This window comes from Myodes glareolus, chromosome 9 (assembly GCF_982192425.1).
Source record: "Myodes glareolus chromosome 9, mMyoGla1.1, whole genome shotgun sequence".
Lineage (NCBI taxonomy): Eukaryota > Metazoa > Chordata > Mammalia > Rodentia > Cricetidae > Myodes > Myodes glareolus.
This window is the reverse complement of record NC_142034.1, coordinates 102,843,073-102,914,495: the sequence shown is the minus strand read 5'-3', so window position 1 is coordinate 102,914,495 and position 71,423 is coordinate 102,843,073. Positions and strand designations below refer to the sequence as shown.

The following is a 71,423-nucleotide window of genomic DNA, read 5'->3' as shown; positions in this document are numbered from 1 at the left end:
TTTGATGATGGTACCATCTTTGTGCCATTTCTTCTCTGATAAGTAACCCTGATTAGACTAACTGGTTTACTAAGTTGGGCTCTGGTAGGACCCTTACTTTGGTCTGCCATCTACTCCCTGTCTGGGCTGACATGCCCCCCTAGATGTGGTGTTGCACAGCAGAGCCTCCCGGGAGGGGCTGGACAGGTGCTGGTGTTTGTGTGCACACAAGAGGCAGAATTATCTTGCTTCAAGTCAAATGCTGCTTTGGAAAATAGAGCCACCCTTGGCAAAACACATCTTGAAAGCCACCATTTCATACCGCGCAGAGTGATTTCGAGAGGTCACGTTTTACTCTCCACGCCTTGCCCACTGGGATCCTTTATTCCCAGGGAAATACTGGGTCTGGCCTTCCACTGGCACAGACCTGTGACAAGAGTCCGAATGGCTTTCTTCAGTCCTCACCTCTTGTCTACAGAACCCTGTCTGTACGCTATGAGCCAATGAGGGCTCTCAGATACACCAGACAAGGTGGACAGGTGCAGAGGCAGGAGGGAAGATGCCATGGCACGGCTCAGCTTAGGGCACCGCTGTACCTGATCCGCCCGTCTGTACCTGACCCCTAGGCAGCTCTGCCAGCCTCAGCCCGTGGGTGACCAGGCTTCAGCTTGTTTTGGTCTGGGGGACTCCTTCCTCTCTGAGTAGATGGGGGGGACTCTGCTTTGGACCCTGCAACCCTCTTCAGCTGTCACACGTGTATAGTGTCTGTCACTGTGCAACAAGTCCCTCTAAAATAGCTTTTACACACTCACGTTAGCTAACAGCTCTGCAAGCCCGAGGTCAGAGCACTGGCTTTGGGAGTTCAGCTCTTCCCTCACAAGGCTCCTCAGGGTGTCGCTGGGCTTCCTAGCCCTTGGATCTGGGGGCAGACTCTGCTTCCAAAAGCAGCCATTAGCGCCTAGACTGAGGCACAAGCTCATCAGCCCTGCCTCTGGGAAGCGGGAGGATGACAAGTTCAAGGCCTGCCAGGACTACAGAGTAAATTTAAGCCAGACTGAGCAACTTTATGAGACTCTGTCTCAAAAGAAAAAGAAAAGGGAAAGAAGGCTGGGTTTGCAGCTCAGTTGCAGAGCACTTGCCCACCACATGCAAGGTCCCGGGCTCGATTCCTACTATTATACAAATAAATAAAAGCTGAGTGTGGTGGCACATGCCTTTAATCCCAGCCCCTGGAAGGCAGAGACAGGGGGATCTCTGTGAGTTCAAGGCCAGCCTGGTCTACAAAGAGAATTCCAGGTAAGCTGAGGCTGCTACATAGAGAAATCCTGTCTTGAAAAACCAAAAGAATAATTTTTTTAAAAAGCTAATCATTAGATTGTTGGCAGATTCCCTTTGGCTACAGTTATTTGTTGAAGCTCTTATTTTCTCACTCACTGCCTTTCAGTGGGAGCCACTCTCTTCCTGGAACCTTCTAGAAATTCTTCTCATGTGGATCTACCACCTTTAAAGAGCCCAAAGAGGCTTTTTCCATTCTCAAATCCTTCCTTCCTCCCTCCCTCCTTTCTTTTCCTCCTCCCTCCTTCCTCCTTCCCTCCCTTCTCTTTCCCTCCTCCCTCCCTGCCTCCCTCCCTTCTTCCTCCCTCCTTCTCCCTCACCTTCTTTCTCTTTAGGTGCACACGCTCTCAATTTCCTGCCTTGGCCTCCAGTATTATACAGCTACTCTCTGCTGAGCCTGTGTCTCACTTCTCCCTCTGCCATCAGCCATAGAAGACATTACCTTTCCCCTCCCAAATTTATTTACTTAACTGATACATAAAATAGTTCATACTTTATCCTATATTTTGAAGTGCATGCATGTATCAGAATGGTAAAAATCTAGCTAATAACTTCACAGAGGCATTGACTTTGTGGTGGAAACAATTAACACTTGCATTCTCAGCACGCTGAAGTAATGCACCATGTTGAAGCAGGCCTCTCTCAACATGCTGCAGTAGTGCACCGTGTTGAAGCAGGCCTCTCTCAGCATGTGTTGAAGCAGGCCCCTCTCAGCACGCTGCAGTAGTGCACTGTGTTGAAGGAGGCCTCTGTCAGCATGCTGTAGTAATGCACCGTGTTGAAGCAGGCCTCTCTCAGCACGCTGCAATAATGGACCATGTTGAAGCAGACCTCTCTCAGCACGCTGCAGTAATGCACTGTGTTGAAGCAGGTCTTGCTGACTTAGGTTGAAAGATCAGAGGTCAGTGCTTGTCTGGACTACAGAATGAAGTCAAGGCCAGCCCAAGCATACTAGCGAGACCTCCTCCAGATGTTAGAAAGGAGAGTGGGGGAGAAGACTAAGAGCATAGCAGAGCCCTGCTACTATATGCAAGGCCGTGAACTCATCCTCTGCACTGAGGATGAGATGAAGGAGAGAGAGAGAGAGAGAGAGAGAGAGAGAGAGAGAGAGAGAGAGAGAAGAGGAGAGGAGAAGAGAAGAGAAAGAGAGAGAGAGAGAGAGTGAGAGAGAGAGTGAGAGAGAGAGAGAGAGGAAGAGGAAGAGGGAGAGGAGAGCGCCAACAACATATTTTCACTCACTAGCTGCCCTTCTGTACCACAGACCTTATCTGTTTATTTTTAAGACAGGAGCTGAGATAGTTCATGCTGCCCTTGAGCTTGCTAGTAACCAAGGATGGCCTTGAACTCCTGATTCTCTTGTTTCTACCTCCAGAGTGCTGGGTTCACAAGTGTGTGCCCTATGCCCCGTCTCTGCAGTGCTGAGGATGGAACCCAGGGCTTTGTGTATGCTAGGCAAGCACTCTATTCATTGAGGCTCATTCCCAGATCTGGTACACAGATCTCTTGGCTGTATTCTTCCTGTCTGTCATGTACCCTGTGATTGACAGCTTCCAACCATCCTCCCCTCTGACCACCCAACCTCTGGACACTACTTTGTGCCTTCCACTAAAACATTCTGCCCTAGAGCCCCAACCTCCACCCTACCCACAAGCTCCACCCACTCCAAGGACTATCCAGAGTGTCAGTAGGGGTAGGGTGGGGCGGGGCGGGTCTTCTCACAGCTCCACCTCCCCAACTAGCCGCTGTGCCCCCACATTCACACTGTCCTTGTCTGGCACTACCCCATCAGGGCTGCACTAGCCTGGGAATCTCAGATCTTGGCTTTGAACTCTGCATGTCCAGTAGCTGACCACAAGACAAGACCCTGGACAAATTATCACTTTTTCCCCTGATCTCAGTTTCCCTACTGGTACACCTGGGAGATTGAACTATGGGAGCTTCTCCACCGTGATCACTCCTGGAAGCCATAGCAGCCCAGGCTCCATTACTCTAGGGTGGGCCCTAGGTGGGGTGTGTCACAAAGCCTTCCAGGTGTCTGACAGCCGGAAAACTCCCTAAAGTGGCCAGGCTAGAACACACGTGCCATTAGAGGCATCAGGGAGATCATTTCTAAGGCTCTGACCCAGTGACCCTCCCCAGGGCCTGATAGACACTCTGACAGCTCTATCTTTTCAACATCCCCCATGTGCTTTCAATGTCCAGCCAGGGAGTTAAAGTTCCCAACTCCTGTGCACTAAGAAAATGCCAAGAAGAAGCCAGGCAAGGTGATGCATGCTTGTACATGGGAGGCTGGAGCAGGAGAATTGCTGTGAGTTTTAAACTAGTGTGAACTACCATACACAGTAGCAATAAAGAAAAAGGAGGAGGAGAAGAAAGAATGGAAAGAAGGAAGGGAGGAAGGAAGGAGAAAGTTAGTAGGTGGGCACACACCTGTAATTCAACCACTTGAGAGAAGGAGGCAGAAGGATTAGAAGTTCAAGGTTATCCCCAGTTACAGAGTGAGTTCAAGGCCAGCCTGAGCTCCTGAGTGTGTGTGTGTGTGTGTGTGTGTGTGTGTGTGTGTGTGTGAGAGAGAGAGAGAGAGAGAGAGAGAGACAGAGACAGAGAGAGACAGAGAGACAGAGACAGAGAGAGAGAATGTGTGTGTTTCTGTGCGTATGTGGTTACCCTTACCTGTGTGGGTGCATTAGGATACCTTTTCAGTTACCTCTCTACCTTGTTTATTTGAGTTCTGAACAATTTGATTCATCTAGACCGGCTGACTATCGAGCTCTGGGAACCCACCTGTTGTCTGTGGGATTGTAGGTGGGCACAGCCATGCTGGCCTTTTCCTTTCTTATAAGGAATTTTGAAGGACCATGGTCTGGTTCGGTCTGGTGCTCTGCGGGCTTGTGCCCACACCCACACAGAAGCCTCGGCTGGACTGGGGAGGGAAGCATCCTGTGCCCTAGTGTTGATGTGACAGGAGCCAGGCTCTGCAGCTTCCAGGCCAGGACCGCATTGTGCCCCCAGCACAGCCCGTCTGATCCTCGGCCGCACTCATTCTGCCCCGTTTCCTTCCAAACAACCAGCTTCCCCTTCACAGGGGTTATCGGGTCACAGCCAGGTGGGCAGGGCCGGATTTCTGTCCTGGGCCCTCCCCGGAAGTGGGAAGGGGGCCAGCCCATGGGGTTGAGGCTGGGCTCTGGCATGGCTGGCGGAGCCCCGGAGCCCGGATGGTCTTGGCTTGGAGTTCCAGGTGGGTGGGGCAGCCAGGGCAGCAGTTGTCCTCCCAGAACTGCCGGGTTATGAGAAACTCTGGAGCTGATGCGGGCCGATGAGCAGGGCTCTACCGCTGAGGATATCGGGGTGTCTTGTCTATATTCCACTTGGGTACCTCTGTTTCCTCATCTGGGCCTGGCTGAGCACAATTAGTGTTTGTTAAATGAATGAATGACCAAAGGAAGTGGACAGGTCACTTTAACAACGGAAAATCCATGGCCCTGAAGGGGTTCAGAGATTATGCCTGACTATTCTGAACATGATATGTGTCAAAGGTCATTCTAAATGCCTCATAGATGGGGGCCTAATTGTGAGCTAGTCAGGAATATTTCCATTTTACAGGCAAGGAAGTGAAGGCACAGAGAGGTTAAACCACCTGTTTAAGGCCACACAGTCCATCCAGTATGGGCACAGACAACTTTCCTATGTGAAAAAATGCGGGGTCTTTCCCTCGGGAATTCTAGGTTCACAGCTGTCTCAGTTTCCTCCTCTACCAGAGAAACAGGATAGGGCAAACGGGTGAGGAGGGGCGATGGCTGAAGGGGAGGCTCTGATGAACGGAGGCTGGACCCAAGAGACCGTGGTGCATCGTGTCCATCTGTGGATCTGTCTTCCTGCCCAGCCCTGCATGCCATGCGGTCTGCCCAGTGGGGTCTGCAGTCTCCCCACTACTCTCTATAACAGAGGGACTCTCCAAAGTCCCAGGAAACCAGCAGAGAGGGAGGACCATAACCTGGCATCTGGGCCCCTCCCAGACCTGCCAGGTGCTGTATCTGCCAGGGCTGAGAGCCCCCCTTTGCTGTGATTGTCTGTGAAGGGCATTTCCTTCAGCCTTCTTCACTGACCTCGCTCCCTCCCCCATTACTACCTTCCTTTCTGACACTCTCTGTACTGGGCAGGACATTTCTTACCCCAGGACATATGTACATGTTCCTCTCGCCAGCTGGAACAGCCAGAAGTTCCATCCCGTGGTGGCTTTCTGACATTGCATATTGCAGGTGTCCTCAGAAGGCCCCGTAGGTCAGGGCCACCACAGCCTTGGCTGGGTTTCATTCAGTCAGCTTAGCTCATTTTGTTGAATGATTCAAAAGTTTGTTTATTGGTTGCATGTGCCGGAACTCACCTTCAATCCTAGCACTCAGGAGATACAGGCAGGAGGATCTTTTTGAGTTCCGGGCCAGCCTGGTCTACATAGTGAGAGCCTGTCAAAAAAAAAAAAAAATCTTTCGTGTGTAGATGTGAACACCATGGCCTGTGTTTGAAGGTCAAAGGACCATTGACAGCAGTCAGTTCTCACTGTGTGGGTTCCGGGGGATCAAACTCAGGGCATCAGGCTTGACAGCGTGAACCTTTACCCACTGAACCATCTCGCTGGCTATGTTGACTGATCCCTCTTGTTTGACATTGTCCTAGTTAGGGTTTCTATTGCTGTGATGAAACACCATGTCCAAAGTAACTTGGGGAAGAAAGGGTTTGTTTGGCTTACCCCTCCACATCACTGTTTATCATTGAAGGAAGTCAGGACAGGAGGCAGGAGCTGATGCAGAGGCCATGGAGGGGTGCTTCTTACTGGCTTGTTCCCCTGGCTTGCTCAGCCTGCTTTCTTATAGACCCCAGGTCACCAGCTCAGGGGTGGCCCCCTGCCATGGGCTGGACCCTCCCCCATCAATCACTGATAGAGAAAATGCCTTCCAGGCTTGTCTACAGCCTGATCTTATGAAGGCATTTTCTCAAGTGAGGTTCCCTCCTCTCATGGCTTTAGCTTGTGTCAAGTTAACATAAAATTATCAGCACAGACATCAGCCCTTGACAGTCCTCTGAGAGTTTTGCCTTCTGTTCTGTTGCCTGCCTGGGCTGGGCAGAGTCCCTGGCATTTGGCTGATATGGGGTGGGTTGTATAAATGAATGAACGAGGAGACAACAGAGTGCTCAGAGAATCTTTCTACAGAGTCTGTCAGAGTGACAATGCGGGAGTTCAGCATTCTGTTCTGCCGTGGAGAAACAAGCGTCCTGGCTGGCCTTCCTTGTGGACAGTTCTTCAGGACCCCCGCGGCAAGTGTGCTTAGGCTCTGGGCTTACTTCCCACAGTAAGCCTTGGCAACCCAGGGATCAGGGAGGCCCCTGGTAAGCCACACTTTGCCCTGCACAGTGCTTTCAGAATGTAGTCTGTGCTTCTGCCTTTCTGCAGTGCCCAGAACACCCCCGAGAGTGGACAAGTGTGCCTCGCAGACCTGAACCTGGAGGCCCGGGAGGAGAAGGGCAGGGAGTGGCAGCGGGCCCAGGTGTCAGACAAGTCGGGTCATGCCTCATGCCCATACAAACGGATCAGGCTGGCATGTGGGTGGTGTGGCCTGACTGGTCGGGTGAGTACAGGGTGTGGCCTGGTGAGAGTAGAAGCCAGTGATCTGTGAAGACAGAGGGCCGCCAGTGCAGACACCTGTCTTCTGTCTGTTCTGGCTCTAGTTCTTGTCAGTACTGATTCTGGGATTGGGGTAACCCACTCCAGAGCCCCCACAGAGTCCTGACATCCTTCCAAGTCTCAGGGAGGTGCCAGGAGCGAGGTCACTCCCAAAGTCTTCCCAACAGCATTGTCTTTTTCGGGAAGAGGGAGGCCAGGTGCTCAGGGCTACACAAGCAGAAGTTGGGTCAAGAGAAATGGACTGGGGGCCAATCAGAAGATCCCCCTCCAAGAGAGGTGAGAGAGCTGGGTGTGGTCATTAGCAATGTAGGGACCATAGTCTTTGAGTTCTGGCTTTTATTATACATTTAATTAGCCTGTCTGGGTCCTGGTCTCCTCAGACTATAGAATCTGCTTCCTAGTGCAACTGTCAGGATGTAAGAACCTGGGCTTGTAAAGTACTCAGTACCTGAAGGGAGGAGCTAAGCGACTATATGAGGACCACATTGCTCCATGAGGACTTGCTAAGTCTCACTTTCCTAGAAAACGCACAGATGGTGAACCAGCAAGATGCTTTCATAGATAAAGACACGTACCACCAAGCCTGAAGACCTGAGTGTGATCTCCAGGATCCCTATGGCAGAAGGAAAGAACCCATTTCTGCAAGTTGTTCTTTGACCTCTCTCATAGGTAAATCTAGAAAAAGAAAAGAAGGAAATGCATAGATAAGTCAATATCCTCCAGACCCATCTGCTATGTCAATTTAAAAGCTGATTGAGAATTGCGTTAGCAAGCCCGGTGTGGTGGCCCATACCTGTAATCCCAGCACTGGGAAGCAGAGGTAGGTGAATATCTGTGAGTTCAAGACTAACCTGGTCTATATAGTGAGTTCTAGGCCAGCCAGGACTACACAGTGAGATCCTGTTTCAAAAAAGTTAAGTCAAGCTATAAGAATGTTTCTAGCTAAGGTATTCATGGCTGTCTTGCAGCTAACAGAACAGCGAATTAGCTTGAAAAGTCAAAGGAACATTCTTTGTAGAGCCTAAAAGTGGAGGGGAGTTTGAGAAGGAAGTATGAGAAGGAAGTTTGAGCTAAAGGGGGCTTCCTAAGTCCCCCCTCTCCCGACGGCCCTTTCATTCAGCCTTGGTTATATTAGATGGACCACTGTTGGACACTCTGAAAGAGGAATGATGGGGATTAAAGCCTCACATCTCCTTGGTGATCATATGACTCCTTCTTCAGCCTCCACAGAAGGATGGGATCACCAGGGGCTCTGCATGGGAAGAGACCCAAAGTTCCCACCTCGTTCCTCTGTGGTTTTGGCTTTGATTCTTACAATGTATTTAGAAGGGGACCCTTGAATATGCTCATCTCAATACCACCTTCCTGGTCATTGTCTATACTTGTGTGTGGAGGGCTATATGTGCATTTGTGTGAGCCCACATGTGTATGTGTAGGTGTGTGTGCAAGTGTGCATACATACATGTGGAAGCCAGAAGTTCATGTCAGGTATCTTCCTGATCACTTTCCACCCATCTATTGACAGAGGGTCTCAGCCGAAACCAGATCTCTGTGATCTGGCTCCACTAGCCAGCTGCTCTGGGATCTCCTATTTTGGTCTCTGGAATGTCAGGATTATGGGCAAGGCCACCATGCATGGGTACTGGGAATCCAGACTTTGGTCTCCACTTGAACTATTTCCCAGACCCCTGTATTTGTGTTTTTGTTGTGTAGCTGTTTTCTTGAGTCTGAAACCGCCCCCACCACACACACACACCGCTCACAAACTCACCAAACTCACCAACCCCTCCCTGAGGATGCAAGAGTAGGGAACAACTGCAGGAGAGGAGACTCTTGGGTAGTGCAGCTGCAGCCAGGCTTTCCACTCTTACCCATGCAGCTGCATGCAGGCTCTGCACTCTTACCCGTGCAGCTGCATACAGGATCTGCACTACTACCCATGCAGCTGTATGCAGGATCTGCACTACTACCCATGCAGCGGCATACAGGATCTGCACACTTACTCATGCAGCTGCATGCAGGCTCTGCACTGCTACCCACGCTGTAGAGCGTGGTCTGGTGGTGCAGATGCTCATTAGTTGCCCATGCTTGACTTGGATGGAATGGTTTCTTTGGTCTGACGATACTGTCACTGTCTGAAGTGACTAGAAACAGACCCTGCAGGAAGTGTCATCCAAGAACTGTCTGCCTCTGTGGTAACTTCAGAGGTTGCAAAATTGACCTGCAAGCCAAATCTGATTCCATGTCTGCTTTTGTAAAGAAAGCTTTGGATTTTTAACTTTTTACTTCTTTACTTTTGAGACACGGTCTCACGTAGCCCAGGCTACATAACTTCACTACGTAGTAGCCAGGAATAACCTCGAACTGCTGATTCTCCTATTTCTGCTTCCCCAGTGTCAGGATGTGGTGGTTTGAATGAGAATGGCCCTCTTAGGTTCCTCAGTTGCCGAATCTGTTTGAAGAAGATTAGGAGGTGTGGCCTTGTTGAAGGAGATGTGTCCTGGGAGGCAGTTTCAAAGGCTTGAGCCATTCCCCATGTACTCTGCCTGCTGCTTGCAGATCAAGATAGGAGCTCTCAGTTGTTTCTGCTACCATGATTTTGCTCCACCATAATGGACTCCTAACCCCCTGTGACCGTAAGCCCAACTGAATGCTTTCTTTTCTAAGCTGCCTTGTGATGGTGTCATAGCAATAGAAAATAATGAAGACATGGAGCTGTGGGCGTGTCCCACCACAGTTTTATGCAGTGCTGGGGGCTGAACCCATGACTTCCTGCATGCTAAGCAAGCGCTCTACCAAATGAACTGCATCCTCGGGCTGTATGAGTAGTTTTATTGACCTGCAACCGCCCCACTCCTTTTAGCTTGCCTGTGGTTCTGCTCTCTGGCCCTCTTCATTGAAGAAACAAAGTAGTTGTTTCTTGATGCTTCCTCTGTAGTCCCCATACTCAGGAGGATAAGAATTAAAAGCCAGCCTGGGCTACATAGCAAGACCTTGTCTCAAAACAAAACAAAAACAACACAAGGTAGTTGATTGGAACACGCAACTCGATCCCAGCCCTTGGGAAGTAGAGGCAAGATAGTCAGGAATTCAAGGACATCCCAAGATACATACAAGAAACATCCCAAGTTTCGAGGCCAGCCTGGGCTACCTGAGATGCTGCCTCAAGAAAACTCCTGAACCAAGAGAAAACAAAGCAAAATAGCCCTCTACCATCAATTGATATGATATTTGAAATATTTTATTTTGTTTTCAGGTATGTGTTTATGTGTGTGTGCATGTGCCCATGGAGACCAGAGGGGCCTCAGTCCCTGGAGCTGGAGTTACAGGTGGTGTGAGCCACCTAAGTGGGTGCTGGGAACACAACCATAAGAGCAGCTGGCTACAGAGTCATCTGTCCAGCCCTAGCTTACCTTAAAATGGACCTTTTTCTGTTCTTTACGCAAGGTGCTGATGAGGGGACCCAGGGCCTTGCCATGCTCTGCTCTGAGCTGCATCGCCAACTCTGACATGAAGCTTTTCATCATGTTCCACGTAGAAGTCCAGCCTGAATGGGAGGAAACCAGAAAGTAAATATGACCAGAGCAGAACAATGAGCTTCGATTCCATCTGCAGGCCCTGGGCCAGCCGGCTTCTCAGCTGAGGCTGGTGGGTCCTTCCTTCAGAGAAAAGCTGCCGAGGCGTATCAGGAGCACAGCAGCCCTGGGCTCTCATCCCGGTCCTGCCCTGCAACCTTGAGCGAGTGAAACCCTGTCTCTGGGCTTGTTCCCTCCATGTTAATGTTTATCCAGCCAACCTGGTCACAGGGTCACCCGGGACTCTTTGTACCAGTTGTAAAAATGGTAACTGCTGGTGCCTGCCTTTGGCAATCCTGGGATGTGGGGGGTGGGGGGTGAGTTGTTAACCACTTCCGCCTCTCAGCCTTATCCAGATGGTCACTCTTCACTGTGGCCTCTAGAATCTTGCCTGTCGCCCCTTCAACCTCGCTGCCTTGCCATTCTGGGCAGGGGACTTGAAGTAAGTGAAGAGGGAACTGATTCCATCTGGGTACAGAGAAGATATGGCAGGTGCCCTGGTCCCTGCTTTATTATTCTTTGAGTATGGAGTGTCTCCCACAGGCTCATGTCTCCAACGCTTGGTTTCCAGGTTGTGGAGTCTCTAAGAATTGGGGCCTTCTGGGAGTAGATCACTAGGGTGGGCCTTCTCTGAGGGTTAGAATTGCTGGGTTCCAGCCAGTCTCGGCTTCTCTGCTGATGAGGGTCCTTCACACAGTCCCTCGGCCGTGAACTCAACCATGTCCTCTTCAGCCATGACGGACTGAAATTCCTTTCTATGACCCCAAATGAATCTTTGCTCCCTTGGGCTGTTTATGCCCAGGGTTGGGGCACCGGGATGAAAAAGCAATTGGTACAGAACTGAGAAGACCCCCCCTACAAAGCGCATATGGAGAGGGCTGGCTGTGGCAGTGTGTGCCAGCGTTCCCAGCTCTGAGGAGGCAGAGACAGGCAGCTCCGTGAGGTTTGCCATCCAGCCACGCTAGCCTACTCAGTGTCAGAGACATTCAAAACCAAAGCAGAAAATCAAACAGCAACAACAACAAAGCCACAACAACTTGGCAAGAATGCTCAGCAAATTGCTGCCATGCAGACGTCCTGAGTTCTAGTCCTGGGTAGAGACCCATACGGTGGGAAGGAACAAATGACTCCAAGTTGTCGTCTGACTTCCACACATGCCTGACTGTACCAGCACACACGCATGCCTCTGAACACACAGGAAGACACACCTTCTACCCTTGGAGCAGGTGCTTGGAGAAGCTACCAGGACCCTTAGGAACGAGAGTGTTCAAAAGTCAATTCAGGAAACAAAACAATACTGCTTGTTTGCCAATTTCCTGGGATCATTGTTTCCTCATGTCTGATCCTTGAAAATCCTTGCGCTAGGAGTGGGAGGCCAGGGGAGCCTGTGTAGATGTCATCAACACTCTGATGACAGGGAGCAGTGGGTATGACACAGGATTGTACTGTATGGGTAGAGTCATGGGCCACCGCTGCTGAACAGCCCCATGTTGTCTCCTTCTCCGAATATCTCTACCTGAGCCCTGGGCCTGTCCTTTCAGATTTCAGTTCAACACGAATGAGACTAAGGTGTCCATTCTAGAATCCTCTGACCACCCCTTCAAGGGCAATCCACCTTCCAAACCTAAGAGACTCGCCTTCCAGAGGCCTTCCCTAAGTATCATGAGTCCTTTCCTGCCCTTTAACCTTGCAGCTATTCTGCCTACTAGAAACATCTCCCCCACCTATTGTTTACCATGCAATGGTTACCATGTAACCTTTATCACAACTCATTCTTGCAGTCGTCTGTATCTTTCTTTCTTTACTTATTTTGCCCAAGCTCCCTTGCCTGCCCTCCTGCCCTCACCTTCCACTGGGCCAGAAATGAGCTGTTTTCTTTCATCATGGAGCACAAAACAAAGCCGAGTCTTGGAGGCCTCACGAAGCAGCTGCTGTTAGGTCGTGTATGTTGTACACACCTGTGATCCCAGGATCAGGAAATTGATGCCAGTGTGGGCTACAGCGGGAGCTCCAAGCCAGCGTGAGAGTCTGAGAGTTTGCCTCAAAACTAACCAGTTAGGGATGTAACTATGTTGGTAGAGTCCTCGGCCACCAGAAGCCCTGGATTCAATCCCAGGGCTACAAAAACTGTGTGTGGTGACTCACACCCATAACATCAGTCCTTAAGAGATAGAAGCAAGAGAATCAGAAATCTAGGGTTATCCTCACCTACATTTTGTGTTTCTAGCCAGCCTGGGGTAAGAGAGATCCTGTTTCTAAACAAAAATGGTAGCAGGGGCTGGAGAAACGACTCTGCTCTTTCTGCTCCTCCAGAGGCCCCAGGTTCGGTTCCCAGCACCCACAGCGGTTAGTCTACAACAGCCTGGAATCCCCACTTCAGGATGTCGGCCACTCTTTTGGCTCCTGGAGGCACCCATACACACCCACACAGACCGTAAAAAGCTCTAATTAGATGCTGGGTAAAGAAATACTTTCAGCATCTCTTAAACTTTTGCATGCACACTAGTCTTCTGAAATTTTTATTAAAATGCAAATTCTGATTCAGCATAACTGGGCCCGGGAGTGACGCTGTTCTCACCTGTAGGTCTCACCTGTAGGTCCCACCTTTGGTGGTAACGACCTGGGTGAAGTCTGTCCTAGTTGGCCAGCCACCTCATCACCTCCTCTCTCCCTTCTCACTGCCCAGAAGACTTAGGATTTCCAGAATGGCTACTGAAACCCAAACGGAGTTACCAAGTAACAAAGCACAGAGACCCTGAAAACTGAGCTGTCCTGTTCCGGCATTGAGGAAGACGAGCTGTTCGCAGGGCGGGACCATATGGCTTCCCCTCACTTAACAGGTCGTCTTCATTCCCGTGCCAGGTCACTGCGCACAGCCCAGCACCTGCTATACACAGCCCACCTCCCGTCCCCACCTCAACCAGACTCAGGCATTTCTCTCCAGCAGCAATGACGTACAGCTAAAGTTAAAGGTAGCTGGATGGCTGAGGACGTGGCCCCTTCTCCATCGCCACCTCTGTGAGAATGTTTAGTGACCTCTCTTCCTCCAAGAAACCCTTTCTCCATGGAACTTTAGCTTCAGTGTTAATCCGCCCACATCACATTTGATGCTCAATCACTGTGCTCACTCCTGTTTCAAGAACTAAATCACAGTTTCCTCCAATGTCGTTCCTAGGGGCAGGGAAGATGTAAGCATGGGGATCAGAGTTTGGGTCCCCAGCACCCCCACAAAAGGCCAGGGGTGCCATGTACCTGTAACCCCAGTGTTGTGGGGGTGAGGAGAGATGGGATGGGAGGATCCCTAGGGTTCGATTTCCAGCCAGTCTGGCTGAACCAGCGAGCTTAGCTTAACTGAGAGACGCCGGATAAAATAAGGCAGAGAGTGACTGAGGGAGACACAGACCTCGCTGGCCTCCACATGCACACTTGTTCACACACGCACCCGCCCCCCACATACACACAAGTGCAGGCACTCTGCAGAGAAGGGCTTGTCAGGTACGCAGGTTCCTGAGCTCCACCCCAGACTCTTGGAAAGTTCAGCTGCATCCTTGGAAACAGGCCTGAGAAATTTGCATGGCTGATGACCTGCAGGTGCATATGTAGGTGTATAGGGCTTGTATTTTTTCCTCCTCTTCCTTCTATTCAGGTTGTGTTCCCTTTGTGTCCACTCTATTGTGTCTCTGTTTTTGATCATAAGCTACCTTAAGCTTCCCTTTGGAATCTAGATAGGAGGAGTGAATACATGAGCTTCTCACGTGACCAGGCATTGCAGGGAGACACCTTGCACCCTGCATATTCCTGTCAGCAAAGCACATCTCAGTATACAGGTGTTCAGAGAATCTATCCTTAGTGCCTCAGCTAAGCCAGTGGGTCTCAAGACCTGCATCCGAGAAGCATCCTATACCACCAGACATGTCCAAATGAGAGTCATGCCTTCACATTTGGCCCCAGAGAAATGTCCATTGCATCTGATTCCCAGCAAATAATATGCCTTCCTCTAGACATCCCTGTCACTGGGTACTTTGAATCTCTTTGGGCTTTTCTTCCCCAGACCTAGAATCACTCCAAAGGATATAGCTGGTACAGTGTTTGCCTCGTATGCACGAGGCCCTGGGTTCATGTCCTAGCACCACATAAGCCTGGTGTGGCGATGTATGTCTATAATCCCAGAACTTGGGAGGTGGGGGCAGCAGGATCAGAAGTTCAAGGTCATTGTCAGTTACACAGAGAGTAGGATGACCAGCCTGGAATATATGAGACTCTGCCTTGAAACAAAACAAAATAAAAAAACAAACAAACCTAAAGTAAACTAAATAAAGTATGAATGGATCTTGAATTCGGGGTTGTTTCACACGTCCAAATTTTTCCATCAAGTTCAGGCTTACCCTCCCTAGCCTTCTCTACATAGAAATTCAGTGAAGATCCATCACACAAGCTGCCCACTTTCCCTTCTCTCGATCATGTCTGCACCCCATCTCTGCTCTGCCCTCTGTGGTCTAACTTCCACACTCTTTCGCATGGGGCCTTTGCACCCACAGTGTCTTGTTTGTTGAACCAACTCCCACCTCCACACCTAACCTCCAGCACTGCTGCCTCGAGGAAGCCCTGATATCCTGTGGGGGTGGGGGGTAGCGGTTGATGCTAGCAGTTGATTGTCAGTTCGACAGGATCTAGACTCACCTAGGAGGCAGACTTTTGGGCGTGTCTGTGAGGGACTGTGTAGACTGGGTTAATTAGGGTGGGAAGACCTACCCTAGGTCTGGGTGGCACCATTCCATGGGCTGGGGTCTTGGACTGAATACAAAGAGAAAGGCAGAGGAGCGCCAATGTTCTTCTGTCTTCTTCTTGACCATAGATGCAATGTGAGCGGTCGCCTCTGCTTCTGCTGCCGTGGATTCTCTGTCAGGATGGACACTCCCCTCCCACTGTGAGCCCAAGCCAATCTTTCCTCCTTTAGTTGCTTTTGTTAGGTATTTTATCAAAGCTGTGAGACAAGTGGCGAACACAGGGAGTGAAATTCCCTTAATCCAGCCCGTAAACTGACTCCTTTCATTATGGCACGCTGTTGTGTATGTTCATGCTTAGCTAAGGAATCACCATTCATTACCTCTGAGGTGACAACACATTTCAGCTTTCCTGGACACTTCCACAGACACCTGCGGTTCAATGATGGATCCAGCTATGAAGGCAGGAGAGGGACCCTTGTCTGAGTTTCAAGTGCCAGAAAGCAAGTGCCCAGTAAGCAGTCCTCCAGAGAACCAGATCAGCCTGCTTCACCTCCTATTCAGTCTTGGAGAGCCACATGGTCATATCAATCATATTCTATTGATAGACCAGAAGCCAACTGATGGCATACCTCTCAATAGGTTGAGTGTCAGAGAACATGAAGACATGTTTTAAAGCATTCACATATTCCCAAGGACTTGAAATTCATCCATTTACCATGTATCTGTCTGTCCATCCACCCACCCACCATCCATCCATCCATTCATCCACCCACCTCCCCATCCATCCACCCATCCATCCATCAATCATCTATGCATCGTCCATTCACCATTAGGCCATCACCCATCATGGATCAATCCATCCTTCATCCTTCTATCCAAAGATGAATGGGATCTTGATGCCCACCATGCATCAGATGTTGGGGACTAAACAGTGAGTGAGATAAACAAGGCCTCTGCTTTCAGGAAGTGCATTTTCTGCTGGGGAGTAAAGGTGCATAAGAAAGTGTGTGTGTGTGTGTGTGTGTGTGTGTGTGTGTGTGTGTGTAAAACATCATATAGATAATTACAGACTGTGAACATGTGAACAGGATTGTCATGGTTCAGATGTGGTCTGTACCCCCAAGGGATGAAGCGTCAGATGTTCTAACCCCAGTGTGGCAATATGAAAAGTTGGTGGGACCTGTACAAGGCAGGGCCTGGAGAAGGTGTTTGGGGCCCTTGGCAGTGATTAGATTTTTCTTTTCTCCTGGGAGCTCTGACCAGTTCTTATGAGAGAGATGCAGCAAAGGAGCACAGCTGGCTCCTCCCCTCTTGTTGGCTTCCTCTCACCACGCTTCTCACTCTTCGGCTCAAGCTGCCTCCACTGCAATAGCATCAACGCAGAAGACTTCACAGGGCAGAGCTGATACCTGTACAAGCTCCTGAGCTTCCATAACTGTGAGCTAAATAAACCACCTTTTCAGTATGTTACCCAACCTCAGGAATTTTGTTACAGTTGTGGAAAATGGAGGAATACAAGTGTTCCTGAAGAAAAGTCCTTTGAATGAGCACTCTATATGTACTAGCTGCTAGAGAGAGAAGTCAGGGTCTGGAGACCAAGGCTACCTGATTCTGGATCCCTAACCTCTGAATTGCCTGGGGGAAGCATTTGAGAGAGGAAGGAAGGAAAGCAGACAGCAAACAGAAGCATTTCGATCCCATCTAGGAACATGTTTTGCAGATCAAAGGTTTAGTTAGCCCTCAGGACTTCAGTAGCTCTCTGCATAGAAGCGTGAGAATGGCTGAGCTGAGAATGTACATCTGGTCCTGTAAAGCTGTGTGTGACCTAGGAACTCTCAAATGGGATGGAAGGGTGACTCCTGTTGAAAAGGAGGGACACCCGCCCGCCCTAGTTTGATTTGAGTGTAAACGCTGTGATGAAAGCAGCTGATGGGGAGAAGTGTTATTTCAGTTTACACTTCCGGTCACAGGCCATCATCGCGGGAAGTCGGAGCAAGAACTAACATAGACGTGCATGCTCAGCTGGCTTATACATCTCAGACCCTCCTTCCTAGGGCAACTATGTGAGCTGGACCCTCCCACATCAATCATTGGTAAGACACTCTCTCACAGACAAGGCCATTGGCCAATCTGATGGCGGCAATCCTTCAGTTGCGGTTCAGGTTCTCACATCCCAGATGACTCTACGTTGTGTCAAGTTGACAATTAAAACTCACCGTACCCAAAACTTCATTAGGATTCATGAGTCCAGTCCAGATCTTACAGTTAGATTTGTCCAGGGGACCAGAGGTTTATGTTTGAGGGGAATTTCCACGCCCTTAGAGCCTAAGGGATAACACTCACACCAAGCTCCCCAGTGATCATGGAAAGAAAACACCTGCAGCAACCAGCAAGGTAACAAGTAGAACTTTACGGCACTCGTTACATTGTTGTGGGGAAGCATTTATTCACTGTGGCAGTCCCAAGGCCTCAGTGTCTGGTACACAGAGGAGCTACACTAGCTTTAGTGAATGACTGCGGGAAAATAGATCGCTTCCTTGAGACATTGTTTGACAGAGGGAAGGATTTTGTTTTGGAAAATTAGAAATATTTAGAGAGCATAAAGGCTTGTCTCATAGGCTGAAGGAAATACATTCATGATGGTACCAAAGATGTCTAGATGGCGTTGTCCACTCCTGGAACATTAGTGACAAGGCCTCCCCCCCACCCCACCCCCCACCCCCGTCAGGGTTTCATGTATCCCATATCCCAGTCTGAACTCAAACTCACTATGTAGCAGAAAATGTTCATGTGTTTCCGATTCTTCTAAGTCTTAAGATTACAGGCATGTGCCACCACACAGCCTTTGAGATGCCATTACAGGCATGCACCATCACACACAGCTTATGGGATGCCATTACAATCATGCACATCACACATGGCTCACAGGCTGTGGGGCTCAAACTCAGCATTTCGTGCAAGCTAGACAAAGTACTCTACTAGTGAGCCACATCCCCAGCCTAGGCTTTTTTCTTTTTCTCTCTTTTTCAGGACTTTTCAATATCACACCGTACTCTGCTCTTTCTCAAAGACACAGCCGCCTCACTGGTCTGAGGGACACACTGGGGCTCCCTCCCCTCAGCCATCCTAGTCTCCAGATGTGTGGGCCATAGTGAGGTCGATGGTGGTGGACAGGACACCTCAGGCCACTTCTTGCTTCCTGCTATTCTCTCTACTTCAGAGAACTTGAAGTAAGGGAGAAGTCTAAGCTCTGGCCTTATGGTGCCAAAGATTCTGATAAATGTGGGAGCCAGAGTCAGAGCAGCAGGCATTTGGGGCACATTTGCCCAGTGATGACAGCAGGAAAGCCCTGGATACACCCTGTATTTCGCAGTAGATGTGTATCCTGCATCTGTTACTGTCATAGCGTTAGCAGACCCAAGTCAGCCCAAGGCAGCATGCTTTGAGGCTATGTCTCCAGGGGCTGGGAAATTCTGCAATCATTGTCTTTGAAAATTACCAGACCTCTTTGTCATAAGTCAAGCAGACAATATTATACCATTAATCTTTCTGGTTGAATTTCTGAACTTCATGGGTGGGGAGAATCACAAGACAGCCAGTCAGAACCAAACCCCCACATCACCTCATTCCCATGAAGTGTCCCCTAAACTGCCAGCTTTCTAATCCCTCCCAGCATGGTCCTTAATGATGCTGGTGGCTGGGCACAGAGGATGTTGCTCAGAAGGTAGAGAGCTGTCCTAGCAGGCACAGGACCCTGGTTCCATACCCAGCACCACAGGAACTGGACGTGCTGATGCCTGCCTACAATCCCAGCACTCAGGAGGTAGAGGCAAGAGGATCAGAAGCTCAGTGTCATCCCTGGATACAGAGGGAGTTAGAAGCCAGTCTGGACTATGTGAGTCTCTACTCAAAAAAGCAGCGACAAATAAAATAAAATAAAAAGCCAAAGCTAGTGGGAAACCCATGCAGCATGGCTGAGGAATGTGAGTCTGTAGAAGGTGTCCCCTCAATTCAGCCTTCCTCTTCCCTGAGTCTGGGCAGCTTTCAAAGAGAGGTGGCTCCGTTGTGTGATAATTATATCAGTTGTCACCTTGACAGAATCAAGAATCACCCAGGAAGCAAACCTCTGCACATGTCCATGAGAGACTTTCTAGACTGAGTTCACTGAAGTGGGGAGAGTCACCTTCAAGTAGGTGGCACTGTCCCATGGGTTGATTAAAAAGGGAAAGGAGCCACGTGCAGCATTTATCTCTCCCACTCCTGACTGTGGATGCAGCGTGACTTGCAGCCAGCTTATGTTTCAGCCATCGTAGACCGTACCTCAAAACTGTGAGCCAAATAAGCCCTCCCTCCCTTAAGCTGCTCTGTCAGATATCTCGCTACAGCAAAGGAAAAGTAGTGGACAAACCAGCCTTTGTTCCCAAGTTAAAACGACATGGACCACGCGTCTCATTAAGTCCTCGATGGACATGTGACCTATGCAGGATGTCATTGGGATTGGGATGGACAATCTTGCTTATGAAAATGGGTGCAAGGGCAGCAGCTAGAGCTCAACCTCCAGATCTGAGTCACCAGGGTTTATTCTGTTCTTTATGTGTCAGTTGTCTACTGCTGTATAACAAACTGCCCCACAATCTAGTGTTTCCCAAGCAACAACGATTCATTAGCTCACAGTTCGAGTGAGTCTGGTTGTGAGCAGAACTTGGCTGGGCCCTCTCACATGGGTTCCACCAAGTTTCTTTTATGGGTTCCATCAAGATGTTGGCTACAACTGGGGTGTTATCTGAAACTTCAGGTAGGAAAGGATTCACTCCAAAGCTCACATGATGTTGGGACATTGTGCTCCTTTAAGGGGGATGGGTGGTGGTACACACCTTTAATCCCAGCACTTGGGAGACAGAGGCAGGTGGATCTCTGTGAGTTCAAGGTCAGACTGATCTAAGAGTGAGTTTCAGGACAGTTAGTGCCACACAGAGAAACCCTGTCTCAAAAAACAAAAGGGGGGGCAGTGGACTGAAGGTTTCCATTCTTGGTTGGGTGTTGGCTGAAACATCTGTCAGTCTCTACCAAAAGGGATCACTAACAAGCCAGCTCAGAAGCATACAAGTCTAGAAGGCAACAGAGTTGGCTGGAGAGACAGCAGACACAATGCTTTGCAGCTTCGCCAGGTGACACCCACTATTAGTGTGCTTACTAGAAGTAAGTCTCATATCCAGTCTGCTGTTGGGGAAGACGGATGCACACAGACATGAATACAAGCCACCTCGGGCATTAGAGGTCAGCACGCAGCCTAGACACCAAACTGTCCTCCAAAGAAATGGTCCCTGGACGGAAAGCAGTAAGCATCTGTGAGGACTCAGCTCCCCAACCATGATGCTTGAACCACATTCATATTTGATTATTTTCTAATGACGTTAGAATTACTTTGAAATCTTCCTCCTTTTTGGCAAAAACCTAGGCTGCTTTCCTCGAGACCTAGTCTGCTAGTCTATATGACAGTTCCTATTCATCACCAACCTGATGGAACCTAGACCCATCGGAAGCACAAACCTCTGGGCATGCTTGTCAGGGACTTTCTAGACTGTGTTAACTGAGGTGAGAAAACCCACACTGTAGGCAGCACCTCTCAGTGGGTTGAGGTCCCAGACCAAATACAGAGGAGAAAGGGGGCTGAGCACCAGTGTGCATCTCTCGCTGCTTCCTGACTGTGGCCTCAGTGTGAGCAGCTGCTCCCATTCCTGTTGCCATGACTCCCCATCATGACAGACCATGCCCTCACACTGGAAACCAAATAAACACTTCCTTAAGTTGTTTGGTCATGTACTGTCACCCTAATAAGACGAGTAACTAACTTAGGCTACCCCAGGCTTGGCTAACTCTCTGCACGCCTCGTGAGAGCAAAGAGGAGCCAACAGAAACATTGACAAGAAGCTGACAGGACTCTTCAGTGTGTCAGCTGGAGCACAGCTAGTGAGAGACCATTGCATTCCCTAGCTCTCTTTCTTTCTCTCTTTTGAGACAGGGTCTCACTGTGTAGTCCAGTCTGGCCTGGAACATGTTACATAGGTCAGACTGGCCTCAAAGTCATTGGAGATCTGTCAACTTCTGCCTCTTGAGGACTGGGGTATAAGCCATGAATCATTAAGCTCAATTGGTCTTTCTTTAAGAAGAAAATTTGTGTAATGTGGTGTGGTTGGAGGTTGCTTGTTCGTTCCGGGCTGCCCAGAAGCAAAAGAATCACACAGAAACTATATTATTTGCAATACTTTTTGGCCAATAGCTTAAGCGTATTTCTAGCTAGCTCTTATATCCTAACTAATTAATCCATTAATCTGTGCATCACCACAAGGTCGTGGCCTACTGGCAAAGTTTCGGCGGGCTCCTGCAGAGACGTTTGTTTCCTATGGCAGCTGTGTGGCTTCTCTAACTCTGCTTACTCTCTCTCTACATCTCTGTTTGGATTTTCCACCTGGCTTTACTCTGTTAAGCCATTGGGCAAAGCAGCTTTATTCATTAACCAATAAAAGCAACACATATACAGAAGGACTTCCCAGACCAATGTGGTGCGTGTATGTGTGTGTGTGTGTGTGTGTGTGTGTGTGTGTGTGCGTGCACGTGTGTACAGGTACACAGATAGAGACCAGAAGAGCCTGTCAGATGTCCTGTGTGTGTGTGTGTGTGTGTGTGTGTGCGTGCGTGTGTGTGTGTGTGTGCACGTGTGTACAGGTACACAGATAGAGACCAGAAGAGCCTGTCAGATGTCCTGTGTGTGTGTGTGTGTGTGTGTGTGTGTGTGTGTGTGCGTGCGTGCATGTGTATGTGTCCGCGCGTGCGCACACACGTGTGTACAGGTACACAGATAGAGACCAGAAGAGCCTGTCAGATGTCCTGTGTGTGTGTGTGTGCGTGCGTGCATGTGTGTGTGCGTGTGCACGTGTGTACAGGTACACAGATAGAGACCAGAAGAGTCTGTCAGATGTCCTCTACCATTTTCCCTTTACTCCTCTGGAGCTTTCACTAGGTTAGAAGCCAGCAACCTCCTGGTATCCTCCTGTTTCTGACCCTCTGAGCTGCAGTTATAGACGTTTCCAGGGATACCCCTCTTGTTACATGGGTGCTGGGACCTAAACTCCAGTCCCCTTAGTTGTGAATTAAGTGATTTTAACTATTTAATCATATCTATAGCCTCTTCATCTCTTTACCCAACCCTCAGCCAACCCCTCATGTTGCCATTCTGTCGTGGCCCGATGTCAGGTGCCATCCATCTGTTGGAGTCCAGTCTCAATGGGGTTCGCACATTCCAGGGTAGGGGTGTGAGGATTAGAAATATCAGGCAGGAGAACAGAGATATGAAAGAAAAAGATGGAAATGGGAGGACAATCCAGTGAATACTGAACTCCCCATGTTTATTTTCCATATGCTTATATACCCCAATCCAAAGCGGGGGTTAGGAGAGATTGCCTGCTTCAATACGTGAAGCATCAAGCAACTGTACCTGAGTTAAATAGTCTATCGTTTAGGCAGAACACTCAATGACCATATCTTAGACCAAGCATCCTGTAGGCAGCCACTCTCTTTTTTTTTTTAAGATTTAGTTATGTATACCATGTTATGCCTGCAGATCTCATTACAGATGGTTGTGAGCCACCATGTGGTTGCTGGGAATTGAACTCAGGACCTCTGGAAGAGCAGTCAGTGCTCTTAACCTCCGAGCCATCTCTCCAGCCCTAGGCAGCCACTCTTTGGCTCAAACCTGTCGTATTCTTGAAGGAGCAGGAATAGGCTTTTATTTTTCCGACCTTTGATCAAGGTGGGACAGACCCACTTCTGTGGGCTCCTGCATCATTATCTATGGCTCTCCACATCTTCAGATGCCCTGTCTCCAAGCTCGATGATCCTGTTATTAGCTAGCGCTTGACAAATAACCAAGATGTTACCATGGCGTACAGAAATGGTCATGTGTATCTCACCCACCTCTCTGCAACTCTGGCCCTCAGTGGAGAACTCTGCAGCTTACCCAGGGTAGCTGTGCTCCAAGCTGCTTTAATTTTTCTGGAGCCAGCTGGGTACCAGAATGCTATTTTACTCATGGAAATGGCAAAACTGCGACAGGAGGAAACTACTGCCAAAAGGCTTGCTAGCTTTCCCAGGTGCCTTGCTATTTGCTCATTGGCTGAAGTAGATCACGTGGTCCAGCTGGGGCTCCAGCTTAAGTCAGGTGTGGAAGAATGTGCCTTGCCCACCTAAGGCAGCAAGAGTGGGCATGTGTCCTATGTCATCAAAGTGTTGGGAGTGAGACCTCTCTGGAACACACCTTCACTCCCCCTGCCACACACACACCATGGTATTTTATTATTGAAATACCTGGAGCAAATGTACAGTATAGATAAGGCAAGCTTCTGCCTCACCCCAGAAGAGAGCCGTGTAGGTTCAGAGAAAATAAAGACCGACCAGCCGCAGGTGAAGGGACCAGGTGGGTGGGGCTCCTCCGAGGGTCTGGTAATGCTAGAAACTCAGTCCGCCCATTCTTTCCTTCCCAATTCAGGACACACCCATCAGCAGGAGGCCTGGGAGAAGATACAGGGAGGAGGCAACACCCAACTTTCTCTCAGGGTGAGGTCTTGGTCCATTTTCATCCATTCTGCCTGAGTTCAGTTAGCAGCATCCTCTAGGCCAGCCTGCTGCCGCTGTTCCCACTGCCCTGGGCAGCAGACCCAAACCCTGGGCTCGTCGTCCCTTCAGGCAACACCATCTGGCCACAGTTTGCTAACACTTTTATTTTGGTGGTGTTTATATTTTAAGTTTGTCTTCTATTTTTGGATGATGCCACTGGCTTCCTGTTTGGCAACACAGAGTTTCCTTTCAAATAAATATATTCAAATAAACAGTTTATGTTATTTGGCAAAGAAAGGGTAAAAAGGGGGTTGATGCAGTTGGCCTGGATTCAAATCCACAATGTCATTCCTTAGGGTCTTTGAACGGGTCCTTTCCTAGCTTGCCCTGGGTCTCAGCTTCATGGATGAAATGAGGGTGTCTTTTAAGGTCTATTGTGATGCATTCCAGCTGATGTTTTTCAGGTCCAGGACATAGCAGTTAGTAGAAGGTTTGCCCAAATCCTGAAGCCCCGGGTTCCACCCCCAGCACCACATAAACTGACTCTGGGGTGCTCCCCTATCTTTCTTGGGTAAAGGCAGGGGTATCAGAACTTTAAGGTCATCCTTGGCTACATAGTGACAAGTTGGTGGCCAGCCTGGCCTACAGGAAATCTTGTCTCAATAACAATAATAATAGGCTAATGTTGGTAAGGTGTTTGACACATGGCTAATGCTTATTAAATGGTAGTGGGCACAGGAACTCTCCCTTCTAGAAAAACCTTTGGGTTTTCTGTTTTCCAGATGACTGTGGGACAGACAGGCCTCAGCTCAAAATAGCGCCTCCTGTGCCCTGTGCAATGACTCTCACTTAGGGAATTGCTTTGCCCATAAAAGTGAGATACTAGACCAACTACATCAGCTGGAGGTCTGAGGGGGTCTCAGAATATGGGCCCTCATGTCCCATAAGGAATCTCTAGCTTAGATCCAGTGAGAGCTTCCGTCTATAGACCCCTGCAACCAGATTTTAAAATGATGCCCATGATCACTGAACTATAGCAACATGGCTTAGAGTGGTAGAGGTGGTGGCATTTGCCTTGTGTAACCCTAGCACTTGGAAGGTGGAGGGGCAGGAGGGTTAAGAGTTTAAGGGCATCCTGGGCTATATAGCAAGACCTTGTCTCAGAAACTAATAAATAAACAAATGAAATAAATTCAGGGCTGGCAAGATGGTAGTCATAGGTAGCTCAGCTGTCAGTTTGACACAAACCCAGAGACACCTGGGAAGAGAGTCTAGCGACCGAACAATTGTCCCCATCGGGTTGGTTGGTAGGCATGCTGGGGCTGTGTTTTCTTGACCACCACTGTGGGCGGGGCCATCCCTGGGCACCTGGGCCTGGGCTACAGAAAGCAGCTGAGCAATCCAGTAATCAGGGTTTCTCCATGATCTCTGCTCAGTTCCTGCCCCCAGGTTCCCACGCTGAACTCCTGTGTCCCTGAAGTGTTCGCTGAAGTCAACCCTTTCTTCTCTAAGTTGTCTTTGGTCTGGTGTTTATCACAGCGACAGGCTAAGGACACTTGTCACTAAGAGAGAGGACCCGAGTTCTATACCCAGGACCTGTGCGGTTCTTTCTGATCGCCATGTGTGCTATCCACACACACACACCTGAATAAATAAATAAGTAAAGATAATAAAAATGTTGTAAACAGGGAGAAACAAGTGAACGAGGAAAATGGCTCAGGAGGTAGAGGAACTTGCCACCAAGTCTGAAGAACCCTAGAAGCAACACAAAAGAGGAGAAAGTCAATCAACCCTACAAGGTCGTCATTCTCTTACTCCACATGTATAAACACACACACACACACACACACACACACACACACAGAGAGAGAGAGAGAGAGAGAGAGAGAGAGAGAGGACGCTTTAAAAATGTGTTGAAAAAGAAAAAGAGAAAGAAAGAATACAGTTGCCCAATTGAGACCACATAACTGTGCCTAAGATCCTGTTGGTAGTTAGAGGCACAAGCAGGTGTCTTTTATTTTTGGTTTGTACAAGGAACACAGACCTGTGGAATTAGAAGTCTAAAACGATGTTGTAATATGCTGGGCCCTGGGTCTGAGTGTGTTCAATTTTAAAACATTCCCTTCAACACATAGGGCAGCTCTCAGGCCCTGGTCTCCTCCAGGGCCTCCGAAGAGCCTTCTTCTGGACTGTCTGTCCCTCTGCTGTTTTCAGAAGAGAAAAACGGGGCAAAAGAAAGGATGGTTTTGGTTTCTTATGGTCATTTTCAGGAACAATACGTTCCCTGGAGTTGGAAGGACTTTGGGAGTGATTTGTATGAGGGTGTGCATGTGTATCAGTTTTGGAGGTTGCCAGGAGGAATTGGAGGAGGGGCTATTGGGGTGGAATCCACGTGCCTGCCAAGCCGGAAACCATGGAATATGGCCTTCTTTTTCATTTTTGAGTCAGGGTCTTACTGAGTATCAAGGGCTGCCTTTGAATTCATTCTGGGCCTTTAATTTGGACCCTCTACCTCAGACTGAGAAGTAACAGGCGTGAGTGATCTTTTTTTTTTTAATGTTTTATTTACTTTATGTACATTGGTTTGCCTGCACGTGTGTCTGTGTGAAGGCGTCAGAACCCCTGGAACATTTGTGACTGGAAATTGAACCGAGGTCCTCTGGAAGAGCAGCCAGTGCTCTTACTCTCCCTGAGCCATCTCTCCAGCCTGACTTGGCAGAATCTGGTCCTGATGGTGGTCTTACCTCAAGAGAGGAACTCTTAATTTTTCAGTTACAGCTATCCAGCCTCTCCAGGAGCCAGACACTGCGCAAGTATTGCTTTTAGACCTCAGAACAAGATCCCACCATGCCTTCCGTTTTCATCATTGGAAACTGAGACAGGAGATATTAACAACTAGCTCACGAATTTATTAAGAGAAAGAGAAGGGTGCTAGGAAGGTAGCGGGAATTTGGGGTCCCTGTTAAGTCAGGAGAAGGCGGGGAAACACAGAAGGGGAGGGGAGCGGTGTCTCCAGCGGGAGACTTGAGCTCCCTTGAACTTTGCGAGTGTCTCAGGACGGCAGGAGCTGGGGGGTCCCCGGCGGCCTGCCCCGGTCCCGCCCCCTGGATCGGCTGCTCCTGACATCACCACCCGGGAGGCGGGCTCCGGAGAGGGCGGCGGGGAGGAGGCTCGTCGGCCCGGAGGGCGGAGGAGGCCGAGCTGTCCCAGCCCGAGCTTCAAAACAGCCGGCGCCTCACCCCGCGCACAGCCTGCCTCTGCGTCCAGACGCCCGCGCCCGGTGAGTTGGGGGCGCGCCCGGGGACAGTAGTGATGTCGGGGTTCCGGGCTGACAGGGGCGAAGTCCGTCTTCTTTAGGCACCGGGACAGGCCCGGGGATTCGTGGGTGACAGGGAGGGGCCGGGGTGCGGTCTGTGCGGCAGCCCCGCTGCTCTTTCTCCAGACCCCTGGGGCGCAGGCCTCCCTTTTCGGGTTCCCAAGACCACCGTGCCACCCCTGGGTAGCATCCGTCGCCTTTGCGCCCAAACGGACGGGAAAAGTTTGGGGAAGAGTCTGGGCGGCCCCCTGTCCGCCACCTCTGGCCCAATGCTTTGAAAGTCCAGGGTAGCCAGCTCACTTCTCGCCTGTGGTACTCAGCGTCTGAGCCCCAAGCAGGGCTAATCAGGCAGGATCTGCTGCGACCAGGCGAGGTCCAGGCGAGGTCCAGGCGAGGTCCAGGCGAGGTCCAGGCGAGGTCCAGGGGTCCAGGAGTCCCCGTGGGCCGCTTACTCCTCCGGGCCTGGGTTCCGTGGCGCCCCACGGCGGCTAGGGGCAGCTTCCTTGGGTTCTTAACGGTGTCCCAGCCTGGGGGGAAATGCCAAGGATGACGCCCCTGCCTTCTCTTACCTACTGTGGCAGATCTGAGTGCTTTAGAGGGAAGGGGGCATGCCACCTATGATTCCCCACAGAGGTGATATAGCTGAATGTATGTGTTGGGCTTGGAGAAGGACTGAAGCTTCTAGCCTCAGTTCAGGAGGATCACACTCTTAGGAGGCATCTTGAATCCGCAACTTCAAAGACAAAGTGGTGGGAAGCCGTGGTTGCCAGGGGATGGGAATGGGTGGGACTTGGTAATATTTAACAGGTACCGTTTTGGTTGAGAACGATGGGATGTTTTGAGTATAGATAGGTGAGGGTTGCTCAACACTGCTGTTTCATTTTGGGCCATTGGCTTGTACAATTACAAATGGTTTAAATCATAAATACTAGGTGTATTTTATCAAAGTGAAAGGTTCAAGAAACACCTCTAGCCACCTCTGCTTGGTCCTTCTGAATCAGAGACGAGAAATCCCCAAAACCTGCCCACCTCTCCCTGGAATGTCTCTTTCAAATCAGGGTAGAGGTGCAGGTTACAGGGGAGATCCAAGGGAAGAGGATGTGGGAAACCCATGGGGGTGTGCCGTGGGCTCCACGTGCCTCCTCCTCCCAGAAAGCCTTATCCTGTCCCCAGCACAGAATACCCTCCTGTTGAAGGTGGAGAAACCTGGCTCAGAGACCTGGTAGAGTTAGGAATTCAAGATTGTGGGGCCAGAACTTCTCCTTGTCTCTCTGTGCCCTCCCCCATTCCCACCAGGAGATACCTCAGTGGGCCGCAGAAAATGGAGAGAGAACCTTTAAGAGGTGTGGGTCCCCTCCAATGTATGTGGGCAGATAGATGCCCAGCCCACAGCCTAGGGAGGCACTAGGGGTGGCCAGAAGGTGCCAAACCTGTTTTTCCTCCGAGGGATTTTGGATCCTTACCACCACCACCCCCACAGGAACTGAGGAGACAGGCTGGGAGGCAGAAAGAGCCGGTCACACAGCCCAGAGCCTTCTCTGTCCCTCAAATGCAGAAGCTGAGGCTGGCCTGCAATCTGGGCAAGGGTGTCTGTGTGGGAAGCTGGGGAAGGAGCCAGGAGGGAGGGAGAGAGGAGGGCAAGGCTGGGCAAAACAGCCCTAAGAAGACGTTAGCTTGGGTGGTGCTGCCCCACCTACAGGGGAGGCCCCCTCTCAAGCCGACACTGCCCCAAGGGAGGATTTAATTGTAAATACACAGCGTATCTATTTAGCAGCCCCCAGACACACATGTGCGCACGCGCACACGTAGACACATACATACACACTTAAACACACTCACCCACCCTCCTTACAGGTAATGGCATCTAGATTTCTTTCTCTCCCTTTGTCTTATCGTAAGTGCAGGGAGGGCCCATTTGCCAGTGTTTTGCTTATGCGCAGGTACAAACTGACACTCTGCTGTCCATGGCTCCCTCTCCTCCTCTCAGAGCCTCCCTGTTCATCGTGAGGTGCAATGGAAGGCAGTTCTTTGTCACCGTGAGCTAACTCCAAGGGACACCACAGGGAAGGAAGTCTGCTGAGACAGAACTATATAAAAACCTTTCCGGGGGGATAGCTAATTGTATGTGCACTTGTTGCAATAATGTGGTGGTGCCCAGGTCTGTTGTCAGGTGGGGTCTCTGACGCAGGTTTCAAAAGCTGAAGTGGGGCAGGTGCTTAAGCCAGGGGTGGCTCAAATGGACCTGGGCATCAAGACCCAAAGGAGGGTTTGGGTCCCCATTCTGGGACTGGGGAGCAAAACTCTCAAAGGTCGGCAGAGGACTCTGTGTCTGGAAAGGGGTGGGGTACCTGTGAGAGGGTGGGAAGAAGAGGTACCCCCTCCTCACTCCATCACTGATGAGGTGCTGTCTTGCTCCCTGCAGGTGCTGCCCTAGAAGCATGAGTTAGGTAGGATGTAGACAGGCCTTTGGCAGTCAGGGACTGAACACATCTGACTCTTGTTAGGGCAAGGCCCAGGAGGACTCTAAAAATATCAGAGTCAGGGCTGCCACCCAGCCAGTGATCGCTCGTAACCCGACACCCCCAGTAAGGCTGGTGGCTGTGACAGATGGTGATGACAACATAGGCCTCTGGATTCTACGTCCCTTGAACTCCTCCAGGCTTAGCCAACCTGGGGACAGATGCCGCAAAGGGCGAGTCTCTCTGCATTCACTGGCATGGGTAAGAATTGGAGAATTTCGGAATCTAAAGAGTCCAGCAAACTCCTTTTTAGAGAGCTAGGCACAAACTGAGCGAGGTGGTATGAGTTGTCCAAGGTTGCACAGCCAGTTGGTGGCCGACCTAGATCCCAGGAAGTGGTCAGTGGGACTCCAGCCTCATGGTTGAGGGAGTCTTGTAGCATATGTCGTGTGTCTAGTACTCTGGCAGAGGAATGCTAGGCCAAACACTCTTAAGGAGTGGGTCCCTTTCCTTCGAGCATCTGGGATCTTTCAGATGCAGCTGCCAGGCTCTAGAGAAGCTGGCTCATCTTGGAGCAGGATGTAGGGAGGAGGGAGGCTGGAAAAAAAACCAAGTAGATGGTCCTTCCTCTTCCCAGCTGAGATACTATTGGCGCCATTACTTAATAAGTAAGTACCTGTCAGATGCTGAATGGAGCTCCCGGACCACCACCCTCCCTGGACAGCCAGACTTCTGTTCCATGGGGGCTGAGGGCTTTAGAGGGAAGAGAAGTCGGCACCACTTTTTTTTTGTTTATTTTTCTGAGATAGAGTTTCTCTGTATCCCTAGCTGTTCTGCAGCTTGATCTGTAGACCAAACTGGCCTTAAGCTTGGAGATCTGCCTGCCTCTGCCTCCCGAGTGCTGGGATTAAAGGCAAGCGCCACCACCGCCCACCTTGGCTGCTCCATTCTTGCCAGTCTTGACTGCAGCAGTTTTTAGAAGGCTCCTAGGATTTAGGGTTCAGAGCTGAGTGAGGAGTCACCAGTGTGATGTTTGGTGTGAATACTGCCCTCAGAAATCAGGGGCGTTGCACGCCTGTTACGGCGCAGGATGCAGGTGCACCGCAAACTGCTCATCGTCTAAGATGGTTTCCCCCATAGCGGAGTCCCTCAGGTAACGTTTTTCTTCCCTTTAAAAGTTGCTACTGTGTTTATTTTGTGTGTGTGTGTGCATGTATGTGTTGGCATGTACACATACCATGGTGTACATATGTGGCGGTGAGAGGACAGTTTGCAGAATTTGGGCCTCTTCTTGTACCTGTGGCTCCTGGGATTGGACTCAGGTCGTCGAGTGTGGCTTGCTCGTAGGTGCCTTCACTCACGGAGCCGTCTTGCTGGTCCTCAATTTCCCTCTCTGATATGCTGTCACAGCTCGTCTGACCTTGTCTTTCTTGAAAATAAAAGGATTTTTAAATATTTCACTGAGTTAAAAAAAATACAGTGTGAAATGATCTCATTAATTTGAATTAATGAATTTCCCTCCAAGTGTTATGCATTTCTGTTAGTGCCCAAGCCGATTCTAAAATTAAAAGTCTATGGCATGATGTAAAAAGAAGAAAGATTAATTATCTATTTTCCTTGATTGGCATTTGAAAAAACTTGCAAACATCATATGAACTTATATGTACCGATACTGCTGTGTGGGGTCAAATTTTTATAGCTAATGTTTTTTAAACTCTGAAATATTTTTTAAATTAGAGTAATCAATAAGCACAGGTGACCTCAAGTTTGGCAAAAATCTTGGTGTCCGGGTGACTGCCTTTTAAGAAGATGTTTTCTAGTGGTGACCGAAATGGATGCATTTCACACAAACTTAAAAAACATTTGTATTAATTTTCTGAGAATTTAGTGCATGCATGCATGTATTTTGATCATTTCACACTTTAAATAACTAATTTATTATTATTATTATTATTATTATTATTACGTGTGTGTGTGTGTGTGTGTATGTGAAGGCATATACATGTCATCATGTGCTTGTGATGAAGGAAATTTTTGGGGAGTTGGGTCTCTCAACCATAGGCCCTGAGGATCACATTCAGGTAAGATAGGCTTGTATCACAAGTGTTTCTGCCCCTTAGGGAGCCATCTCACCCAGCCCCATTTCACACTTTTTTTTTCACAAATTTTTATGCTGCTTATTTTTATTGTTGGAGACACTTTTGATGAGAGAACCAACCCCCCCCCACACACACACACACAAGCTACCACTCACTCTCCCCTTCAGCGGAGCCCACACCCAGCTTCAGATAGGAATCACCGACTTGGTGCCAGACACTCTCCTCATCTTCAGTGAGGGTCCCATGACCTTCACTGGTTGTTCTGAGGGTCAGAGGAGTTGATGGTAGTTGTCTGAGGAAGTAGCTTAAAATGTTTGGTGTTTGCTTGACGTGATGTGAGGCTGAGGAAGATGGGCTTGTGCACTTCAGTCTTAGCGAATATTGTTAAGCAACTGTCTGCTATGAACAGCCTGGAGGGGGGTTTCCTCTAGTCAGGGATGCTGAGTCCAAGTGTACGTGCTGCAGGGCTGCTGGATTCCATTTCAGAGAAACTTGGAGTGTGGTGGGCAAAGGTTTTCTTAAGTCTCCAAGGCTGGACTTGGGCTTGGAAGGCCCTTTAGTGTTCTCCCAGCGGCCACGCTTCTGGGGAAGGTGATTCTTTCGGTCATTCTGCAGAATGCTTTATAGCATTAAGAAGAACAAGGTTCGAGCTGTCGAGATGGAATGGGGAAAGGTGAGCTACCTCTGGCCTGTATCATTGAATCTTCTTTTAATTATTGGAAAGTAGTGATAGCTCGGTCAGAAAAAAAATAAATAAAACAAAAACAGACTTGAGTTTGATCCCCAAGACTCACGTTAAAAAAAGAAAGAAACAAACAAAAATAAAACAAAACTGAGTGTTCTGGCAATCCTAGTACTGGCAGACAGAATAGTGGACCCTTGGGGCTTGCTGGTAGTCCAGTCTAGAGTACTGCTGAGCCCAGACTAGTAGAAAGGAGGGAGGGAGGGAGGGAGGGAGGGAGGGAGGGAGGGAGGGAGGGAGGGAGGAGTAAAATGCACTTGTGGTCCTCTGACCTGCAAACATACATGGGCCATTTGCACTTGTACACCTATGAACACACACGCAAATTATCAAAAAGTGTATGTGAGGGACAGTAAAATGACTGATTGGGTGGAAGTACTTGCTCTGAAAGCCTACCATCCTGAACTGGATCCTCAGAATTCACGGTGGGAGGAGAGGACCAACTCTGAGTTGACTTCTGACTACTCATGTATGCTGTGGCGTGCATATACCCACTTCACCACACATACAAACACACATGAAGAACAATAACAAAGGCTATATATCAAAGCATGTATTATTTATATAAAAATAAACAAAAAATTTCATTACATGCTCTGTGTCCCTATATGCATTGTATTCATTTAAGGAACAATGGCCAGAAGGATGCACCAGATAGATGAATATGATTTCCACTGATGAAAGGGGGGGGCAAGGAACTGGTGTAGCCTGAGCGTCACATCTCTAACAGGGAGCAAATGTATAACTTGCCTCTGTGTCTGAACTGCAGCAACAATGGGTGGATCTTTCCTGCACTGGGGAAGCAGCGGGGTTTCGCAGGTGTGAGGATGGGAACTTCACAGGGTGTTCATGGCCATGGGGCATCAGAAGGACCACAGACAGTCACAGTCATCCAGGAACAAGATGGTGAGCTGAGGTGTCATCCAGCCCCACGGGCATCTTTGTGGAATGGCACGTAGTGAAATAAGTTCTGTTCTGGGTGCTCTGGGTGAATGCTAGCACTGGTTTGGAGAAGAAAGACCAACTAGTGTGGTCATGGGCGGTCATCCAAGCAGGTGATAGCATCAGGACTGGGTATCCAGGGCTTGGCGAAGAACTCAAGCAAATGGGTGAAGACCTGAGTCTCACACCATACATTAGCTTGACATTTCTTAGGGCAGGAGAAAATGGCCCCTACTTAGCAGTGTTATCAGTAGTAATGACAGTAATTACCATCGCTGCCTTCAGAGCAGTTTGCTGGCCACGTGCAGTTCCTCCCTGCACTCATTTAAAGGTAGAAACTGTTATTATCTCTGCTCTCAGAGATGAATGAGTCTGTTAAGAAACGTGCTCCAATCTCACAGCTTGCAAGTTAGGATCCGCTTTCAGAGCTCCTGGGTGCCATTAGACACACCGATCCCCTTCTATTCTTGCCAAAGCTCAACATATGCTTTCTCCTTGAAGTAATCCTGGTCGTCTGGGTCCAGAATGTTCTTTTGGTCCAGAAGTCCTTATGGGTATCCTGGATATTAAATATGCTTCCTCCAGATAGGTGGTCTGAATCCTCCAAGGCCCTCTATGACAAGGTGGCTCGAGCCATCTCTTCTCCTGCTCCTTAGCGTGCTCTGTATGTGAAGGTGTGTGCGTTCATGTTGGCGTGTGCACATGAGGCCAGAAGACAGCCTCCACTATTGCTGCTTCTCTGTTTTCCACCTTGGTTTTGAGGCAGGGTCTCTAAATGGATTGGGACCTCTTAAGTAGGCTGGGCCGGAGGCCAGAGAACCCCAGGGACCCACCTGTTTCTGCCTCCTCAACACTGGAATTACAAGCATGCACCAGTATTCGAGGCTTTTTAAAGCAAACAAACAAGCAAAAAAAAAACCCATAAATGCTGGGGATTGAACTCAAGTCCTCCTGTGCAAGGCACCCCCTTTACCAATGGAGCCATCCCCCAGCTCCTCCTTCACGTATGTCTGTGAATATATTTAATGTCATTAGATGATATGCCCTTTTGGTAGGAAAACCTCTTATTACTGTAGAATGTGCCCCAGAGTCCAGGAAGATGGACATGGACCCAAGCGCCTAGGGGAGGTGGCCGAGATCAAAGTCCGAGCTCACCATGAGCCTGCTAACAAACTCAGCTTGCCAGGACATGCCTCCACTTTTTCCTGCAGGCCTTATTTCTGAAACCATCCCTCCTTTCTTCACCGTGGGCACCATCTTGGCCCAGACCACCATGACCTTTCTCACTGATAACCATCCAAGCGCTTTGACCATTGTCCCCACAACCACTCACTCTGGCCCTCAAGTCCATTTCTCACGTTCATACAGAAGGATCAGAGGCCAAGCTAGCTAGGTGGTTCTCACCGCCCTATGCAAAGACTCTTCAGTGGTTTCAATTGCTCCTGAAGTAAAGAAAAAAAAAGCATCTTAGGCTTTGCCTGATCTGGCGCCAAGATCTTTGGCTGGCTGCCCATCAGAACCGCCCAAGGAGTCATGATAAAATGCAGTTCCCAGTCCCCACCTGGAGAGAATGACATCAGCCTCTCAGGAGGGTGGGGTCACTCACAGGTAGTTTTTCAGGTCCCCCAAGTGTGGCTGGGCACAGGACTGCTTCCCTCCCCGAACTCATCAACTGTTGTCATTCTGCCCCAGACCCTCTTCTTGCCCTGGCTACCTGGCCTCACCTACGTCCTCTGATCTTTCTGGTGATGCCGGGATTGAACCCAGCACTCCTCAATGGTAGACAAGCACTCTGTCACTGAGCTACATGCCCAGCCTTCTTTCTACTTTTTTAAACAGTTGACACTGGATCTAAGTTCCCCAGGCTGGTTTTGAACTGTCAGTGCCCTGTCTCAGCCTCCTGAGCTGAGATTATAAATAAGCTCCAACTTTTAAGGTGTCCCACAGCCTGTGATGTCAGTAATTCAACTGTATATCAGGCTGACCTCAAACTCTAAGGTAGCTAAAGATGGCCTTAAACTTGCCTTTTTCCTTTAGTCACCTGTGGAGCATTAGCCTTACAAGTCTGTACTGCCTCACCTGGGATATGCTAATGAGGCAAGCACTCAACCACTGAGCCACACCCCCAGACCCTACAGGTCCCCGCAGGCTCTCCAACTCTTTTTGTTTGCTTTGGGTTTTTTGTTTGTTTGTTTGTTTTTGAGAAAGGGTTTCTCTGTGAAACAGCCCTGACTGTCTGGGAACTCGCTCTGTAGAGCAGGCTGGCCTCCAACTCCGAGCTCCCTCTGCATTTGCCTTCCGAGTGCTGGGAATAAAGGCATGTGCCGCCACCACCAAGCTCCAACTCTTTTCTTGTTTGTTTGTTTGTTTTTAAATAACATAATTCTTTGTTGATTATTTGGGAATTTCACATCATGCACCCCAATCGCACTCACCTTCTAGTCTCTCCACATCCACCTATCTCCCCTGCAGCATCCCCTCCCAGAAGAACCCCACCCCCAATGAATTAAAAACAAACAAACAAAACACCTCAATCTTCCTTCCTTCCCGCCTCTCAAACGCCCTCCTCATTTGTCCTAGCGGCACTGGAGCTGCGGGGTTTGTCCAGTCGGCCCCTTCTGCAAATCTTGATCCCCTCAAGCATCCTTCTGCTGTTGCTCGCTTTCCTCCCCTTCCTCTCCCTGACATTGTGCTCTCCTTTCAGAGACTCCGTCCTTATGGGATGCTTCTTCCCCGGGTCAAGGCAGACCCATCCTTTGGCCCTCACTTTCGGTGACATTGTTTAGGAGTACCTAGGGACAGCAGACACAGGAACCCTGTGTCTGTCTGTTGAGTTCACTGTTGCAGCCCCAATAGCTATCACAGGTGAGGCCCCTGGGGAGGAGTCTCAAAAGACAGACTGAGCTAGGAGAAGGAGCGGGGGGGGGGGGGGGGGGGGGGGGACAGCTTGGAGATCTAAGAGACTAAGAGATGACAGGCAGGGTCGCGGCTGCTGGGATTGCTTGTGGCTCACCACTTCCCTGTCCTCCGCCCTCTGGGAAATTGTGCAGTCATACCCTGTCCCGGGTCTACCCTCCACAACTTGCTGGGAGAATGGGAGTGAGGCCCAGACCCTGGGTCTCAGGGTAAGACAGACAGTGGGTGCTCCTCATCTTCTGGAGCCCCTGCAGGGTTGGCAGAAGTGGGTCTTCAGGAAGTGCACTGTACTTCCTCAGTTCTTGTCACTTCTCACCAAAAAGTCAGTCACCACCAGAAGAATCTCACAGGCTGCCCTGTGGCACTCAGTTTCTGCTGACCCCAGGGGCTGCCACGCAGACGTGCTGCCCTCAGGGGCTGCCATGCAGACATGCAGATGTAATCTGAACAGGTTGCTCAGAGGCAGAGCTGGCTAGAGGGAAAAGGAGGTGAAGAAAGCCCAGATAAAAAGCTTGCCATCCCTGACAGTGTTAATGGTATGGTGTGCACCATCCTATCCATAGGTCTTGGTATGAAAAGCATAAACCAAGCCAAACCTGGTGGTACCGACTTCTAATTCCAGCTGCTTAGGAGGCTGAGGCAAGGAGGATTGCAAGTTCAAGGCCAGTCTGGGCTACAGAGGAAATTCCTGGACAGCCTGGGTGCTGTAGTAAAGCGAGAGAGGAGAGCTGTGGATGCGAGCAAGGACCTGCTTAGCAAGGGAAGGCCCGGAATTCCACCCTTAGCACTGCACAAAGAAGCCTATTTCCTCTCCCGGAAGCAGCGTTCCTTCCTTGAGTCTCAAGACTGCCTGGAAAGTGAGATTTCTTTTTATATATAGTGTGTGGAAACAGAGTCTGTTTATTTTTGTATGCACATTCAAGCTCAACCTCGGTTCCCAATGTGAGAACTGGGCCTTAGGAATATCACTGCATAAAGGCCAGTGAGATTGCCCAGGGGCAGAGGCGCTTGCTGAGTATGACCGGTGACCTGGGTTCAAGTCCTGGATCCTACATAAAAGTGGAAGGGAGAACTGGTTCCACAGGGTTGTCCTCTGACCTCCACACGTGTGCTGTGGTGTACACACATATATGATAATTAATGACATAAAAATTTTTAAGTATGGTCAGAGAATGACCTGTGGGAGTCAGTTTTCTCCTTCAGTGTGCAGCTCCTGGGGATCAAACTCCATTCTTCAGGCTTGGTATCAGGGCCCCTACCTGCTGTGCCATCTCTCTGGCTCGGGCCTGGCTTTTCTATAACTCTTATTTGATCACATGTTGGTTGGGTCCAGGCCTTACTGTCTTCTGAGTCTTTCTCTTTTCCTATGGCTTCTGTTGGACAGGTGGGGGTTCAAGGTATAACTTCCAAGCCTGATCTCGGGCTCCCATTGCCAACACCCCTCCATTTTCTTATCTATGAACTGTATGTGGTTTCTTATCTTTGAACTCCCAGGAGATTCCAATTTCAACAGTATCTTTGGGGCTTTCATTCTTTGTTTGCTTTTGTTTTTTCTGGATTTTCATGCCAGACACAGGAGAAGCCCACATTCAGTCCTGGCAAGCATCAGGATGGAATAATATTAATAAATCCTGAGTGTCCGGCATGATGGCTTAGACCTGTAACCCTAACCTTAGGAGGCGGAAATGGAAGGCTTACCACAAATGTGAGAGCTGAAACCTGCCTAGACTATATAATAAGATTGTCTCAAGAAAAAGAGAAAGAAAGAAAAGCCCTATGAACCAACTGTGGTGATGAGAGCCTATAATCTCATCATTTGGGAGGCTGAGGCAGGATTGTGCGTTTAAGGCCAGCTGCCTTAAAATGAAATAAAATAAAATAATATTCTGTCTTGAAATAAAATAGAATGATGATGAACAAAGGTCCTTGCTTGTGGTGGGTCCAGCCTGTGGTGCTCCAGCGGGAGTCCAGCCCCTTTTCTATGCCTCATCTTTGTCCTCACAGGAACTCAGACCCCTAAGGCCCCATCCTAGCAGAGGCCAGGAACCTCCGTTGCTGCTCTAACCTCACAACTTGTTTGTGGACTGGCCTTGGTGTGTGCTACATCTGTCTGGGGTCCCACGCATTTCCCCTTCCCCTCCCATGCACCTTCGCTGCCATCTGCAAGCACTGGTGGAGGGTGTTTGAATACACCCCATGGCAGGTCTCAGCATATGGGCTTCTTAGGGCAGTACCTTCTTTTACCATGAGGCTCCCTCATGGGAGCACCTCATGGGAGCACCTTATGGGAGGCATGAGTGGAAAGAAGAGTGCTCCTGACGATGTGCTGTGTGTGAAGCCCTGGGGAATGACTCATCAATGACCAGACAGACATGAGTGAGTATCACCCTTAGGGAACTCCTGGGTCAGAGAGGCAGGAACAGAAGAAGCGAATCAAGGTGAATAAGACAGTATCAATGGATGTTTACTGTTTAGTGATATTAAGGTGGGGGTATGGACACAAGGTCTTACTCCGTAGCTTCGACTAGCCTTGAACTCACAGAAGTTCTGCTGTAGTAACTTTCCAAATGCTAGGCATGACTGGCGATTTGAAGAATTACCTTGGACACAGGGCTTGAGGTTTCAACAAGCCTCTCAGAGGGAAGCCCGAGTTTAAAAAACAGGAATTATATCTCGAATTTCCCACTTAATATTTTCAGGCTGTGGTTTCTTGATGGAGTGGTTGCAAGTAGTAGTAGAATTATGGGTAAGGGAGGCTTTACTGTATGTATACTGTATGTGCGTATGAAAAGAGAGAGGTGGAGATTTTATTTAAGGCTCTGGCTCTTGATACTTAAGTCTGCAGGGTGAGGCAGCAGACGGGAAACCCAGGGAGGAGTCTACGCATCTGCTGGCCGATTTCAAGAGTTCTTTGATGGCTGATTTCGAGGACTCTTTGCTGGCTGATTTCCTGCTTTCTTAGAGAAGGTTAGGCCTTCAGCTGATTGGACAAGACCCACAAACATCAGGAAAGGCCGTCTGTTTGTTCCAGAGCCCGTGGATTCCAATGTGATGGGTGTTATCCCAGGGGCTGTCCCAGTGACAGCAGCCTGGCGGACCTGTGACATGTTCTCAGCAGACCTGGTAGCTCAGGTCTGGAATTCTACACTATGGAGCCTGAAGCAAGGGAAGCACTGGCTTGGCTCCGGAATAGCTTAGGTAGCTTCACAAGACCCTATCTGAGAATTGTTTTAAAGGGTGGGTTGATGGGGAGAGGAGGTTAAGGGTGCAGCTCAGTGGTAGAGTGCTTGCCTGGCCTGCATAAGGTCAAGTCAGTCCCCAGTACCGCAAAATAACACCAGAAACTGAATCCCCGCGGACTACTTAATTTGTTTTGATTACATTTACTTGTTTATATGTGTGTGGATGGGTGCATGTCTGCCAAGGTACATGTGTGAAGGTCAGAGAAGAGCTTGGAAGAGTCAGTTTTCTTCCTTCCCTGTGTGGGTTCTGGGGATTGCAGTAGAATGGTCAGGTATGAGGCAAGTGTCTTTACCCACTGAGCCATTTATCGCCCCACCCAACACCACTTCAATGGCACTGTATACTTAGCATTAAATAAAGCAATTTTTTTTCCAATTCTCCTTTGACCCTTTGAAGAAGAAACTTGGCTTTGAACTAAGACCGGCTGGCCTTGCACCTGGAGCCGTCAACAGTAAGGGGATGGGATCAGATACCCATAAGGTGACTTTCCTGTGATTCTTGTAGCATGCGCTGTCGATGGTGGCTGAGGCTGACTCTCCAGTGACCTGACACTTCTAAGGCTGCAGGTTTAAAAGTGAGCCAATGACGGCTCATTCGGCAGTACTGGGACAAGGATGCCAGCTGGTTTAATTCCTAAACATCCCGTCTATCCAGCAGCTTCCCATTTCTCTTCCTCCTAGAGACAGCTCAGGGGTTTATGTCTACTGGTACCTGCCCTGCAAGCGTGGTGGCGGACAGGCGGGGAGAACGTTGGGGGTGGGGTGTGGAAGGGGGATTCTGAGGAGTCTGTGCAAAATACAGCTCGAGGTCAAAGGGAACGGGAGCCACGGCTCAGGGAACACAGACTTAGGTTGCCCTGGATGAAGCGCTCTCCTATGGAAGTGGTTACGTGAACTTTCTCTAGTCACAGAAGAAAAGGTCATGTTCCAAATCAAGGCATTTTTCAGACGCACTAGTTAGGGTGATAGGGGCTCATCTCTGCTAGAGGTTTCAGGGGCCGTCTGGAGGCCATCAGCTTGGGCTGTGCTAGCGCTTTGTTAGCCTGTGTGTCCCAAAAGGGTTCATCTGATGGTCACAAGCTGTGAGGTCCAGCACAGAGGGTGGCAATCAGTGGTTAATGGAGACGGAGTAGAGCAAGGCTGTGAGGTCCAGCACAGAGGGTGGCAATCAGTGGTTAATGGGGACTGGAGATAGAGCAAGGCAATTTGGCTCTGGACCTGCCACATTCCGACTCTACACTCACAATGCCATCATCAGTCAGCCTATGGAACTTCACCTCAGGCATGGCCTTGTTCTGGGCACCTTCGCTCGCAAGGGTCCACTCCTTGACTAGTGATGATCACAGGCCCATAGTCCCTGCACTGTGCCAGGCTCTAGTAAAAGCCATTTATTTAGTTACTCCCAGTCCCGCGAGGTGAATATACCCGTGTCATCCCTCCCCTTTCTAAGTATGGGGTTCACAGGCATGTGCCACTATGCCCAGTGGTATGTGTTGTTGAGAATCAAACCAGGGCTTGTGCATGTTAGGTAAGCATTCTGCCTCCTGAGCCACATCCCCAGCCCAGCCTGTGTTAGTACCTCCGTTTGCCAGAGTTACTTCCCATTCCTAGTATGCTTTCTGGCTCTGAACTCTATTAACTTCCTAGTTAATCGAATGGATCCTTGTTTTCCTGGATGAGTTGCTTGAAAAATCCATCTACAGAAGTGACAGCTCTTGTCTTGTTACAAAAGAGGAAGTGGCTATTAAATGGAGGTCACCTGGGATTTCTTCCAAGTCACTAATTCAAAATGCTCTAGAAAGAAATGACTATTGTTCATGGGTAAACAGAATGGGAGCTCCCTGAATTTGACACCTTCCTCACCCCTAGTAGCCTATTCTTAGTCAGCTCCCCGCACACACTGTGTGCTATAAGCACCCTCTCTTTGGCTGCCTGGTGAATTTACTGAGTACTGTTAATTACAGGGAGCCCCTTGGATGATCACAGCCAGGAGTGAGCTCTGTCATTGTCTTGGACAGGAAGCAGTCAGTAGTGGAATAACAGTAATTAGCTGTTCTGCGCAGACTCGCCAACATGCGACAAGTATTGTGTGTGATGTCATCTGGCTGCAACACTGGTCATCCTGGATTGCTGGGCCCCTTCCTCCCTCATAGCCCATGCAACTTGTCCAGGCTGGCCTTCACTCAAGGGTTTAGAGTAGCTCCTTGCTAGAACCTGCTAGAACTTGCTAGAATGTGCTCCCTGCTGGGACCTCCACGTAGGCTCAGCAAGTATTTGGTGAACAGCCTTGACACTGGGGGAGATGAGAAGCGGTTTCGGTCCTTGAGGAGCTCGGACTATAATGAAGCAGTGTTGTGTATCAGTCAACTCTTGCTATATGCAAACCTTCCAGAATGTGACAGCTTCAACAGAACATGGCTTCAGTTTATGATTCCCCAGGTAGACCCTTTGGGCTGTGTTCAGTTGGGCAGCTCTGGGGAGGGGCAGTTTCTGAATCTCTGTATTCAAATAGAGGCCGGGTAGTCTTTTCTGGAATAGCCTGTCTGTGAACTGGCAAGTCTGGTCTTGTTCATGTGGTCTCAGGACAGAGGGCAAGGGGTAGGGACATGCGCCTCTCAAAGCTGTCAGTCAGAACTGGGACAACATGCCAAGTCACAAAGTCAGCAGGGTTCAGTGGTGGGAAAGAGCCCACCTATCTCAGCTACTTTTACATTCCTGACAGAAACAATCTGATGTGGGATTTCTCTCTGTATTCTATGAATATGTTTTATTACCATTGGTTGATAAAGAAGTGACTTTGGCCTATGGCAGAGCAGAATAAAGCCAGGAGGGAAATCTGAACAGAGAAATATAGAGAGAACAGGCAGAGTCAGGGAGACACCATGTAGCTGCCAAAGGAGACAGATGCCGGAACCCTTACCAGTGAGTCACATCCCTGTGCTGATATACAGATTAATAGAAATGGGTTAATTTAAGATGTAAGAGTTAGTTAATAAGAAGTCTGAGCTAATAGGCCAAGCAGTGATGTAATTAATATAGTTTCTGTGTGATTATTCGGGTCTGGGAAACTGGGAAATGAAAGAGCTACAACAAACTAAGGGGAGAAAGGTCTGGCCCGTGATGTCAGAGTGATTTCAACCTGTGGCAATGGGGAGGGCATAGCAGTAAGAGTGTGTAGCAGGGCTTCTCAGTATTAATTGAAGGAACTAGGGACCAGGCTCTCACCGTTGAAGGCCCACCCTTTGTTACCTACTTCTAGGCAGGCCCACCTTCTAAAGCTCCCAGAGCTCAGGGCAGTGAGATGACACAGTGGGTGAAGCTGCTCACCACTAAGCCTGGTGACCTGATCCGATCCCCAGATCCTGTACAGTGGAAAGAGGAAACTGACTCCCAGAAGTTGTCCTAAACAAACAAACAAACAAACAAACAAACAAACAAATGAGTGAACACCCCACAGTTCACCCAAACAATGTCCCTAGCTCAGGACCAAGCATTCACAACATGGGCTTGTGAGAGCCATTTTAATTAAATCAATGGTGCTACTTTTTCATGGGGGCATGTAAGCACCCGGATCTGCACCACCCTCTCCTGGTACGGTCCACGCACCTCTATACCGGCCACGAGCTTGGGGCAAAGGCCTGGGGATTGAACAAAAGACACACACACAAAGAGACCGGGGTCATTCGACAAGAGATCACCGAATGCCACTTTATTCAGCTTATTCCAAAGCTAATATACCTTGGCCCCAGTAAAGGAATTCCCACCCAACCAGGAGGGCGAGGGGAACTGGCGCCGTGTGGGTATCTTCCCAGGCAGGGGGCAGAGAACAGGACAGCAGAGAGAGAGACCTTGGCACCATGTGGTTCTCCTGGGCAGGTGGGAAATTACCATACCAAAGATGGACTGTGCCCTGCAGCTAAATCACAAGGCTAGCAGACCGAGCATAGAAGTTAGCAGGAAGCTTGTTGGCTAACCAAACAGTTCTAGCGATTTGCACCTTAAGGAGCAGGGGGAAAACCCGGGATCCTACAGGGGCAGAGTCATCTCATAATCCCACTGCCATTTTGGGAGTGCTGGGGTTCCAGAGGTGTCAGTCGACACAGTGATGCAGTGCTGGAGTTAAACCCAGGGCTCTGTACATGCTCAGAAGCATTCCAGCAGCCAGGCTGCAGCCCAAGCACACCTCCAGTTTTCTGAAATGGAATGCATTGATCTAATTATTCTTTATCAATAAAAAACTCTCTCATTTCTATAAGCTCTGCCCTACTACTTCCTGTTTCTCATCTGTCCTCAGTCCTCCAAAACCTCTATGATTAATTTTGGTCAACTAGTAGCTATCTTTACCCTCTGATTCAAAACAAACATTATTGTCAGTTTTGGGAGCATCAGGATGCGATAAAAATATCACATAACATTTCTCCCTTTTTGTCTAAATTAAAACAGAACGTGTTAACTCTGACATAGAAAAATTATATACAATAAGAACAATTATCAGGTAAGAATTACATTCACAATGTCCAGTCCATTTACATTTGGCAAATTCAGAGAAAAATACTCCATTATCTATCCTATCTTGGTGAGTCCAAAGTTTTGTGCCTAATTCACTTTCGATCCTAACTTGTATTGCCAACCCAAAACTATTTTTTAGACCTCAAACATTTTCTTAGATAAACAATTTATTTCTTTCAGCTTTATTCACATTATACCTCTTTGTGAGTTTCTTTCTGAAATTGGTAACAAGGAAAACTATAACTATCTAGTCTTCAATATCCATCAGAGACCCAAGAAGAATAAGATATTACTTGAGTAAACAGGAAGTGCAGAACAAACAACTTCCAGGACTATAGAAATGACAGAAACAGCTGGCTGCTGGACAGTCACCCAAGGTTTCTCTGTAACATTTATCTTCAACCTACAGGTCTAGGATATCTGACAAGCTTTTCTGTGAAGCAGGAATCTTGAAGGACTATCCTACCTTGTCTTGGCAAAACAATCACTTTCTTTTGTGCCCTGTTTGTCCAATTTGGACAGCATACTGTCAGCAGTTGAGGCAAGAGCAGTTTCTTGCCCAGTGACTAACTTTTGCCACAAAGAAAGAAAACTCCATGTGGAGTTTCTTCAATACACATTATCTCATCTGAAGTAGATTGGTGCTGCCAGAAGCAGATGTATCTCATTGTAATAAAAAGCTTTATGTAATTAAAACATCTTAAATGCCACATTTTGTAGATCTCTGAAGTGTTTGAAAACCACCTGTCTACCTAAAATATATCTCTGTTTGACCTTAAAACAAAGCTAACATGATTACAAATTTGATTATAAAAGGTGACTAACATACATTTCTTTATTATCCTAAATAGTTTGTAATAATAACTTTTAAGGACTAGAAATTTATATTACATTGTTAAATGAGCTGCAGGGGTACAATACATTAAACAAGACTAGAAACGTATGAACAGTATGTTCTAACAAAAAATAACCTTAAATTTGTATCAATATACAAAAATCATCTTAACTAGCCACCTTGAGATTATCCTGATCAGTCCAAAGCTGATCTTCGGGTGGTATTGGTCATCCTAGTGCCTTTGCCACAATCCAGGGGGAATTGTTGTTGTGGGGCCCCATCATCCTTTTGGAGACTTCAAAGGTTGCTGTTAGGAATGGTCATGGTTCACTGTAGAAAAGTTAAAAATTGTAAATGTTATATGGAGCAGATCTCAGAGAGGTTGAAGGACCACAATTTGCTAAGTACATCTGGAGTGCACAAACTTACTTCTTAGTTACCTGATACTCAAGCCTGAAATCATGTACAGGAAGCTAGATTAAACTTTTTCTAGAATTAGTACTCTATGTGACCAGTAATATCACAACAGAAAGTTTAAATATATATGCATATTATTATTGTAAATTTTTAAGAATATTTATACCTTAAGAAAAGTTTTAATGAGTCAAAATAAAACCAAAGATTATGAGATCATGATATATAGAGTCCCTTAACTTTGGTTTTCTTCTGTACCATAACAGATAACTCTTCTGACATGATACAGAGATTTTTGATTTTCCTTTAACAAGCATGACTGGGTTTAGAGAAGGAGAGAGCCACACTCCAACTCCAAAGCCAACTTTTATTTTTAATTGAACTGGGACTACAAAAAGACCATTTCCCTTCTATATGTCTATATATATCTGTAAAGAACAGCCAAAACAAATATTTGGGAAGATTTATGAAATTTTATCCTATTGGAAATGTGCTATACCATTAGGCCAATTTACTCTTTTCTCGGGACATTTTCTCTGAATGGTTCATTCTTTTTCTTCAAGTGTCTCATTTGTCCAGTTATCTTCAGATTCCTTAGTTGACTGCCTTCATTCTCTTGGAAAGACAAAAACAAAAATCTAATCTTTATCCATTTTGATGAAATCCATAGCTTTTCTTCTTCTCTGGAAACAAAATCAAAACCTCTTCCCCAACATAACACATATCCTGGGTCCATTCTGAGGTCAACACATATTTAAAGTACACAGGCTGATTGAACTCAGCAGTTTTTTATTATCCAATGCAGCCGCTGTTCCTTTTCATTAACTTTTAAAAATTTAAAGTTAATAGAGCATTTGCAATCTATTTCTGGGGGTCTCTATTACTCCTTTTATTGTTTATTTTTTATTAATCATATCTTTTAAAGTGCAATTAAATCTTTCTATAACTGCTTGCTCTGTAGGATTATGTGGTATATATGTAATGTGCTTTATGTTGTAATATGCAAAAAAACTGTTTCATTTTGCTAGAGACATATGCTGGAGAATTGTCAGTCTTAATTTGATAGGTATCCCCATGATGGCCGTAACTTCTAATAAATATGTAATTACAGAATCAGCCTTGTCAGAATGCAAAGCAGTTTAAGTTGCCCATTAAAATCCTGAATATGTATCTATAGTGTGGTGTACATAATATAATTTTCCAAACTCTGCAAAATGAAGTACACCATTTGCCAAATTTCATTTCTTTGAGTACCCTTTGGGTTGCTTCCTGCAGGTAGAGAGTTTGGTCATACAAAAAAAATGAGTAGGATATTTTCTTGGCTTATTGCCAGGTGATAAAAAAAATTCTTCAAACTCTTCCTATTTCTTTTGAAATTCTGGTGTTTCTTTTGAAATTCTGAGGCTTCTAGCATATTTCCTACAAATGGCTGATCAATTTCATCATTACCTTGTGCTAGAGGGCCTGGTAGACCCATATGGTATCTGATATGTGTTATATACATGGATGATTTCTATTTCTGTTTTTTCTTGTAATTGAATAAATAAAAAAGTTAATTCTGAATCACTTGGAATAAATTCAGGAGTTTCAATATATAAAACATATCTTTCTGCATATTGAGAGTCAGTAACTATAGTGAGAGGTTCTGCAAAATCCAATAATACCATGAAAACAACATATAAATCTAACTTTTAAACTGAGTGATAAGGGCTTTGAGCCACTTTATTTAAGTTTCCCGACTTACAACCTGCCTTTCCTGATTTGTTTGCATCAATATAGAATGTCAGGGCTCCAGAAATTGGCATTCTGTGTACAATGTGAGGAAGGATCCATTTAGTTCTCTTTATAAACTGCAGTCTCTTGTTTTGGGGATATTTGTTGTTAATCTATCCCAAAAAAAAAAATACTGCAAGGTCTTTGCCAATGTTTATTTTCTGTCTATAATGAGGAAATTTGGCATTAGTAAAACATACCACAATTTCTGCTAAGTCTATTCCTGCTGATTGACGAAGTCTTAATTTTTCTTTCAGGATTATTAATTCAGAAACATTTTCTACTTACATTTTTTACTCTGTTTATGTGGTAAAATTATCCATTCTAAAATATCATCTTCTCTCTGCATTAGAATTTCAGTAGGAGATTATGTAAAGGTGAAATAACCAGAATACAGTCCAGTTTCTGGATCCATATGTGTATTCTGTAATTTCTTTTCTACCCAGCTGATAATTTTCTTGGACTATAAGTCCTTATCACCTTGTAAGATTTGAAATAAATTACTTAGTTCTTGAGTTGCCAATTCAGTTGTGGGATATAGCCAGTTAATATCTCCCAGAATTTTTGAAAATTGTTACGAGTTCATAATTGAGCTCTCTGGATTTGTACTTTCTGTGGTTGAAATTTTTATAACCCTATCTTATATCCTATGTAATTAAAAGAATCTCCTCTTTGTATTTTTTGAGGAGTAATTTGTAATCCCCAACATGGCAATAATTGTCTTTACTTCAAAATTTTTCTCTAAGGTATCTGAATCAGCCAGTAAATTATCATCCATATAATAGTAAATTATAGGTTAAGGAAACTGATTGTAAATTATTTCCAATGGTTGTTGTATAAAATATTGACACGAGGTAGGGCTGTTTAACATCTCAAGTGGGAAAATTTTCCACTGATACCTTTTAACAGGTTGGGAATTATTATAAGTAGGCGCTGTGAAGACAAATTTTTCTCTATTCTGTTTTTGCAAAAGAATAGTAAAAAAGAAGTCCTTTAAATCAATCACTGTAATAGACCATTCTCTACGTGATAGAGAAGGCAAGGGATTCCAGGCTGTAAAGAGTTCATTAGCTGAATCACCTTATTAATAGCTCTTAGATTTGTTTTCATTCTCCATTTTCCAGGTTTCTTTTTAATGACAAATATAGGAGAATTCCAAGGACTGGTTGATTCTTCAATATGCTGAGCACTTAAGCTGCTCCTGTGCAAACTGTCATAGTGTCTGTAATTTTTCTGATTTAAAAGGCCATTGTTTCACCTAGACAGGTTTTTCAATTAACCATTTTAAAGGTATGGTTGTTGATACCTTTGATAAATCAGGAGCTGTGGTGCCATGTTTGTGTACCTGAATGGTTGGTGACTGTTCTTGATAATACATTTTAATATTTTTCTCAGAAACATACATTAGTTTATTTCATAGTTATTTTATTTATGGTTTGTTTCTGAGATTGAAGGAATGTTAATCTGGGCATTCCATTGCTTTAACAATAAATGGCCCCATAAATTCATTACTATGTTAGCCACATATGGCTTTAATTTTCCTCTCTGTCTTTCTAGCCCTATACACTCAACCAATCTTGCACTTTGTTTTACCTGAGATAAAGTTCCAATCCCTAGAAGCTGAACATTTACCTCCTCAAGAGGCCAATTTGGATCCCAGGATTTTGTTGCGATTATTGTTACATCTTCCCCTATGTCTACTAAGCCCTCAATTTCCATGCCATTGATTTGTGTTTTTAACTTTAGTCTTTGATCATTTATAGAAGTTTGTCAAAATACTTGTTTTATTGTCTCTCCTGAAATTTTTGTTTTATCAAATAAAGTTGTTCTGTCATCCAGAGAAATATGGCTTTTCACAATAGGCATTATATCTTTTAATTGCTTTTTGGAGGAGTTTCTCCAATGCTGACAGAGAAAGATTGAATCAAGTTTGACACAGGGACCTGCAAGAGGAACCCTAAGGTTTTTCCCATAGCCAAGGGTGACCTTGCCTGTCTCATGTTGATCTGCATTCATTAGTCAAATGTTGGCCTTAGCCACACCTTTGGATATTCTAGAAGGCTAGGGTTTTTGTTTGGACTATCTCTAGAAGAAAACCGTTGTTCCTAGGCATGCCCTGCCTACAATCACTTTTCAGATAACCTGGTTTACTCCAATTAAAACATCTCTTTGATTTTTCTTAAAATTTTTAGAAGTCAGTTCTCCTATCCAAGTACTATCATAATCATGAGATCCAATATCAGCTGTATTTCTAATCCATTTTTCTATTGGTGCTGATCTTGCCTTTAAAGCCCTGATCACCCCTTCACTTTCTGGATTAGCATTTTCAAAAGTCAAGGATTCAATTAATATTTGTCTGACTCCTGGATCTAATATCTTATCATTCTATTTACAGCTAAAGTAAATTTTTGTAAAAAAAAAACAAAACAGTGAAGGCTTCTTTGGGCCTTATATAACTTTAGTAAACAACTCAGTCCTTTTTCCAGATTCTTCAACCCTGTCCCAAGTATTCAAAGCTGTTGTATGGCATAGGACCAAGGTGTGATCATCAAATCTAAACTGGGCCTCACCAAGAAGCTCTTCTTGGAAAATTTCCATAGCTCTAGTCCTACCGTGCTGTTCTCTGACCCTTGCCTTCCCTCTCCACCATGTTTTCCATTGTCACTGAGGACCAGCTTCCAATGTTGCTGTAACTAAGCCTTTCTGGTCTTGTGAAATAATTCTGTTTTGAGTGGCCCATGAATTTAACATCTGCTTTACAAAAGTTGAATGTATACCATATGAAATTATTACTTCCTTAAATCTTTCAAGTAACATTTCCACAGAATCCCAGTTAACTTCTGCATAGCCTTGGATGTGCCTATAATCTGGTGGTGGTTTTGAATGGTAATTGGATAAACTAGGTTGGTTTTTCTAATAACCTTGGGCCTCTCCTCTTCAGTTTTATAATGCAGTGGTACGGGAGTCACCTCTGTCTCTTTGTGAATATTTTCCCTAGTTTCATTAGTATATCTTTCTGAGTATTGCATCTTATCAGTCAATTTTTCGTATTTGACACCAGTATCAAGCCACTTTTAGGGAACAAAACATGAATTACCAATCTGATAATGATTATAATTGACATTAATTATGTCAATCCCAGCTAAGTTGGTTATCCCTTCATTTGTTTCATTTTCAGACCATCCACTGTAGAACTATAGAGAGGTCTACCTCCCTGCACTGTAGAACTATAGAGAGGTCTACCTCCCTGCACTGTAGAACTATAGAGAGGTCTACCTCCCTGCACTGTAGAACTATAGAGAGGTCTACCTCCCTGCACTGTAGAACTATAGAGAGGTCTACCTCCCTGCACTGTAGAACTATAGAGAGGTCTACCTCCCTGCACTGTAGAACTATAGAGAGGTCTACCTCCCTGCATCGTAATATTGTTCCCCGTTTTTAACGTGAGGAAAAACTTTTTTCTTTTTTTTTAAAACTAATGCACCTCCCCCCTTTAAGAATTTTCAGGCGTCTTACAAGATCTGCTGACAACAATGAAATGTGAGTCTGGCTGTCAGAGAACACAGGTGATGCACAGCCTGGCTGAGGGGCAGCTGCAGCCGCTTGCATGTAGCAAGGGGGTAAGAGTGTGTAGCAATCGCAGCAACAATAGAAGCCCAAGTGGCTGTTGAGGCAACTGATCTGGTGTGGTAGGGAGTGAGGAGGAGGTCCAGGGAAAGCTTGCAACCCATGGTGAGAGGGAGTTGGCTGCCTGAAAAGCGGACACTGGAACATGTGGAAGATGCATGTGTGGTCGGAAGTCAGGGCATGAGCCTGCAGCGGCAGTCAGTGCTTAACTCCAGCAGGATATGGAGCCCAGGCACCTGTGGACACTGGGGCCAGGAATTGGCAGCAGCTGGAGGCTGCAACAGGAAAATCCCAGGCTTGCTCAGAGGACTTGGGATGGGGGAGGAAAAGCCAGCCACACGGGGAGCTCAGGTGGCTGCAAATCCAGGAGTGAGCCCCGAGTTGAACATCAGATGATGTGTTTATATAATTTTTCTTTATCAATAAAAACTCAGGAGTCAGATAATGGGATAAGAACCTGAATGATTAGAGAAGTGGTGGGGAAGTGACCCATGACCTCCTTTCCTCCTCCCCTGGTTCCTCTATCCGAAAGGGCCGCGGCCCTCTCTAAATTCTGCCCTGCTACTGCCAGTCTCTCATCTGTCCTCAGTCCTCTAAAACCTCTATGGTTAATTCTGGTCAGCTAGTAACTAGCTCTGCCCTCTGAGTCAAAACAAGCTTTATTATCAGTCTCAGGAGCATCAGAATGAAATCAAAATATCGCAGAACAGAAATGTCCACCTTTTCCCTTCATGCACATGAGGGATTCTGGTCTGCCACCTTTTTGAGATTATAATTTAATTGTAACATTTGTCTCTTTCATTCCCCTCCTCTAAACGCTCCCATATATCCCTCACTGCTCTCCTTCAAATTCACAGCCTTTTTTCTCCACTGTTATTATATTCATATATGTATATGCATATATATTCTTAAATATAACCTGTTCATCCCATATAATTTTACTTGTATGTATGTTTTAAGGGCTCATCATTCTTGGAATGTTTTTGTCTGGTCGGTGATCTGTGTTGGCTTCACAGACTGACTGTGAAGGTAGGGAGAGTTGTTGGACCCCTCCTCAGCCTCCTGGAATTGGTGTTATTTCCCTTTAATGTTTGGCCAAATTCACCTGTGAGGCTGTCTGGGCCCGGAGTTTTCTCCCTGTGGCTGCCTCATGACTCCTCAGACCTATTAAGCTTCTGCCAACAGAAGGTTCACTTCCTGTTGGGTACATGCCCCCCTTGCCTGGGTACATCTTGGCATTGTGGGCATTCTCTGGTTCTGCCTGGTACTGCTCACCTCGGAGACCACGCTGGACTGTTTCTATTCCACCTAGGCCTGCCATACCACTACACATGCCTGCCAAGTCATAGCTGTGTATTTATACACCCTTGAACTTGCTGGACCCAAATGCTCCTAGGATGCACAGAGCCCCTGGATTCAGGTATCCGTGTCTCTAGGTGGCACCGGTGCTCATCGCGTGCATAGCGGCCCCTTTCGAGGAGACTGGTACACTCTAGGCAGGACACATTGGCTGCCTTTACCGTTGATGTCACGGTTATTATACCACTGGGTTAAAAGACCCACAGGGGTGCAGACAAGCCATTCATTCTCCATGGCTTCTGCACTGGGGATCTGCCAAATTCCAGTGTCCCGCCTGTGGCCATTTCCGGACAGAGCCAAGTGCTGGCCTTTAGCCCAGAGCCCCAGAGTGAAGTCTGAGTGTGAAGCTGGGCTGCCAGGGATCCACGGGCTTCCACTGTCCCCAGTGCATCCCGGAAGCCTCAATATTCCCTTCTGGCGGGTTTCCAAAGTCCAAGACAGGAGGCAGAGTTGGTCTCTGTTTTCCTGAAAAAAAGAGGCCGAAGTTACTTTCGGCTGAATACTGAAGGAGCAGGAGAGGCCGGGGTTCCAGACGTGGGTGGAGGCACCGGTTCCAGGGTGGGTACCAGACTTCCTCGGTCAGTGTGGCCCAGTGTCTCCCCAGCGAGGCCAGTGCCCAGGAAGCAGGGCTGTGGGTGGAGGTTCTGACTGGAGGACGGCCCAGACCTCATCACGTAGCTCAGGTCTCCTTGCAAGGCCCCACACTTCTGCCTTGCCCTTGGGTCTGTCCTTCTGGGGATAGTCCTACCAGTCCTCCGGGCCAGGTGTGGTGGGATGGAGCTGGGTGGACAGAGCAGTCATCCAAACAGCAGGACCTCCCTGGACTTTTGGTTCCTCTGCACGGATGCGGCCTGTGCCAAAGCCACTTCCTCTTGGCGAAAGCCAAAGTCCTGGGCTCGTGGCCTGGGTTATGTGAAGGAAGGACAGGAGGGGACCCCAGGCTGCCTTCATCAGAACCCTGCTAGCAGTATCCCACAATTCTTGGCAAGATGAGCGTGGTGTCTGGGCACGGGAGGGCCACTGAATCAGCAGCTCTTCTATGCTTGTCTAAGACCTTGAATATGTGAAAGAGCAGGAGAGAGGACAGAAAAGTGCCCTGGATTCAGGATGGTAAAACAAGGGTTGGGCCCTCTTCTGAAGCCTCAGTTTGTCATCTGTGAAATGGGGATAATGAGCCCTTGCTCAGCTAGCTTCACGAGGCTTGACACCAAGACATGCTGTGTAAACACAACTCCATCCTTCATCCCACTGCGTCTGTTTTTCATGTGGGGTGGCCCCTTTGGGCACCCAGCTCCTGGAATCTGCTCCAGCTCCTACAGATCTTAGAGTTCTAGCCGCCTACAGTGGGATTTGCTGGTCTTCCCTGAAAAACGCTGTGTGTGGATGGCTCAGCCCCAGGCAGCAGCTGCTGAGGCTGCCTATGGCAGGGAGCCCAGGAGAGTGGAGCCAGGAGAGGGACAGAGAGGACAGGAATGCACTCTGCGAGGGGTGGACTCGTGTCTGGGCTCTGCAACCAGGCCCTGGGGGGACTTAAGACAAATGTAGAAAGAATGTAGGAAGAAATATGGCGAGAGAGAGAGAGAGAGAGAGAGAGAGAGAGAGAGAGAGATGGGGATCAGACAGAGTGATGGAGGAACAGAGACAGAGAGATCGGGGTAGCATTCTTGGGAGGAAAGAGAGCAGAATGTTTGCATGATGACCAGACAATGATGACAATGATGATTGTCACCTACATGGAGACACTTAGGTGACAGGAGAAAGGGAGCGGCAATTGATCACAAGGGAACACTTCTCTAAGCAGGAGGTTAAAAGGGTGTGTGTGTGTGTGTAGGGGGTGGAGCCTTGTGCAGCAGAAAGGAGGCAGACTTACCTCACTCCTGAAAGTTGTCCCTGACATGTGCATATGTCCCTGATATGTGCATCCAACATGTTAAATAAATAAATAGACAAACAACATCAACACAGAGAAGTTAATAGGCTGTCACGATGGCTCTGTGTGTAAAGGCGATTGCCTCCCGTCCTAACTACCTGAGTTCAAGCCCCAGGCCCCACATGGCGGAAAGAGAGCTGGCTACCAAAGTTACCCTCTGATCTCCAGAAGCACACTATGGCATGAACATGCCCACAGTCATACATTAAATAAATAAATAAATAAATAAATAAATGTAACAAGCATTTTTCAAAGGAAGTTAATAATGGGGCTGAGGACACAGCTTGGTGGATAAAGTGCCTGCCTTGTGAGCCTGAGGAACTGAGCTCAGCTCCTCAGAATCCACGGGGAAACCGGTTAGGAGCTGCAATCCCAGTGTTCAGCAGTTTCCCTCCTTCCCCTCCCTCACTTCTCCTCTCCCCCCCCCCCCTTCTCCTCTTTTTCTGTTTTTGAGACAGGCTTTCTTGTAGTCCAAGCTGGCCTCGAACTCACTATCTAAGCAGCCAGAACTGCTTTTGAACTCCTGGACCTCCCACCTTCATCTGAACGAAAAGTTTAACCTTGTCATTTTCTTCAATTAGTTGCTTTAGAACCTGAACGGGTTTATTTGAAAGGATTCGGGCTGAAGCTCCTGTTCCTTTTTAGGAGTTTCAGCTTTGTGTGTGTGTCTGTGTTGTGTGAGCAGAACCCTGAAGAACTGCAGTCCAGCCCTGGGTTTGTCCTGGTGAACGGGCCTTTGAGTATACGGCTGTGCTGAGGCATTCAGCCTGGCGGGTGCGCTTTTATTGGAAGGTCAGAAGTACAGTTATTTGGAGGCAGTGTGTGGTGACCCTGGGCATGACGCAGGCCTCAACAAAGGGGAGTTTGTCTCTTAGTAAAGAATTGGAGGAATCTGAGTTGGTGAGCCAGCTGCTGCAGGAATAGATGCCTGGACCTCCCCGAATGTGTCCTGTGGCTACACAGCTCCTGGCTCGTGTGCTGAGTCCTGGTCTCAGAGATAAGCCTGTCTGTGGGAGCCCATGAACCTCGGTCAGTCCCCATGGGAATAATGGAGGAGTCGTAAGATATAAGCAAGGAGAGCTGGCAGAGAAGGGTGGAGGGTTTGTCCAAGGCACGTCCACCAGAGGGAGGCGGCAGGCCAGTTGGTGCCACAAAGTCTTGAAGAATTCCATTTCACAAATACCTGCAGGCACTCAGACCATTGAGGTGAAAGCTTCCTGACAGCTGGGCCCTTCCTTCATCTCAGGAAACCTCCGTGTCTGTGTTATAATGCGGAAAATACAAAGCCGAGTGGAGGAGGCCAGACACAGCAGCTCAGCCGCTGTCCCTTCGACTGTCACTGCCCAGGAGAGCATCCAGAGACTTAGGGCTGAGTTGGGAGGGATGACTGTGTAACGGGTACACATGATAGAGTCACAGGCTGTGCTAGAACTGGGTGGCGGTAATGGAGATCCAGTGTTTAGACAAAATGCCACCGGGGCCAATTACATTTTATTCATATTTTACCACAATAAAGCATCTTTCCCTGAAAATAACTCTGTGTGTGTTGTGCACATATGTATGTGAACCCACTCACCGGTGTATGTGCACACATGTATTGGCCAGAGGTCAATATCAGCTGTCTTCCTCCACCTATTTTTCCAGGGCAGAGTTTCTCACCAACTTGGAGTCCACCATTTTGGCTAGTCTGGCTGACCCAGAAGCCCTCAGGATCTGGCCATCTCCTCCCCATCACATGGGGTGTGGGGGGCAGTTAGCAGGTGTGCTTCACCACACCCAACCTTATAAGTGGATCTGGACTCAAATCCTCATGTTTGCATGGCTCCCTGGCCTACAGACGACTGTTGGAGTCTTGCTTTTTTCTTCTCTCTCCTTTCTCTCTCCTTATTCTTGTTTTCTCTGTCTTTCTATACCTGTCTCTTTCTATCCCTCCCCTGTCTCTCTCAGTTTCTGTCAGTCTCTGTCTCTGTCTCTGTCTCTGTCTCTGTCTCTCTCTCACACACACACATACACACACACACACACACACACACACACACACACAGTGCTAGGGCTCACACTCCAGGATCTGGCACATCTAGGTCAGTACTCTGCCACAGAGCTAGACCTCCAGCCCCAGATGGCTTTGCGATTACAAAGGAGAGGTAAGTGAATGTGGCAGCCGTAACCAGCTTACCAGCTGGTCACATCTCCCATGGGACAGATTGACACTCTGGGGCTGCTGGTGGGGTGTACCAAAGTCACATCCATTATGTAGCATTCCTGCTAGGAAAACAGCCTGCCTTGAATCGTGGGTGTGATAACAGTCTTAGCTGGCAACTTGCTGAGATCGAGAGTCCCTGGGGAGACAGACTTTGGCCATGCCTGTGGTGCTATCATTGTGACTAGACTAATGAGGTGAGAAGAGGCATCCACTCTGGGTGGCACCATTCCCTGGGATGTATCCTTCACTGCACAAAGAGAAGAAAGTGAGCTGAGCACAGCATCCCTCCCTTTCTACTTCTTCACAGAGGATGCCGCTACCACTGTGACTTCCCTCGGGCACCCATCCCTCAGATGCTCCTGCCTCTGTGTGATGGGTTACAACCTTGAACTGTGAGCCGGCATCAACTGCTTTTGTTATCTTAGCACAGCAACAGGAAGGGAAAGAAATGGAGAAGCATTGAGAATGTTGGTCAGGCTTTCTGTTTCTGTAACCAAGACAACAGCTTGAAGGAGAGCGGCTTCATTTGGGTTCTGTCTGGCTTTGTTGATTCTAGGCCTATGGTGAGACAGAACATTGTGGCAGTCAGGATCTATGGAGGGAGAGGCTATCCCAGAAACAGGAAACAAAAAAGAGAGGACTAAGGACCCCACACACCCTCTGAGATCTACTTCCTCCAGCTAGGCTCTGCCTCCTAAAGTTTCCACATCCCAATGCCAACATATTATGAATCCACTCAGAGGTGAATCCACTCCTTTGGCCAGGGCCCTTAAAACCCAGTCACTTCCCAAATGCCTTCCAGCTGACAGCCAAGCACTTCATACGCAAACCACAGCAACCAGCATGCCAGACATCCCACGAAGATGGCCAATGCTCGCTCTTAAATCCTGTCACTGTCATGAAAATGAGTGAGGGGCCACTCTAGAGTGAAGAGAGTGAGGGGTAAATGGAGTAGAAAATCATCTCGGAGTAGAAAAATTACAGAGATGTGAGCGGGCTATGTGGAGGTTATTATATGGGTGAGAAATGAGATGCTGGCATTGTGTCATGGTAGATTCGGTGGTGAGTGTATCACGTGCATGCATTTGTGTATGTGAAAGTGAGTTCACATGTGCCACAGTGTGAAGCCCTCAGCTGTCGGTGCTCACCTTCCACCCTGTTTGCCACTGGGACCTCTTTGTTGCTTTTCTGCTGTGTGAGCCAGGAGCTGGTCCCTGAGTTTCCCCAGGACTCCTCTTGTCTCTGTCTCACGTCTCCCAGGAAGACCATAGATGCTTGTGATACTTGGTCCAGCTTCTGACTAGGATCTGGAGATTCGAACTCAGGTCCTCACCCTTGCCTGGCAAGCACATTTACACAGAACTAGCTCTTCAGCCCTTGCATTAAATTCTTAATTATGATTATTACACTTTGGCTATGTTAGGAAATATCTTCATTTTTTAGAAATACACAGTAAAGCATTTAGATAAAAAGAAGGTTGGGTTTAACAACTTTCAAGTATTTCAGAAACATTGTGTGTGCAGGTGTGCATGCACACACACTTATTACACACTTACATGTGTATTAGTTCACTAAAAACTAAGACTTCATCACAGCACAAACAAGGCCTAGTCTGCATTGTATTTAAACAGAGAGATTAAAAGTCAATTTTATTTCTTACAGATTTTAATAACAGAATCAGGTTGCAAATTACTGACATGAAAGTAGCCGTGTATTGATTTGGGGGTGAACTCCAACCCCATTAATGTGACATGTTCACATGACGTTTGAGTTTTGTCGACCCACACAATGGTCACGTTTGTAAAACACTTCAGAGGTTTCATGGACTTTCCCACATGTGACCTTTCACTCTGGAATATTCAAACCATTGCTTTGAATGCTTTTTTCTTTCCACCTCACACGTCACCTGTATCCACTCTCCCTCTTTTGCGTGAAGCAGCCTGACTTCGACAGGTTCTCACACGCCGAGTGTCTTGCTTTCTCTTGAGCAGGCCTGTCTCTCCTGAGCGCGGCACACGACTTTCATTTCATCTGCAGCTGCTTCGTGTTCTATATTCAGATTGTCCTACTCCAGTTTTTAAAAATTACCCAGAAATCTCAGGAACATCTAGAGTCTTGTCAATCATAATCTCAGTCCAAGGTGAGAGCCTTCACCATCACCTAGCTCCACTGGCCCACCCTAAGTGCAAGAGATTCTGGGAGGTGTAGTCTTCCTGTGGGATCCGTGATGAAAATGAAATCACACCTGTTCAGATGTATGTGTAAGCTGAACTCGGTGGCATACACCTTTAATCCAGCGCTTGGGATGCAGAGGCAGGTGAATCTCCATGAGTTCCAGGCTAGTCTGGTCTGCATAGTGATACCCTGTCTCAAAAAAAAAAAAAAAAACAAAACAAAACCGAAAACCCAAAACAAAATGTACATGTGTACATGTCTGTTGTATGCCATGTGTAGGCATGCATGGCACAGCACACATGTGGTGGTCAGGGGACAACTTTGTGGAGTAGTTCTTCCCGGGTTTGAACTCAGGTCATCAGACCAGCGTTGTTGATGCGGCAGGTACTTGTAGATCCATGTGCCTGGCCCCCGTGGCTCTTGAGACAGTTTCTCATGCAACTCAGCCTGACCTTTGGCCTCTAACTCACTGTGTTGCTTCCTCCATTTTGAAGTGCTGGGATTATAGACATGTGCCCCCATGCTTATGCAGTGGTGGGGAATCGAACCCAGGCTTCATACATGCTAAGCAAGCACTCTACAAGTTGAGCTACCGTCCCAGCTCTGAATTTGCGGTTTTAATTGGTCTTCACTCTCCTATTCCACTTGGATCCAGCGGTGCAGAGCCTCTGGACTTCAAGGCAGGGAAATAGGAAGAGCTGTCGAAATTTTCTGAGATTCTGTTAAAAATTGTTGATGTGAGTTTCGTCTTGTCGCTGACAGGTGTGGGTTTCTCTCTGCCGTCCTCTGGCTCTCCATCCCTCTCTGAACTTTCCGGCTGCCCCTTGGCCTCCACTGCCCTGTGAACATGTTGGTGATTCTGGCCCTCATCATCATCTTCCACATCGTCTGCGCGGCTCTGCTGTTCATCTCCACCGTTAACAATGTGAGTTCCTGTCCTCGTCAACCGGCCTGAAGTCACAGGGCGGCAGGGTGGAGAACGGGGAGGGTGTGACTGTGATCTGTGGGTGTCCTCTCTGCTAAGGCCTGGGTGCTCTCGTCCTGGGCACGGAGGGAACTTTGGGAGCATCCTGTGCTCAGTTTTGGCTGAGGCTAGCCTGGGCTAGCTGATGTGATGCCCCGAGGGTAGGTCCCACTCTCTGCGGTTCTCAGCCTCAGCACCATTGTCATTCAGAGCTAGATAATTCTTTTTTTCTAGTCAGTGTTTTTATTTTATTCTTTAAATTTATTTGTTTTATTTTGTGTGTTCGGATGTTCTGCCTACATGCTTGTCTATGAACCACCATTTAGTGCCTGGTGCCCTAAAGAGGTCAGAAAAAGGACTTTGGATCCCTGGAATTGGAGTTACAGATGGTTGCAAGCCACCATGTGGGTTCTGGGAATTGAACCTGGCTCCTCTGCAAGAGCAGCCAATGTCCTTAACCACTGAACCATCTCCCCGGCTACTATTTTGCTTTTAAAATTAGGGTACAAAATATGTTTTCTAAGATTTTGCCTCTTTTGCTTTAGACAAGGAGTTAATATCTTAAATACATAAAAAAACTACAAAACCTACTGGGTAATGGTGGCACACACCTTTAATCCCAGCCTCGGAAGGCAAAGGCAGGAGATCTCTGTGAGTTAGAGGCCAACCTGGTCTACAGAGTGAGTTCCAGGACAGCCAGGGCTACAGAGAGAGAGACCCTGTCAAAAAGAAAACACACACACACACACACACAAGAAAGAAAGAAAAGAACTGCAAAACTTAACACACACACTTATACTCACACAAGCAATCACGTGCACACGCACATGCATGCACACGAGCACACTTACACACACAACCAGTTAATAAATGGACCAACAAACTGAACAAATAGTTCTCAAAAATAAAGAAATACATGTAGCCAGCCAGCAAATATTTTTTAAAGTGTTCAACATCCTTAGCCATCAGGGCAATGCAAATTAAAGTTCCTCTAAGATTCCATCTCACCCCCATCAGAGTGACTATCATCAGGAAAACAAATGACAGCATTCTCTTCAGTGGTGTAGCTGCTGGAGCTGCCTGTGTGCCAGCAAATGACCCATGCTCACACAGACACCACCAGATAAACTCAGTGGGAAAGACATGACGGCGTGATGGGGCTTGCTGGAGGAAAGTGGGTTCTGTGCGAGTGGAGGAGGAGGAGATGGTGATGGGGGCGGAAGGGCCCCAAACACATTGTATACATGTATGAAATAGTCAAAGTATTTTTTAAAACAAACAACAAACCACCCGAAGGTACGGAGGTAAGGAGGGAGCATGGCAGGACATGCGAGGTGCAAGAGAAAGGAGGCTGTCGGTGTGGGCGTGGCTAAGGGCGGAGCGGGAGGACAGAGGAAAAATGGGGAGGAGAAGCAGGGAGAACAAACTTACTTCGACAGTGGCAGAGTGATACCTAATGCCGTGTGTCCTGACTATTTTTTTAAATAAGGTAAAATTTAACTAAAATTAGAAATGCCACTCCCCTAACCATACTACACACCCAGAAGGTGTATGTATTCTCAAAGGCCTATATCCTACCGCAGGGCTGCTTGCACACCCATGATCTCTGCTGCTCTACTCACGGTGGCTAATGGCGTGATCATTCATACCAAAGGCCATCCTGCACCTTGTAGTGGTCCAGCAACATCCCTGGCCTTCATCACTAGGTTGTGATCCACTTATAGTCGAAGGAATGTTTTCTCCAGATGTTCATAGCTGTCCTGCAGGAAGCAAAATCAGCCTGGATGACCAATCCAGCCACCTCCTCCGTGTCCCCTGCATCTTCTTATTAGCCAGGCACTGTGTTACTAACTAGGCACCTGTGTTACTAGCCAGGCCCTGCGTTACTTGTCAGGCCCTGTGTTCCTACCCAGGCACTGTGTTCCTAGCCAGGCACTGTGTTACTTGCCCACTTACAGACTCCCCATCAAATTTCATGAGTGGAACTTTCTAAACTCTCCACAGGCCCCTGACATGTAACTTGTTCATTCAGGGTCCAGCTGGCAGCTGTATTAGCAAGAGAGTATTTGATAGCCCCTTGTCCTAGGCAGGAGGTGATGTTTCTAATGGAGACCTGGTCTTGTCCCATGCCTGGCTTCATCTGATCATTTCAAACCACAGAGACTGTTAAGGGGAAGAAAACTGCTCAGAAGGCCAACCAATTGGGGATCTATAGGAGTGTGTGTGTGAGGTGTGTGTCTAATATATATGTGTGTGTATTTGTGTTGAGTATATCTATATGATATGTATGTGTGTGTTTATGTGTGGTATATGTGTATCTATCTGGCGTGTGTATGTGTGTTGTGTATATCTGTCTGGTATGTGTGATGTATGTCTACTATGTTGTATCTCTGTCTGGTGTGTGTGTGTGTGTGTGTGTGTGTGCGTGCATGTGTGGTGTATCTGTATGGTATGTGTGGTGTGTGTCTACTATGGTGTATCTCTATCTGGTGTGTATGTGTGTGGTGTATGTATCTGACTTCTGTGTGGTGTGTCTCTATCTGGTGTGTGTATGTGTGGTGTGTGTATGTCTGGTATGTGTGGTGTATGTCTACTACAGTGTGTCTCTATCTGGTGTGTGTGTGTGTGTGTGTGTGTGTGTGTGTGCATGCTGTGCGTCTGTCTGCTGTGCGAGCGGTGTGTATGTGAGGTTTAGATCGGCTGACATGAGCAGAGTGGTTCAACAGCTGCGTTCACACTGCAGAGGTAAAGAGCCCTAGAGCGGCTAAGTCCACAGGGCTGGATGCTTCAGCAGCCACAGGCTGGCACTGAAGTTTAGAGAAATGGACAGCAGGTCATCAGCCCGTGATGGACGGCCAAAGACACTGCATTCCCATGGCAGTGAAGGATGGCGGCAGTGACAGACAACATCACTCATGAAGAAAAGCACTTGTACACACACACACACACACACACACCAGACAGACACATACACGAACTGCACTGCCCTTCCTCCAATGTCCCCCGGCTCGTTGGTTAGATAGCGGTGCCCCGATGCGGGGCGTCTATTTTCTCTCATTACTCTCCCACGTCACAGCTCTCTTGGGAAATCCCTCACAGACACCCAGAGGTGTGTGTAGCCTCTAGTCATCCCTTAGTCTAACCAAGTGGACGGTCACATTCCTGGATCCCGAGAGCTGATTGCACTGTGCACATGGCCCCCAGCGCTGTCTGCATATTCACCTCCTGGTTAGTCACGACAGGGTACCATTAAGTCTTCCATTCGTCATTCCAGTGACCTCCTTGGCAGTATTCAGCCCTCTTGTGTGCATCATCTTGGGCAATCCAGGAGGTAGGGGCTTGCCTCTGATAGCTCCCAGACGGGACTGAGCCTTCAGTCAGTTCTGGCCCTTGCCAGAGTGTTCTCTATAGTAAGAGGTAGAGCGAGGACTTGAACCATCCCAGAGACTCCTCGTTAGGCTCTGCCAGAGGATGTGGGCACAGCCTTCTCAAGGGTCTTGTCGAGCTGCTGAGTGGCCCAGGCTGCGGTCACATAGATGTGTCGGTTTAAAGTGTTCGGAGCCTACAGTGTGAAAACATAAACTGAAGGTTTTAGAGTGTGTGTGTGTGCATGTGTGTACGCGTGTGTACGTGTGCATGTGTGCGTGCGTGTGTGCATGTGTGTGTGTGTGCGTGTTTGCGTGTGTGTATGTTACCTGCAGCTAGTCCTTTAGGATCCCAGAGATTTCCCAGGCTTAGTGGAAGGGTTAGATGGGCACGGAGGAGGGGTATGGGGGGGGGAGCGCTGGAATGTGCTCCCACACCCAGGTGTTTATATTAGCATGGCACTAGGATGATGGACAGAGGTGTGCCCGCTGGTGAGTCAGCCCGTGTTTGGTATGTACTTGAAATTGTGCTTGCCCCTGAGGCTGGCTGTGAAGTGGGAATGCGGGTGATTGTGGGTCCAGTGGGCGGGAAGGAGACACCCAGCCTTTGGGGGACAGAAAGTAGGAGGCAGGCCATCAAGGGTAAGGGGCAGAAACAGAAGTGCAAGGGAAATAAAGGCACGGGGCCAAGGCGGAGTCTCCTCTGCTCATCGCAGGATGCCCCCCTTTACATTTCATTTTAATTTGTTTATTGTTTGAATATTAAAAAATTTAAGCTTTTCTATTTATCATTCCTTGCTCGGGGTGAGGGGGCGCTGTGGCACATGTATGGAGGTCAGTGGACAACTTTCTGGAGCTGATTCTCTCCTTCCACCATGTGGATCCTGGGAATAAATCAGGTCACCGGGCTCAGAAGCAGGAGCCTTTCCTCATCCTGAGCCATCTTGCCAGGCCTTGGATGCTTTTCTGAATTGATTTTTAGGGTTAACATACAGAGTAATGGGTTTCCTCGCGGCATCTTCATACAGGTGTGATGTCATTCTTTGTTCTCATTGGCTCCCCTCCTCTAGCGCCCTTCCTTGGCTCCCCTCCTCCAGCTAGTTCCTTCTTCCCCTGTGAGTCCCTTCGGCTGTCTGGTCATGTGAATTCCATTACCTTCTATTTCCCTCCTTTTAAAAGTCTTCTCCCTGGCTCTGACCCCAGTCCTAGTCCCATGGCCTATAAGCACACACATAAATATACACACATACACAGTCGTGAATCTAGTAAGAGAAACCATGAGTATTAGTCTTCCTGAGCCTGGTGTGTTCACCCATTTTCCTGCAAATGCCATGGTTTTATTTCAGTTTCATTCTGTACATGTACCACATTTTCAGCATCCAGACGCCCAGCCTGGCTCCATTCCCTAGCTACTGTAGCAGGCTGTCCCTTGGTGTCATCCTTCCTTTTACACATTGTCCCTGCCGTTCTGGTAGAACTGGTCTCCATTTACTCTGATGGCTGCTAACTCAGTGTGCCCCCCTCCCCGTGCATCCTGAGAACACGGGCCACCTCAGGTCCTTCTGAAGACTAGCAGCCTGGCGCCCCAAGAGACTCAGTACAGACCTAGAACTAGGAGTGTGCATTTGAATGAAGTCCCCAGGAGACTCGCTGTGCTCTGCCCTCTGAGAAGGGCCCACATTTGCTCCTCAAGCCAGCAGCACTTGGGGTCTGCGTCCTTAACCAGCAGCTCCCATTGCCTTTGCAGGCCTGGTGGGTTGGAGAAGACTTCTCAGCGGACATCTGGAGAGTGTGCATCAACAGTACAAACTGCACAGAGATCAATGACCTGAGTGGCAGCGATGAGTTCACAGGTGAGCGGAACTTTGGTACCCCATCACAGACCCAGGTAGACCAGGCAGGACCACCTCAGCAGACCTAGGGCGCTGTGCTTGCTCTCTGTCCCTGTATGTCATGCTGACGTGAGCCCTGGGAAGTCAGCTGTGGTGGTGACCAGGGTCAGTCAAGACAGCTTGTGTGCCCAGAGACAGTGGTGTGGGGCCTCTGTTGTTTGTGTTCCTTGCTCTCCATGTGGGATTATTTCCATGTTATTGCAGGGATCTGTGTCCTGCCAGCTAAACTCAGCCTAAGGCCTGTTTGGTATGGCCCAAGAGCTAAGGATGGTTCTGACATCTTAAGAGTTGTGAAAGGAACAAAATCCCCCCCCCAAAAAAAAGAAAAAGAAAATGTGACCAGAAGCTTGAATTATGTATTGCCTGACTCTTTGCTGAATAAAAAGAAAATCCTGCCAGCTCAGACTTTTTTCCACATATAAATTTATTTCCATATGTTAATTCATTCCGGTCCTACCATTGGTGGTAAACTGGTGTCATATGAAAGCAGGAGAAAATGCTAGACTAAAAGCCAGAGACCCTCGGGGAAGTCTGACCACACTGGCTGCATCAAAGGGCATGGCACACACGTGGACATCAAAGGACAATCCGTGGGAGTCAGTTCTCTCTGCCTTCCATAACTCAGGTTGTCTAGCAAGGCCGCGGACGCTGTAACCCGCTGTGCTCTCTCCAGCCCATACGGTCCCGTCCCCGATTCTCTTTGTGTTAAAACAAAAACATAAGCACCCTACATGCAGTTGTAGCTGTGCATCTGAACCTGCAGGACTGGTTCTGAGACACCCTCTGCCCCACCCCCAGGACCCCAGAGGATGTAAAATGGCACAAATTTACATGGAGCCTATGCGTGCCCTCCTCTATGCTTTGGTTTCTAGATGACTTATGACATCGGATACAATCGCTGTATGTCATTTCATCTGTGTGGATCCGATCTGGTACATGGCAAATTCAAATTTTGCTTTCTGGAACTTTCCAGGCTCTCCCCCAATCCACATACCTCAAAAACGGTTGTTGAGTCCAGGAATGCAGAAACTGTGCACATGGAGGGCTCTTAGCAGGTGCTGTGAGGTGCTAACCCTGTGAGTGAGCCGGTTCCTGAGGCCTCCAGGAATGCAGAAGCCACAGCAAGGCCACACATACACACACACACACACACACACACACACACACACACACACATCCCCACTGAGTTTCTGCTCTCTGTGCCTTGCTGAGCTTCTCCGGCACTGACAGCTAACTGCCAGCGGCACACTTTGCAATCCAATGCCAAGAAAGCCTATGCTAAAAGTATAGAGTCATTTTCCCTCACAAAACCAGTTTCTTCATTTGCCTCATCACCAGGCATGAATCACCTGGGATTCTTGCTAAAAATACAGATTCTAGGCACCCACCCCAGAGTAACAGCAGCTCAAACAAGCCGTTCTCGGTGACTCTGTGGAAAATTTAATAAGTGATGTTCAGAGCCACAGGGTCACAACCTTGGCCCACTTTGAAATTCCCCAGGAGACTCTAGAAGCCCCCAGATGAGTGTTCTCAGTGTCCAGTGTTCCGGTTCCTTTTGTCTCGGTGAAGTTTGGTAATAGATTTTAGAACAGAGCTGTCATTAGCAAACATGGGGATACACACTTCTTAAGGGCTCCTGGGCTCAATGAGTTTTTATATGCTCCTTCCTAGCAAGCCACTATTGAAAACTAAGTAGGAAATATTCTTAACACCCCACAAGGTCCTTTCTGCCCGTTCCCCTCAGTTCCTACCCAGGCAGCCCTGCCGCACACACACCACAGCTTCCTTGCACCTGATCTTGGCCCTGAGGAGTGGAGTCAGGCGATATGTTTGTGCTGGAGAATATGTTTGTTCGCCAGAAAGAATAAGGAAGCGGAGTCAGGCGTTCTCTGCGGGCCCCTGATGTGCATGCAGCTGGGATGCATTAAGTTCCACTGCTGTAAATTTCTCGTCGGGCCTCTGCGAGCGGCGCTCCCTCCAGCCAGCCTCAGGCAAGCAAGGAAGCTGCCGTTTGAGCTCCGGGGCTGTACTTCTGTTCCTGAGCCAAACAGGTCAAGTTCGACCCAGAGCAGGAAGAAGTCAGAGTAATGAGTTCTGGCTCCATCTTCTGGCCAAGTTGTGTTTTGGTCAGGTGCCTAGCTGGACACTAGAGGGAGTTGGGCGCAAAATCCCACAGCAGCGGGAGCGTTCCGCTGACCAGGTGTATCCAGTCTGCGACCCATATCCCACAGCTAGGGTTGAGGGGGCCCAATCAATGCTGTAAATTTGCTTAAGACGGGAGCTTTCCCGTGGCTGTGCCGATCGCAGTGTGGTTTGTAGACGGCAGTATTGTGTTGCCATGTGCAAAGGTTGGATGGACATGCCTGACTGTAGGCAGTCCCGGGACCCCTCTGTGGTGTCTCGGGCCTCAGATATGCCTTCGCCTTCTACCCACAGACTTCTCCATCATGCAGGCCGTGCAGGCCACCATGATCCTCTCCACCATCCTCTGCAGCCTCTCCTTCCTCATCTTTCTGCTCCAGCTCTTCCGCCTCAAGCAGGGAGAGAGGTTCATCCTGACGGCCATCATCCAGCTCATGTCGTGTAAGTGAGACTGGGGGCAGTCCCTGCTGCCTCCCGCAGAAGCGAAAGTCGGGAACCGAGTCTTTAAATCATATGTTATTCCAGTAGCTGGCAGTCTTGGGAGCCAGAGCGAAGCGGGCCTTCTGGTCCTTGGTCCTTTTCCCAGGCTCCTTCTTGCAGAGAGCCAGAGCAAAGAAAAAAAAAAAGACAATTCCAAGTTCAGGCAATCTCTCTGGGGGTAGTTCCTGTTTCCAAGCTTCCAAGCCTCCTCTTTCCCTTGTCATCAGCTCTCTTGCAGGCACCAAGGCCACCAAGTCTTGCATTTCTTCTCAGTAGGCAATTTGGATGACATCTAGAATTAAGGTTAACTCAGAACAAGCAGACCATTAGCAGCAGATACATGCAGATTCCGTCCTACAGAAAGGAGCGCACACGTGTTCTTCTTATGTAACTTATGCTGTGCCTGCATTGTGCCCCCATCAAAATGACTGGAGGAGAGAAGTCGGGGAACACCCAGAAGGGAGAAGCAAGCCACACACTTAATATGGAGGAGTTTGGATTTAGTTGGGGGTAAGGGAAGGTGTCCCCGAAGCATGAAGCCTGAGCGTGGGTTTTATGAGCACGACACCCACAATCTAGTGTGTTTTCTGGGTACACAGCGCAAGGAGCAGTGTGCCGGGTAGGAGCCTCGGATGAAGAGCCCAGAACTGTCAGGGCTAGAATGTGCAGGCTCAGACCAGATGGGCTCTCGGAGGCTGGGGAAGGGACTTGAGGTCTGACTCTTAAGCTGGTGGGAGTACATTACCAAATGTTAGGCTAGTTCCAAGTTACACCATGGTCTGCAATATATCTGACCCCTGGCTTGGTTTCCTGACAGGTTTATGTGCCATGATCGGGGCTTCCATTTATACAGACCGGCGCCAAGACCTTCACCAACATAACTACAAAGTCTATTACCTGATGCAGGAAGGCAGCTATGGCTACTCTTTCATTCTAGCCTGGGTATCCTTCTCCTTCACTTTCATCAGCGGCCTCATGTACATGATCCTGAGGAAGCGCAAATAGGCTTCTGAAGCCCAGCCTCTCCCCACAGTATGGCATACACGTTCACATAACCATTTTGTATATAATCATTTTTGTGGTTTTTCTAGCAAACATATTGTTTCCTTTAAAAGCTTTTATAAAAAAAGAAGAGAGAAAGAGGAGTTTCTGCCTTCTTGGAGTCTGAGACCAGACCACGAAGGCTGGCATTCAGAATGCAAGCCCACCGAGAGTCTCAGCAAGGCCTAGCAAGATCCAGCAATGTGGAATCCGCAGGATGCTTCTCCCCGGTGGACCTGGGGTGGGGTGTGGCCAAAGGTGGAAAAAAAGCCTGTTTTTGGGCACAGGCTCTCTGTAGATTTCTGCCCTGCCCCTCTCCCTCCACCCCTTCCCCTGCCCACGCCACTCTGGCAGCCACACGTGGGGCGATGAGGAGTCCATATCCTCAAATATTAACCCCTAGTTCATGTAAGGTAATTCCTTAGGGCTTCTGTTACACGCAGAGTCTCAGGTCCACTTCGAAGACCCTCAGAATCCATCAAGGGGGTGGGCCTGTATATCTGAATTTCCGATGTTCTCCCTGCAGTACGCTTAGACGCACTGAAACTGGGGGTCAGAGCCCTAGAGCCAGGGGAGCAGAGTCGCCCTGGAGATGTTAGCAGTCTCATCACACTAAGATGGCCCCACTGCCAGCCACACCTTGGCCTCCGCTAGCTCTCGCTGCTTCCCTCACAGCTGCTTGTATCTGGGCCACTTGTGCCATTCTCCCAGGCCATAAGCCTCTACCTGCGAGGTGGGCTGGGCAGCCTCCTCCCTGCCCTGTCCTTCCTGCCTTTCTTTCTAAAGTGGGTGCTTCTGTTGGCCCCTGTTTCTGGAGACTCAGATCTGTCTTCCATCCATTCATCTACCCATCATTCAACATGAATGGGTCTTGCCACATGTCAGGTGCAAAGGTTACCTTTCAAACCATTCCTCGTGAGACTCGGGCTAGTGAAGAACACACGCCAGAACCACTCAGAAAAACGGCCACCAGTGGTGGAGCAGCCGCGAGGCCACAGTGAAAACCTCCCGGGGCGAGAGGAAGCCCACTTTCTGCGTGCCTGCCTTGAAGTGCCTTGTGGAATCTACACTGCTCTAAACAGAGTTCCATTCTGCTTCAACAGGTGCCATTCATTGGGGTTTCCCCAGAGGGTACTTTAGTAGAGGATCCCACATGTCCCACACTGAGACAGCAGGAAAGGATTCCCAGAGCCATGGTTCTCAAGATGGGCACCGGAGGAGGAGAACCCAGCTGCCCTCCAGTCAGTAAGAATGTCCTGATAAACATGGCCATGAGAAGATCATACCAGAGATCCAAGGACTCTAAGATGGCAATCTTCTCCCTTTGGTTCCCTTCCCCATTGTTAGCATCAAGCTGGAGAGGTGATTCTGGGACAGGGTGTGTAGATTTGCATCATTTAAACACGTTTGCATGTGAGCTTCTGTGAGGGGTCAGTTATCAGTAGCTCAGTTCCAGTGGAGCTGGGGTTGTCAGGGCTGAGTGGCTTTAGAGCCACCATGGACACCTCCTCAGTACAAGACTGGCTTCCCTCCCTCCGTCTCTGCTATCCTCCTTTCTGTCCTTCCCTTGGGGAGAGTGCCAAGGTGGCATGGGGCAGAGATAGGGCAAGTGACTACCCCTTGCCTTGACGGAGAACTTCCCCCCGCTCACTGAGGCCTGTCTAAAGGGTCCTCTACACCTTCCCCTTGGGGACTTTTCTGTAATAATGTTCTGGTAGTCACAATGGAAACAAACAGACCAAGCCAGGGCATGAAAGCAGGGCCCAAGCCAACATGAATTTCCACCTCAGAAAGCCCAGGCCTGCAGAAGCAAATCATCTGATGTGATGGCATGGGATGAGGGTTGTCTTGGCTGCTTGCCACTCTGGCCAGCATTCGGTGCCCACATCTCCCTGTGACACGAGAGGTGCCTCTCTCCTGCTCTGTGCCCTGCATTTGGAGTGCTAGAAAGAGAAAAGGGTGTGAGGGAGAACAGATCCACCCTTCTCCTATGTAGGATCAGCTCTGAATTGGTGCTTATCACTAGTTACCAAAGAACAATGACAAAGTCAGTCAGGATATCCAAGAAGCATGTATTAGGACCAAACCCATCACTGTATTTAAAGGAACTTTAGTTTGCGCATCTTACAACATTTTTATAAAGTACTGTAATTCATGGGTGGGGCATGTGACAGAGACAGACTAACCCATGTTTGTCATTTGCATTAAAATTATTTTGGGTCTCTGTTTAAAGAATTCAGATAATGTTTGTGTGTTGTGTGTTCATGGTCCTGGATGCAGAAGATGCCTCGTGTTCCCTTCTACCTTCTGCCAAGGGCTGTGGGCCTGTGTGTACCCAGGCAAGCAGGCTGACATTCTAGAATGTTTCCTGTGAGCTGAAGCTGGGTGTGAACAGCCCGGATGCAGACCCACTGTGCCCAAATGTAGACTCGCTACCCACAGCCATTTCTCCTCCCCCAGGAGCTCTATCAGCAAGTCCACCCAAGTGGGGCTTGTCGCTTAACCACACAGCAAGGCAGAATTTTGTCTACCAAAAGCAGAGGTGGCAGGGAAGTGCCTTGGAAGCTGAGAGCTCAATGTTGAATCATGTTTGGGGACAGGTGTGATTTCAGGCAGTAAGGTACTTCAGGGTGGTCTTACTTTGTTTTCTGTAACCCATAACTGTACATGAAGAACCAAATTCTCCAAAGCTACCTTCTCTATGAAGGTAGAGCCTAGGTCAAACTCTGGAGTGGCGGGGAGCCATGGAAGGTCCCATCGACACAGCGATGTGAGCCTTGTATATGGTTATACAAGCCTGTATCCCAGTACTCAGGAGGCCGTGTCAAGTTCAGGACCTTCCCGGGAAACTCGATGAGACCCTCTGTAAAAGCAAAAGTCAGTAGAGGGCTGTAGCTCGGAGGCGAGGTCTTGCCTAGCATACAGGGCACTGGTTCAGGCCTTAGTACTGGGAGAGGGGGAGTAGTGTATAGATTTTATGGCAAGCAACCAGTGACTGATGGCTCATCACAGGATAAACTCCATCCATTTCCATCATGGGGTTGGCATAGTGGCTCACACAGATGGTGGTGGTTGGGTGGATGTGGATG

At 48.1% G+C, this 71,423-nt stretch overlaps 1 protein-coding gene across 1 annotated transcript; it reads left to right on the top strand.

Moving 5' to 3' along the window:
* The first annotated feature begins 27,034 nt into the window (after positions 1-27,034).
* Positions 27,035-70,569, top strand: Emp2 (epithelial membrane protein 2). Its single transcript, XM_048433186.3, has 5 exons — positions 27,035-27,189; positions 59,213-59,375; positions 64,527-64,632; positions 67,108-67,254; positions 68,111-70,569. The coding sequence occupies exons 2-5, from the start codon at positions 59,298-59,300 to the stop codon at positions 68,296-68,298; spliced, it is 519 nt and encodes a 172-aa protein (XP_048289143.3). The 5' UTR covers positions 27,035-27,189; positions 59,213-59,297; the 3' UTR covers positions 68,299-70,569.
* Positions 70,570-71,423: the final 854 nt, after the last annotated feature.

What these genes read in the sequence shown, in the direction of transcription:
- Emp2 (XM_048433186.3), top strand. Translation starts at nt 59,298, where the DNA reads ATGTTGGTGATTCTGGCCCTCATCATCATCTTCCACATCGTCTGCGCG. An exon ending in TGGCAGCGATGAGTTCACAG is followed by an intron (nt 64,633 to 67,107) that starts GTGAGCGGAACT and finishes TTCTACCCACAG; the next exon opens with ACTTCTCCATCATGCAGGCC. An exon ending in CATCATCCAGCTCATGTCGT is followed by an intron (nt 67,255 to 68,110) that starts GTAAGTGAGACT and finishes GTTTCCTGACAG; the next exon opens with GTTTATGTGCCATGATCGGG.